This window comes from Danio rerio, chromosome 8 (assembly GCF_052040795.2).
Source record: "Danio rerio strain M-AB ecotype USA chromosome 8, GRCz13ab, whole genome shotgun sequence".
Classification (NCBI taxonomy): Eukaryota; Metazoa; Chordata; class Actinopteri; order Cypriniformes; family Danionidae; genus Danio; species Danio rerio.
Genome location: NC_141028.1, coordinates 45,978,829 through 46,050,917, shown reverse-complemented (window position 1 = coordinate 46,050,917; position 72,089 = coordinate 45,978,829). Strand labels below are relative to the sequence as shown.

General features: G+C 36.5%; 2 protein-coding genes and 1 long non-coding RNA gene across 7 annotated transcripts; 1 reads left to right on the top strand and 2 right to left on the bottom strand.

Moving 5' to 3' along the window:
* Window positions 1-16,573: 16,573 nt before the first annotated feature.
* On the top strand, window positions 16,574-18,059 carry aplnra (apelin receptor a). The gene is given in 1 exon segment (NM_001075105.1): window positions 16,574-18,059. A coding segment is annotated over 1 exon segment (1,089 nt). The 5' UTR covers window positions 16,574-16,731; the 3' UTR covers window positions 17,821-18,059.
* Window positions 18,060-18,978: 919 nt separating this feature from the next.
* LOC141375899 (uncharacterized) lies at window positions 18,979-48,940 on the bottom strand. 4 transcript variants are annotated; one of them, XR_015498351.1, is made up of 6 exons: window positions 46,679-46,853; window positions 36,121-36,226; window positions 33,003-33,088; window positions 30,327-30,445; window positions 25,547-25,805; window positions 19,205-21,932 (listed from the first exon to the last, which is right to left on the bottom strand). It is a non-coding gene; the product is annotated as an uncharacterized LOC141375899 (long non-coding RNA). The 4 variants fall into 4 exon arrangements; XR_015498350.1 differs by lacking the exon at window positions 30,327-30,445 and having other exon boundaries at window positions 19,100-21,932; window positions 46,679-46,899; XR_015498349.1 differs by lacking the exons at window positions 30,327-30,445; window positions 46,679-46,853 and adding an exon at window positions 37,409-37,738 and having other exon boundaries at window positions 19,100-21,932.
* A 6,801-nt stretch (window positions 48,941-55,741) lies between these two features.
* On the bottom strand, window positions 55,742-67,631 carry orai1a (ORAI calcium release-activated calcium modulator 1a). 2 transcript variants are annotated; one of them, XR_015498323.1, is made up of 3 exons: window positions 67,388-67,631; window positions 57,587-58,987; window positions 55,742-57,442 (listed from the first exon to the last, which is right to left on the bottom strand). XR_015498323.1 is itself a non-coding variant. In XM_087265279.1 (2 exons), the coding sequence occupies exons 1-2, from the start codon at window positions 67,499-67,501 to the stop codon at window positions 58,424-58,426; spliced, it is 678 nt and encodes a 225-aa protein (XP_087121405.1). In that variant the 5' UTR covers window positions 67,502-67,631; the 3' UTR covers window positions 55,742-58,423. The 2 variants fall into 2 exon arrangements, 1 of the variants encoding a protein (XP_087121405.1); XM_087265279.1 differs by having other exon boundaries at window positions 55,742-58,987.
* Between the last annotated feature and the right edge of the window lie 4,458 nt (window positions 67,632-72,089).

The following is a 72,089-nucleotide window of genomic DNA, read 5'->3' as shown; positions in this document are numbered from 1 at the left end:
TTGTAGAAAATCATGTTATTTTTTTCATTTATACAGCTACCCAGCTAACATGCAAAAGACTGTCATATTTCCTAGTTCCTTTGAAAGCTTGCCCTAAAGAGGCTCTGATTGGTCAGCTAACAAAATATGCTGTGAAAAAATACTGTTGTGATTCCACAGATTCGTCGGTTGAAGGAGTTTTTTGCTGAATCCAGAACTGAATTGTGAGAGATTCTGGAAGCACTTCTTTGTCAAATGGTATATATATATATATATATATACATATACATAGATTAAGGGTGGAGCCGAACCCGAATACGGTATTCGGAAAAGCACGAATAGCGTGTTTTTACGAATACTTGATTCGAACAAATACTTGAAAAATTATTTGTATTCAGGAGCAAGAAAATCACTATATCAAAAAGCAGCGTTTCCTCATGAGACCACTGTGCATGCCCGCATGAGTGAAGTGAGTGAGTGAGAGAGAGAGAGAGAGAGAGAGAGAGAGACGCGCTTAGTCAGTAGTGGGAGGGCGGGGCGGAGATAAAAGGTGTCTGACACAAGCTTCTCCACAGCAACAGACAGAAAGCTCGGCTGAGCGAAAAAAAAATACTTCACTGCATCACTATTTTTGTTAAATAGATTTTTGTACCTTAATTGGGTTCCAAAGGCAGTTTATAAACTTGTAAGTTAGTGGAATTGAAGCGGAGTTTGTTCGGGATATTCTATTACGCTGCATTATTGACGTCTGCAACCGGGTGCTCTGTTTACGCAACTTTAGCTCTGTTAGTGCGGTAATTTAGACAATAGACTGTTGACAGAGTAACGTTAACGTTTGTTTATAAAGGTTAAAATGATGCTTTTGCAGTTGTGTCGAATAGTATGCACTTATGGGAGTTATATGGTACGTCTAAATTACTGTCTTTTGCAGGCAGCAAGATATATGCTATAGGCTAGTTAACCTTAGCATAGCTTCCCGTCACTTTTTATTAACTTGAAACTCCTCAAATACATTTGGGCACCATGAAAAAAATGAGACTGCTGCTGGGCCATTTCTTGGTCCTCCACCAGTCAAAAGAAAAAAAAACCTTCATGTTCTGTGTGGAAGCATTTTACAGTCAGTGGTGCTGCAGATAAAACAAAGTGATACTGTTTAATGTTTACAAAAGTGAAATCAGCAGAGGCATTAAACATCTGTCAACATCTTCTATCCATAATCATTCATTCATTTCTTTTCGGCTAAATCCCTTTATCAATCTGGGGTTGCCACAGTGGAATGAACCACCAATTTATCCAGCATATGTTTTACGCAGTGGCTGCCCTTCCAGCTGCTACCCAGCACTGGGAAACATCCATACACTCTCTTTCACACACATATAATAGGGACAATTTAGCTTACCCAATTCACCTGTATTGCATGTGTTTGGACTGTGGGGGAAACCCACGCCAACATGGGGAGAACCCAGTCGGGGCTCCAACCAACAACCTTCTTGCTGTCAGGCGACAGTGCTACTCACTGAACCACCGCGCAACCTTCTATGTAATGTATTATCACATGCACTAAAAGCATCCTCTCCTGATACTGTCTGTGAACCCCCCACAAGCATCAATACCCTCAATCACCACAGCTATGTTCTGCTAAATCCCCCACAAGCACCAAACCATCAACACAGCCACATTCTGCCCCAGCAAGTCAGTTTCAAACATAAAAAAAAAAAAAAAAACTTTGTGTCTTTTTTGTGGCAGGCAGATGACAAAAGCAGGACTGTATCTTTTAGTATTATATAGAATACTTTTGTTCTGCCAGATCTCCCAGGCAGGGTTTTATTTAGATTTATTTATTTAATTGATTTTTTTGGAATTCTGTCCATTGGAAAGAAGTTCTTTCAGAAGAAGAACAGTTTTTTGAAGTATTATTTGTTTTTATTCTCTCTATTCAGTGTCCTTCAACAAGAACGGTGGTGGTGGGGTTCATAATATTCACAATGGTATTTTATTAGTTGTTTAACCATGGATGAGATAATGGCTTCTATGTTATTATCTTTTCAATGACATTTCTTGTCACATGTTCAAAAACAACAGCCAATATTGCATATCTATAATTTATATAATGGGTATAATTAAACAATACTTTCACTATAACGTAGATTAGAAGTGTAATAGAAAAAAATATATATTTTTGCGCCATTTTGAATTTTACTCGAATACAAATACAAATACTTTTCCCCCCTCAACAAATACAAATACAAATACCGGCTGCTCCGCACATCCCTAATATATATATATATATATATATATATATATATATATATATATATATATATATATATATATATATATATATATATATATATATATATATATGTTGGATGGCATTTTAGCTTTCTCTCTTACATAACAGAACTACAGCATCTCTAGCCCTGCCCCTTTGCTGCATGGGGAGTGTGCGCGTGGTGAATGCACAAAATCATCTCACTAGCCTGGATGTATTATTTTGTAGTCCTCAAACTTTGTTCATTGTAGGCTTAGCTAAGCTAACTCTGTAAATGAATTATGAATTGAACTTCGAGCGTCTAACATTCAGGGATGTTGTTTATGTTCACACTGCTGCATTACACATCAACTAAAGTTAAAAGTACAATATCTTAGAGGACCACCCCTTTAATAAAGCATGCTTTAATAAAGGCGACAATTTGACCTGAAGTTACAGGGTGCAAATTTCTCCTTTATGGAAAAACTGCATTAGTGTATGTGTGCTTTCCAGCCTCTCACATGGAGTGTTTCTCTGTATAATGGTGTTATTAGCAGTACCACCCTGCACTGTAAACATCAATATACAGTAGAAACCGGAGTCATCATTTAAATAGCTTCCTTCATAACAATAGTCTTATCTGATCCAGTGCTCCACATTTGCACAGGTGTGTCCATTTAAAAGGAAGTCTGCCTGCTCTGTATATGTATGTGTGTGTGTGTGTGTGTGTGTGTGTGTGTGTGTGTGTGTGTGTGTGTGTGTGTGTGTGTGTGTGTGTGTGTGTGTGTGTGTGTGTGTGTGTGTTCATGCACCAGCATGTGTGTCCATTGAAGATGAGCTATTTATGAGCCACAAAATTTATGGACGATTCTCAGGAAATAGAGCCATTTGTGTCTTTTGTGCGTTTCTGTGACCTACAACTGATATATTTAGCAGGTTACTGCACTCATGCTCATGATGTGAACTCTTTAGGTGTATAGAGTGAAAAAATAAAGCATAATTTAACTGTTTTATATTAGGTACATGGAATAACATTGTCATTTTTGATGACTGCAATTATATTGTTGGTTCAATTTGATAACATTTTGGTATTAATGATCAAAAAGTAGGCGAAGCAGTGGCGCAGTAGTTAGTGCTGTCACCTCACAGCAAGAAGGTCGCTGGGTTGCTGGTTTGATCCCCTGCTTAGTTGGCGTTTCTGTGTGGAGTTTGCATATTCTCCCAGGGTTTCCTCCGGGTGGTCCGTTTTCCCCCACTGTCCAAAGACATGCGGTACAGGTGAATTGGGTAGGCTAAATTGTCCGTAGTGTATGAGAATGTGTGTGTGGATGTTTCCCAGAGATGGGTTGCGGCTGGAAGGGCATCCGCTGCAAAAAAACTTGCTGGATAAGTTGGCGGTTCATTCTGCTGTGGCAACCCCGAATTAATAAAGGGACTAAGCCGACAAGAAAATGAATGAATGAATGAATGAACAAAATGTAAAAAATAAAATCAAGAATTGTAAAAAAAACTATAAGTTCAAATCTACATCACCCTCATTACCATCCACAGCACAGCCTAACATTTCTTGGTTATGTCTTAAGTTCTTGCAAATGAGAATTTAATTTCTGCAGTTTTGAGAGAATATGACATTTCTGAAATGCAAGGTCAGAACAGCGAGAAACAAAAGTCAGAATTCCATTGTTTAAAGTCAGACTAGCATGAAACTATACCAGAATTGCAAGAAATACTATACACATTCAACTGTGTTAAATAAAGTTGTAATTCTGAAAAAAACAATAATAATTGTGAGACATAAATGAAGAATTTTAATAAATTTTTCATTCATTCATTTTCTTTTGGGCTTAGTCCTTTTATTAATCCGGGGTCACCACAGCAGAATGAACCGCCAACCATTCCAGCACACATTCCACGCAGTAGAAAAATCCATGCACACATCACGGCAATTTTAGCTTACCCAATTCACCTATACCACATGTTTTAGACTTGTGGGGAAAGGCATAGCACCCGAAGGAAACCCACGCAAACACGGAAAGAACATTTAAACTCCACACAGAAATGCCAAGTGACCCAGCCAGGCCGAGAACCAGAACCCCAAAACATCCCACATAAAAATCTGACATAAGGCAATGTATGCAAATTTAGAAAAAAGAAACTACAAATATGTTAGATATGATTTTACAGAAATATCTATAATTTTCATATATAGCCATATATCATATTTCTATATGGGATGGTATTCGTACTTTCCTATGACTTTGTAAGCTGGTTAGCTGTTTTTTTATCATTTTTTTAATAAGCAGGTTTCCCATTTTTGGTTCTTGCAACACATTCCAATTCAGGGCTGGTAATCAGGTAAATTGGTTAAATAATGATGTGATTCAACAAGTGATTGCAATTATGGTTTGGTATATAAGCAGCATCCAAGAAGCTTCTAGTCTTTTAGGAGCAAAGATAGTCTGAGGATCGCCAGTTTGCCAACAAATACATGGGAAAATTATTGAAATGTTCAAAAAACATTCCTCAAATAAAGATAAGAAGACATTTGGAGATTTCACCTTGAACAGTGCGTAACATTATTAAAAGATTAGAGGAATCTGTACAACTGTGATCTCCGATTCCTCAGGCGCACTGCATCAAGAATCGTCATTCATATATAAGCGATATCACAACATAGGCTCAGGACTACTTTGGCAAACCTTTGTCAATTACCACTGTATGCAGTTACATCCACAAATGCCAGTTAAAACAGTACTGTGGCAAAAGAAAGCCCTATGTTAACTGTGTCCAGAAGTGCCGTCGACTACTCTGGGCTTCTCTGGGACATCAGAGATGGACAATCCCACTGTAGAAACGTGTACTGTGGGTTTTTCAAGTATTTTTGGGGAGAAATTAACTCCGTGGGCTCTGGACCAAAGAAGAAAAGGATCATCCAAATTGTTACCAGCAACAAATCTAAAAGCCAGGGTCTCTCATGGTATAGGGTTGTGTTAGTGCCCTTGGCAAAGGTAATCTGAACTTCTGTGATGGCACCATTAATGCAGAAAAGTGCATAGAGATTTTGGAGCACAATATGCTGCCTTTTCCAGGGACACCCATATATATTTCAACAAGACAATGCAAAACCACATTTCTGGCTGCAGATACAGGTACTAGACTAGCCTGCCTGCAGTCCCGACTTGTCTCCAATAGAGAATGTGTGGTGCATTTTGAAGTGCAAAATGTGACAACGGAGGCCCTGTACTGTTGCCCTATCTTAAGATTTGTTTGCAGGAAGAATAGGACAAAGTTACACCTGAAACACTCCATCACTTGGTGTCTTCAGTCTCTAAAAGTCTTTGAAGTTTTGTAAAAAAGAATGGCAACATTACAAAGTGGTGAATGCTTTACTGTTTCAACTTTTTTTTTTAAATGTGTGGCAAAAAACAAAATTGGATAAAGTGTTTATTTAGAAAAACAATAAAAAATCCTGAGGAACACCTTAAATAATGTTTGTTGTATTGTCTGCAATGAAAATACAAGCCAAAGTCAATTTAGAAATCATTACTTTCTTGTTCTGTTTGCATTTTCCATACTGTCCCAACTTTTTTTCTGATTTGGGGTTGTGTACTGATTATAACAAATGTTACAGAAATATAAATAATTACTAAAAAGCTAAACAAAATCAGCCTCTAAACAAGGTCCATGTGGCGCTTTCATTATGATAAGATTTAAGGCTAAGATTATGCAAAAGAACCCCCATTTTAAGGCCCCGTTTACACTAATGCGTTTTAGTTTGAAAACGCATAAGTTTTGCTACGGTTACGCCATCCGTCCACACTACGCCGGAGTTCTCGAGCGCCGAAAACGGATCGTTTCGAAAACGCTGGAGAGGCCGTTTTCATTCTAAAACGCTGCTGCTCCGTCTCAGTGTGGATGATGGAAAACGGAGAAATCTGAAAACGGAGGCGGGGCTGCAGACGTTCGCCTCTCTGATTGGGGCTTTTTCTGAATATTAAGTAGCCTAACACGCACAGTTCAGTCCTGCATCTTCTCCGTGTAAGTTCAGACTTCGCAAGTTTGATCAAGGCTGCATATCTTCTTCGCAGTTTGATATGGAAAAGCAGACTATACCGAGGACACGGGTAAATCTTCAAAGGGAACAGTGTACTTTATAACTTCATTCACATCACCCTGGCTTCGTTGTTTCACTTTCTCAACAATAAAATGTAAACATGATATACGGAACTGCCTATTTTCATTTTAATATTAGCAACTTAGACAGCAGAAATGTTGAGGCGTCGTGCTGCATAAGATGAGTGTCATCTTCACTGTGTGGATATTTATAACAAAACGGAGTTGATAACAACTGCCTCCTTTCAATTTCAGTGAAAATACGAAACACACCCTCTCTTTTGCTGAGTATCAGCTTTAAGAATTGATAATGGCCATTTAAAAAGTATAGCATACAATAAGTTTATACATTATAGGAAATAAAGGCAAGCGATCAGTCAATATACAGAATGTAGGCTACGTGGTTACATTAATCATTAACTTATCTTTGCGCTCAGCCAAAACACGTTACCTGAGAACAAGTAATAGATTCCAATGCCCAAAGTCAGGGAATATGTCGTTAGATAAAGACAACAAGATAAATGAAATATCCCGTTTAATAAATATAGTGAGATTAGATCCAGCGGGAGATGCTTGATGAGAAGTCCGACTAGCACAGCTCTCAACTGGGTAGATGGGCGCAGCGCTTGCCCGAGAGCGTCTGTGTGGTCACGTGATGTGCGTTTTCAGCGTTTTGGTGTGGACGGAGAGCAGTTCAGAAACGCTGGGTAAAACGCGAGTGTGGACGCGGATCGTTTTCATTCTAAAACGCCGTTTTAAAACTAAAACGTACTAGTGTAAACGGGGCCTAAAACTCCCCTGGCTGTGTCCAGGTGAGCACCCATGTTATCAGACTCATCAGAGAGGGCCGTCTCAGGGTAAAGAGTCAAAGAGTCAGGCGGCTGCCCGCAGGCGCCATATTTCAAGCATGTCTTCAATAATGAGCTGGGCTGGACCGACCCAGAGCCGCAGAATTCGCATCTTACTTAAAAAGAGGTGGAAAAAAACACATTCATTGACAACTTGTCGGCATCCTCCGCGATGTGATTAGCGAGTACACATGAGGGAGAGAGAAGAAGTGAATAGACACATGTTTTCAAGAATTTCAAAGAGTCACGGTACTTAAATCAGAAGAGAATGCTAACTGGCTAAGCTAAAAGGTAAACAAACCTTCATGATTGCCTCTTAAATCTCAATGAATTCGCTTCACAGGCTTAAATCAACAGAAAGATTGTGATCTATGTGTGTGTGTGTGTGTGTGTGTGTGTGTGTGTGTGTGTGTGTGTGTGTGTGTGTGTGTGTGTGTGTGTGTGTGTGTGTGTGTGTGTGTGTGTGTGAGTGTGTGTGTATATTTGTGTGTGTGTGTGAGTGTGTGCGCGAAAGGACTGCAGTGGGGTGTTGAGTGGCACATGGGTGTGATATCGTCTGAGGAGTTTTCTTGGTGTTTAGCACTCCCATATGAACACTTGGAATGGTGCTATTAAAACAGAGTGATCCAAACTACCAATACACAACATATGAGGCAATATCGCTTCAGTTCAAGAGGACAGCCTGTTGAAAGTCTCTGTCGTTCTTCTTCATGGCCTGAAGCACCACATATAAGCACAGAAAGACACACACACACACACACACACACACACACACAGCTTGTGTGATTTGTGGGTTTTGAAGTTCCACAAATCAAGCTGTGAGATCAGATCTGACGTGTTAGGAGCCTGACAGCTGTATACTTCAAACAGGCCCCAAATTACAGCTCACACCCCTCAAGTAGCTTCACCTCTGTTGGCTTTTAGGCCCATCAGGCCACTTGACCTGTGTGTGAATGAGTGTGAGTGTGTGTATGTGCATTCAGATGTTTGTTTGTGATAGTTTGCACCTTTTTTAAAGCTGATCTGCAACAATATTGATTGTCAAAAGCTGTATATAGCTAAACTTGAATTGAATTATGTTGCCCTAAGTTAAGTTGAGTCGAGTTGAATTGAGTTTAATTGAATTGAGGGCAACATGGTGGCACAGTGGGAAGTGATGTCGCCTCACAGCAAGAAGGTCACTGGTTTGAGCCCCAGCTGGTCCAGTTGGCATTTATGTGTGGAGTTTGCATGTTCTCCGTGTTTGCGTGGGTTTCTACTGGGTTCTCCTGTTTTCCCCCACAGTCCAAAGACATGCGGTACAGGTGAAATAAATTAACTAAATTGCCCGTTGTGTATGTGTGTGTGAATGTGAGTGTATGGGGGTTTCCCAGTACTGAGTTGCAGCTGGAAGGGCAACCGCTGTATAAAACATATGATGGGTAAGTTGGCAGTTCATTCCGCTGTGGTGACCCTTGATCAATAAAGAGACTAAGCCGAATGAAAACGAATGAATGAATGAATTTCTGAATGAAAGAATGAATTGAATTGAGTTCAGCTGAGTTGAGTTTAATTGAGTTAAGTTGAGTTGAGTTGAGTTTAGTTTAGTTTAGTTTACTTTAGTTTAGTTTAGTTGAATTGAATTGAATTTGAGTTGAGTTGAATTAAATTTGAGTTGAGTTTATTTGAATTGTGTTAAGTTGAATTGAATTGAGTTAAGTTTAATTGAATTGAATTTGAATTGAGTTGAGCTGAGTTGAGTTTAATTGAATGGAGTTTAATTGAATTTGAGTTAAGTTGAGTTAAGTTTAATTGAATTGAGTTTTATTGAATTGATTTATGTGTAATTAAACTGAGTTAAGTTAATTTAAGTTCAATTTAATTTAATTTAATTTAATTTAATTTAATTTAATTTAATTGAGTTTAATTGAATTTAATTAAGTTGAGTTTAATTGAGTTAAAGTGAATTGTATTGAATTTATTTGAGTTGAATTAAGTTGAGTTGATTTCAACTTAACTGAATTGAGTTGAGTTGAACTGAATTGAGTTTAATTGAGTTGAGTTGAGTTTAATTGAACTGAGTTGAGTTGAGTTGAGTTGAGTTGAGTTGAGGTGAGGTGAGGTGAGTTGAGTTGAATTGAATTAAGTTGAGTTGAGTTCAATTGAATTGAGTTTTATTGAATTGAGTTATGTTTAATTAAATTGAGTTAATTTGAGTTGAGTTGAGTTGAATAGAATTGAATTGATTTGAGTTTAATTGAATTAAATTGAGTTGAGTTGAGTTGAATTGAGTTGAGTTGAACTGAAATGAGTTTAATTGAGTTGAGGAGAATTAAATTGAGTTGAGTTTAATTGAGTAGAGTTTAATTGACCTGAGTTAAGTTGAGTATAATTGTATTGAATTTATTCAAGTTAATTTTAATTGAATTTAGCTTAACTGGATTGAGTTGAGTTTAGTTGAATTGAATTTATTTTAATTGTATTGAATTTAATTAAATTGTCCTCACATGTATAGCAACACCAGTCAATTTTGACCTTGTTGTGAATTTTGTTTTGGTCCCCATAAGAAAAGCAGCTCATAAATCATACAGAACTACATTTGAAGCTGTAAAAAATGCAGCTTGTTTCCTGTGAGGTCTGGGTTTAGTGGTTTTGTTGGATAGGGGGGTCAAATATACAGTTTGTACATTATAAATATCATTATGTGTATGGGAAGTCCCTATAAGGATAGCTGTACAAGTGTGTGTCTGTGTGTGTGAACTGGTTTTGGGGGATTATGAGGACGCAAATTTGTATGACATGGGTATGAAAAAGGTATTACAGTGTTGTGGTGGTTTATGAGGACATGCCTTGTGTCCTTGTAATTCAAAACTGTAAAAAGTCATAATTAGCCGGGACTTTTTACCTTCGAAATTTCCCACAGGTTTCCTGTAAGAGTAAGGTAAGGTTGTAGGTCTGTGTGTGTAACTTTGAGATTTGTGAAATGGAGGACAACTATAAAGTCACAATCACACTACAAGCAACTCGCAGCAGCAACAAGCGACCATTCATATCAACAAAGAGTAAGCGACTTCCTGCGACATCTGTCTGTGTAAGCAACAGCGACCATTGGCGACCAGGTGGGCATGACGACTGACGCGACCAAGTAGAGAATTCGTCAACACTATGCAAATGAAGAACGACTTTGTTAATGGACAGCCAATAGGAGCATTAGTAGCGCTAACATGATCTTCTCTTAGCTTGCTCGGCTATTCTCTATGCTGTAGACCTACACACCCCTGGTTTTGCAGCAGGTCGCCACCCAGAGTGACAGGCAGCTACAAAGTCGCTGCTAGTGTGAATGAGGCATAACCTGTTATTTAGTGCTGATTCCGTTAGCTGGACAAGGGCAAAAAACAACAACACAGCTGCTATGAGATCACTCACACACACACTCAGTTAGAGCCAAAGCTGCTTTTACTTGTGTGGTCTTACTCACACAAGAACTTCACAGCTGATTGAAAAATAAAAAGGAACATAAACTGACTTTTCATCAATGAACATTCAATCTTATATAAACATCATTATATTAGCATTTTTACACTTCTTAAGCCCTTGAAATTAAATTAAAATTAATCTAATATTTGAAACAGCATAATTTATGTTTAAAGCTAGAAATAAATTACTTCCGAAATGCATACAAACGTTTTTTGAAGACAGACAAGGGGGATGTAGTCTGAGAGAAGAACAAAATCTTAGGAGGTTGAAAATTAAGGACAACTTTAAAACGTTTGTGTTTGTCTGTATGAGGTGTGAAATTATGGAACAGTCTAGATTTTCAAACAATGTCAGGATATTAATTAATTTAAAAAGTTGTTTAAATATATATAATATTAAATGAATATAATGATTAATAAAGGTGATTAAAAAAGAATTAAATGAGAAAGGGATGATAAAATTTCAATTAATGCCTGTTTGCAGTACCATATAAGTACCATATATTTTTTGGGTCTGTTATAAAATGTAAATCTGTAAATGGAATCAAACATATGATATGTCAAAGATGCCAAAAGGATAAAATATGTCTAATGCAAAGCTCATATGTCTCATGTAAAAAGAAGAGATAAGTAAAAGAAGAAAGCAGTTTAAGTAATATGATGTGTGTAGTAATGGGGTGGCAAAAAATAAGCTTGTGCTTCTTCCTGCTCCATTTTCGACCATGCTGAAATGTATTTTTTGTTAAAGAGTTTTTATGTATGATATTTCTGTTTGAAAAAAATCTAATCAAATCAAGTAAATTATTTTATTACTGATAAAGTGTTAAAATTAACAGCTCTGAATTAGCCTCTGACCTCTTACACCCCCTCCCTCCCCAATCTGAACGACTACCCTGCTATCAGCGTGATAAAATGTCCATGAGTAAATCATGGCTTTCACTAACAAAAAAAAAAAGTTTGATTTGCTGCAACAAAGGGCTTTTTGATGAAGATCTCAATTTCATCTGCCTAATCTGCCAATTAGAGGTGTGTGTTTGCGAGGTGAGTGTTTGAAAGTTGTCTGGCTAATCTGACCATCTGTTTCTTATCAGTCATTCTTTTATTTTTTAAATGTGTGGATTTATTTATTTATCTTAGGGATCTATTAGAGCAGCAGGCAGCCACATCTCTCCGCAGTCAATCAGATAGCAGTGTGTGTGCGTGTCTCCGAGTGTGAGTGTGTCTCTATTTCGACATCCACTAGAGGGCGAAGTCTCGTTTGAGGGCCTGCCAGCTTGATTTAAGCAGGAAACTGTCTGTTGTTTTTTGCCAGGCTGTCTGCTGTGGGTGTGTGTGGAGTGTTTTAGTTTCTCCCGATATGAAGCACTGAGCTCCAACAAAAACAACATACAGAGGAAGGGGTGAGGGGCAGACTGGGGCAGGGCAAAGGATTACGGGGGCATGGAGAGCAACTCGGTTGCCTCTTTGCACAGCAGGAGCTGGTCAACGACCTTGTGTAAAACCTTAAACTGATACAGTAAATTATGGCTAAAAGTAATAATTCAACAAAATAAAGTGATAACTGCAAATTATGAATCACAAACATGAACTTTTTAATAGTTATTTCATGTTTAGACACAGAATGCATCACTTAACAGGTGTTTTGGTTAAAGATCCATAGAGGATCTGATTAACTGATATGTTATTAAGTATCATTTTTAAATGAATTATCATTATTTATACTTATTATGACATGCATTAGTTGATATTTGTTTCCTAATAACTAAATAATACATTTAATTTTCAATTGACTGAGCCAGAACATTTTTGTTGTTGCTAAAACTATGGTCAGTGATGATTCATAAAATGCAAGTCAATAGCTACACTGTAAAAAAAAAAAAAAAAAAAAAAATCTGTAATTTTACACTTTATTTCCGGCAGCTGGGGTGATGGAAAAAAACGTATAACTACAGCCGTTAATTTACAAAAATTTACTGTAAAATAACAGAGGTTGAATTACAGGAATCTACCAAAAATTTAAATTTAAAGAAATTTCTGTAACTTAATGTTTGTTATTTTATGGTAACTTTCTGTAATTTAATGTCTGTTATTTTATAATAGATTACTGTAATTTAATTTCCATTATTTTATAACAAATTACTGCAATTTAATGTCAGCTATTTTATAATAAATTACTGTAATTTAATCTCCATTATGTTATGGTAAATTTATGTAATTTAATGTCTGTTATTTTACGTTTGTAAAATTACAGATTTGTTTTACAGTGTACTAACACTTTGAGAGGTAAACAAAATCATTTACAGATTAAAATATATAATTACTGTATAACTCCTAATGATACATTGAGATCTCATAAAGCAAAGTCATCGGTCTGTTAGAATTTTGCCTTTATTTTATTATGTTTACTCCACATCCTAAACAAACTGAATGAGAATATATTTAGCCTGTTTTTATTATGATTATGATTATGATTATTATTATTTGACTCTCAAAGTGCTAGTAGATGTTATCTTGCATTTTTGAATCACCAACTGTGTTGAGAAAATTTACTAGGGATGCGCCGATGTGGAACCTTTTTTGAGGCCCCTAGCCATTTTATTAGCCAATATTTATGAATACACTTTTTTTTACTTTTTTTCTGCATGATTGCAAAACAAAAGGCAAATACATGTAGAGAACAACTTACTTTATTTCAAATCACTTTAAAAGTTTGAACTGATCTCTGAACTTTATTAATGAACTAAACTTTTCTGTGGCCAACTTATATTTATAAATCTACAGCAGTCAATCAGTCTATCAATCTATTAAAATTAATGCATAAATAAGAAAAACAAGTCACTGAACAAAAATTACAATCAAAATACCTGAAAAACCAGTGCAAATAATACATCATTTATTAACTTAAAGATATCTGCATAATTTTGTTATTGGAATGATCACAATAACATTTATAAAACACATTTATCAGTCGATATTGATCTGTCCACTGATATGTGCAAGTTACATATAAAAGTAAAATTATACAATCTTCAAATCAAATCAAATAATACATTACAATAACAAATTAACACATTTTGTTCCTTTTTTTATGAGTGACATAAAATTATACTACTTTGATTATCTTCTTTAATGTCCCTTGCCCTTAACGTAACAGGATTTTTAGGCGAACTAACCCTTTAAGTTTCTGTTGAGTATGTTGTTCTTGTTAAGTATTGAAAGCAAAATCCCCAAATGTAAAAGAAAGAAAGAAAGAAAGAAAGAAAGAAAGAAAGAAAGAAAGAAAGAAAGAAAGAAAGAAAGAAAGAAAGAAAGAAAGAAAGAAAGAAAGAAAGAAAGAATTAGCTCATTCATTTTTTTTCTTTGGCTTAGTCCCTTTATTCATCAGGGGTCACCACAGCGGAATGAACCACCAACTTATCCAGCTTATGTTTTACACAGCGGATGCCCTTTCAGCCACAACCCAGTACTGGGAAACACCCATCTATTCTCATATTCACACACTCATACACTACGGTTAATTTGGTTTATTCAATTAACCTGCGCATGTCTTTGGACTGTGGAGGAAACCGAATCACCCAGAGGAAACCCATGCAAACACAGGGAACATGCAAACTCCACACAGAAAAGCCAGCTGACCCCCCCAAGACTTAAACCAGTGACCTTCTTGCTGTGAGGCGACAGTGCTAACCACTGAGGCACATTGTATATCCTCAGTAACATCCAATTATTCAAACATATGCTTTGTCATAAGTGGCATTATTCACACTTCATATCTAATCTGAAGCATTTAAACAAATTCATTAGTTCTACTCTACATGTCTCTGCTGTCATTGCATTAGTCCTCTATGTCAGACTATTAGCATAGTGTTATATAACTCAGTTTATTCCTGCAACTGTGTAGTGTTTGATTAAAAGATAGTGAGAGCTCCATAAGTGAATGAGAAGATCTGCAGATGATCTCATCAGAGTTGTGGAGAGTGACACTGATAGGTTTTTACTAATGGATTTACACACTGATCCTGCTCAATTTGATTGCACGTTCATTTAAAGAGAGCAGTGTGTGAAATGAGATTTTTATGTGTAAACAGTGATGCATAAACTGCTGACTTTCACAGAAAGCTCTCGGGAATTTGACGGATAATGCAGATGTAGGGGGAAAGGTTAGGTGTAGCCCTATAGTTTTCCTGTTTGTTTTGAATGCGAATTGCTGTCCATTCACTTTTGGCTATTTCGCTTTAACTGTCCTTTTTAGGTGCAGCAAATTGGGTGTAACGCGTGAACAGCGCGCCCTTAAGAAACTCGTTAATGTCAAATGCGTCGTTTCCTTTTGTTTTTTGTTTATTTTGCGAGCTTGCGTCTTCTTTTATCATGCAAATAAATGCCAGAAAGTGAGAATTAAATTCACACTTTTACAAATTCTTTGGGTGACGTGTAATTTAATCACTAAGACACCCGAAAGGCTTTATGCAGTAGCAAATAATTACGATCAAATTATGTAGCAAACAATTATAGGGCTTAAATTAATTGGATTTTGTGATTCATCCTTTAAACTCAAATTAAAAGTGTCCATTAGCCTTAGTTTCTTGGTGAGAGGTTGCAGCTGGAAGGGCATCCTCTGCATAAAACATATGGTGGACAAGTTGGCGGTTCATTCTGCTGTGGTGACCCCAGATTAATAAAGGGACTAAGCTGAAAAGAAAATGAATGAACGATTAGCCTTATATAATAATAGTAATAAGTTTTAAATTAACTATCAGCATAGATAGAAAGATAGATAGATAGATAGATAGATAGATAGATAGATAGATAGATAGATAGATAGATAGATAGATAGATAGATAGATAGATAGATAGATAGATAGATAGATAGATAGATAGATTAAATTAATGAAGTAGAATCTATATACAATTTTATTAATAAATAATTAAAATGTTTTATTTAAAAAAAAATAAGATTATGATAATGTCTGCAGGTAAATCTCTTATTAAAGTAGCTGCATTGATGTGTTGTAGTGGAAATCGAGTGTTTGAAGTGACTGAATGTCACCTTCATGTAATGTTTGAGTGAGAGGAAATCACAGAGCAATGCCTTTTACATGATCATTTGGTCACAGCTCTGGTTTCACTGGGGACCTGTTTGAAACCTGTTTAGGCTTGTCGTGTTGAGTTTGAGATTGGTTCAGTTTAGTGCCATACAATGAGATCTGCCGTGCATTTGGCAGTCAAAAAAACAGACTAAATATAAAAAAACTGTTATTAAATATTTAAGACGTTAAAAAACATAGACGTCTTTCACTCTATGAGTGCTATCAATAGTTAACCCCCTCGCTGCAAGTAGCCTATATTAAATGTAAAGGAAGCAATTAAAAGCGTAACATTTTAGTGGGTGGACAGGGAAAAAATGCTACATAAAAACACATTCATTATTTATTTATTCAACAAGAATGTTTAGGTCCGCATGACGTGAATGAACAAATGTTTAGTGGAAAAGTTTACATCCATTCAACTTCTGCGACTGTGACTTTTCCCCCTCTGTTTTATTTTAAAAGTCTCGTAAATGAGACGTGACGCAAAAACATTTTTTGTCAGACGATTTAAGCTAAATCTAACTTGAAAGACGAGCGAGCCATTACTTTTTCATTAAGAAGAAAAACAAGAGTTAGGCTGACTTTGTTGACACACACTCGCTCCTGCCGACTGCGTGGCCCGGGGGGGCCGGTGAGCCGTAGTGGGTGGGAGAGAGAGACTGTGTGTGTGTGTGTGTGTGTGTGTGTGTGTGTGTGTGTGTGTGTGTGTGTGTGTGTGTGTGTGTGTGTGTGTGTGTCTATGGGGGCTGAGGTTTAGTGGAGATAAGGGGTCCGATATATGGGTCCAGAGGGAGGGGTGAGAAGTCTGGAGTTTAAAAAGACAGGACGCTTCACTCACACACACAGACGCGCTTCAGCTTCCAGTGAGATAAACTTTACCACAGACTCTTGTATCAGACAGAAGAATCCAAACATTTTCAGTGAACTCTATAAAAACTGCTGCCAGAGATTGGGATAAACTGCTCAAGAAGGACTCAAAGCCAACGCGCCCTTTCCAAATGGAGCCAACGTCGGAATACACCGAGACATACGATTACTACGATACTGGCTATAATGACTCTGGGTGTGACTACTCGGAGTGGGAGCCGTCTTACTCTCTCATTCCCGTGCTGTACATGCTCATTTTTATCCTCGGTTTGTCCGGGAACGGCGTGGTTATCTTCACCGTGTGGCGCGCGAAATCCAAAAGGCGCGCGGCAGATGTTTATATCGGCAACCTGGCGCTCGCGGACCTGACGTTCGTCATCACGCTGCCGCTGTGGGCTGTGTACACCGCGCTGGGCTACCACTGGCCATTTGGCGTGGCTCTCTGCAAGATCAGCAGCTACGTGGTGCTGGTCAACATGTACGCCAGCGTCTTCTGCCTGACCTGTCTGAGTTTTGACCGCTACCTCGCCATCGTCCACTCTCTGTCCAGCGGCCGGCTCAGATCCCGTGCCACCATGCTGGCATCGCTGGGTGCCATCTGGTTCCTCTCATGCCTGCTGGCGGTTCCCACGCTTCTCTTCCGCACTACAGTAGACGACACTGGGAGCAACCGCACCACCTGTGCCATGGACTTCAGCTTGGTCACTCTCAATCAGGATCACGAATCCCTCTGGATTGCAGGACTGAGCCTTTCCTCCTCCGCTCTCGGGTTTCTTCTGCCTTTCCTGGCCATGACCGTCTGCTACTGCTTCATCGGCTGCACAGTCACCCGCCACTTCAGCCACCTGCGCAAGGAAGACCAGAAAAAGCGGCGTCTCCTCAAAATCATCACCACACTAGTGGTGGTCTTCGCTTTCTGCTGGACGCCTTTTCATGTGCTGAAGAGTATGGATGCGCTGTCCTACCTGGACCTGGCGCCCAACTCCTGCGGGTTCCTCCACTTTTTGCTTCTGGCTCATCCATACGCCACATGCCTGGCGTACGTCAACAGCTGCCTCAATCCGTTCCTCTACGCCTTCTTCGACCTGCGGTTTCGTTCGCAGTGCCTGTGTCTGCTGAATCTGAAGAAGGCTATGCATGGGCACATGAGCTCCATGTCCTCCACCCTCAGCGCCCAGACTCAGAAGTCAGAGGTGCAGTCGCTGGCCACCAAAGTGTGATTAAGAAGAATCAAAAGCATGAGGACAAAACTCTGGGGGTGAAAAGTGACGGCTGGTCCGTCCTCGTGGACGTATATTTCTTTATGCTTGTAAATAACACTCATAGTTTGGTGTACTCTACTGTATTGATCGATGAGTGGATGCGAGTATGAATTTATGTTCGCTGACGTCTATTTTTTGGCTTTGACACTCAAAAACGCACACAAAAAACTATCCAAGCAAAAAAAAAAAAAAAAAAAGAGAGGTCAAAAAGTAAAGAACTAAACTTAGTGGTGCTGCCCTGAGGATGAACTTGCTTGTGCTGCTGTAAGAGTGTGTGATTGTATTGAAGCCTGTATACACTGGTGTAGAGATGCAAATTGTACAGTATTTTCATACTATTTTTCTTGTTAATTCAGCAATGCGTTCAGTATTTGTAGCACTTGTTAAGAGGAGATATACAAATTATAATTTTTGTTAAAAAAACTCCTTGATGTGAATGTGTGTGTTATTTGCTGAGTGAGTGAATGGATGATTGAGTGTGTGTGTGTGTGTGTTACAGTGTGAAGGTGATGCTGCTTGATTAGATACAGTAGTTTAAAGCGCAGACAGAGAGTCAGGGCATTTGAGGGGGGTGTTTGGGTGGGCAGACAGACAGATGGCTGGTGACAAATGTCTCGGGGGGAATAGAAAAAAAACAGAGGAAGGGAACACAATTTGGGGGGTGTAAATGATATATTCATGAAATGATGTTATATTTTTTGAAACTTCTGTAACTAACTACTGCTACTGAATTAAATATGCTCCTTGAATACAAGACCGTCTTAGCGTCATTAAACATGATTATGCATTGGTGCACATAATGCAGTTCACATTTAAATCCATATACATGTTTTAAAGTGCTTGAATATTTTTCCGAACCAGAAGTTAATATCCTAAAAATATTTTCAAAAAAACTGTACCTGTAGATCATATATTACTGAAATAAAAAGCCATGTTTATGACTGTTTGCTAACACACTTAAAGGGATAGTTCACCCCAAATTGAAATACTATTTGTTCATCATCAAGTGGCTTTAAACATTTATGAGTTTCTTTATTCTTTTGAAAACCAAAGAAGATTTAGAAAGCTGAAAACCTGTAACTGTAAACTTCAGTATTTATTTATTTTTTATTTTTTAATGGATGTCAATGGTTACAGGTTTCCAACATTCTTCGAAATATCTTCTTTTCTGTTCAACAGAAGAAAGTCCAACAGGTTTGGAACAAGTAAAAGGTAAATGATGACAGAATTTTCGGTTATGGGTAAACTATTCATTTAAGTGCATTTTATTACCAAATTAAAGGTTTTCCCTTTAAAATACATCTTAAATCTTTGCACTCAAATAATAAAACATTTAAAACAACATACATAGCATGCACGTTTTATTTCTAGCATAATTTAAACAAAAATCTAAGTCCTTTATAGCCTTATTTTAAAGACAACATTGAAATTAGATATATAAGAATGTACTTAAATCCTAATTTTGTGGATTAAAAGGCAATCCTGAATTCAAATCCCGAATGTTTTCATATAAACAGAAATCATAATACATTTTAATTTACATGTAAACTAATGTGTAACTAAATGAGTGTGTGGGGCAGATCACAATTCTGTACACTGTAAAAAAACTACTGTAAATATGAGACTAAATTTACAAGCACTCTGTAAATAAATGACATAAAAACTTGCTGTGTCACATTACAGTTGTAATTATTAGTATATAGTGTGCTTTTAAATGTTTCAGTCTTACATAGCGCCCAAAATTTCCAGTAAGTTACTAAAATTTTTTACAGTACAATGTGCTTGTAATAGTGCAGTCCTACCGGCATCCAAAATTGACAGTAAATTACTGTAAAATGTATATTGTTTTTTTTTTTTAAAGTGTACTTATGTACAGTTGAATTCAGAATTATTAGCCCCCTTGAATTATTAGCCACCCTGTTTATCCCCCCCCCCCCCCCCATTTTCTGTTTAACAAAGATAATATTTTTTCAACACATTTCTAAACATAATAGTTTTAATAACTCATTTTTAATAACTGATTTATTTTATCTTTGCCATGATGACTGTAAATAATATTTGACTACATATTTTTCAAGACACTTCTATACAGCTTGAAGTGACATTTAAAGGCTTTACTAGGTTAATTAGATTATCTAGGCAGGTTAAGATAATTAGGCAAGTTATGGTATAAGCTTTTTTTTTAATAGTCTATAGAACAAACCATCCTTAAAGGGGCTAATAATTTTAACCTTCAAATTATTATTATTTTTTTCAAATGTAAAACTGCTTTTATTCTAGCCAAAATAAAAAAAAGACTTTCTCCAGAAGACAAAATATTATCAGACATACTGTGAAACTTTCCTTGCTGTTAAACATCATTTGTAAAATATTTCAAAAAGAAGAAAAATTCAAAGGGGGGCTTCACACCCACAGATAATATAAGAATATAAGTACAAGTATTTGGCGCCCTGTTCGGTGAGAGAGTTCTGAGCTTCAAAAAAGACTCCCAAACTCGGTCTTTTCCTTTGTCTATAAAGAGGGCCTGAGCCCAGAGTCGAACCTTCCACTCTATAAAGTAAGTCAAGCACAAAATTATTCATAATAATGTACTCATTCCAGCCAAAATAAAAAAAAAAAAAACTACATAGGAAATGCTGTGAAAATTTCCTTGCTCTGTTAAACATCACTTGGGAAATATTTGAACAAAAGAACAAAAATTTCACAGAAGGGATACCAGTTTTGCCTTCAACTGTGTGTATATATTAAATAAAGTACAGGAAATCATTAAAATGAATAGAAAATGACATAGAAGAATGGAAAAAAAATACAATAAATAAATAAATAAATAGAGAAATGGAAAACATGCATATAGCCTATGTGTATATATTAAATAAAGTACAGGAAATGATTAAAATTAATGGAAAATGACATAGAAAAATGGAAAAAATACAATAAATAAATAGAGAAAAGGAAAACACGGATATAGCATTTACAGCAAAGATTGTACAGCACTCTACAGCCCTTTGGTAAAGATTTGTTGTTCCTATAAAAAGTGCTTTATAAACACACAATGATTTAATTCCATGTTAAAGTGAATTTCTTCTCTCAAACATTTTTAGCTATCTAAATTAATGCTTGCATGCATAAAGTCAACAGTAAAGACTCATAGAATTCCTCTGGAAACCAGCACTGTTAACAATTCTCTCTTAATGGTAGCAGTTCGCCAGTAACTTACTGTAAATCAGTTACAGCAAAAATACCATATTTACATTTACAGCCTAATTCTTGCTGTATATGTATTTAAAGTATATATATATACTGTCAAATATACTGTATTTTCACAATGCAACTATAATACAGTAACATGCAGCATAACTGTATAGTGAATTACAATTCATATTACAGTTAAATACTGTGTAATTTACAAAAACAGTGAGACTTATTAGAGAATCTGAAAGTTTGATGAGCATCCTGCAGATTTCAAATCTGATAGAGAGAAAAAAACAAAACTATTTCTGAATTGAAATGGTGTGAATGAAACTACAGTAACGGGTGTGGTGGTGGTGGTGGTGGTGGTAGTGTGGCTTTAAAGACCAGTCTTACAGGACTGAAACACACACACATACACACACAACATGGGGTCTAATGATGGTGACTAATTAACAGTGACATTGTGAGGCCCCTATGATTATAAAAGAATGAATCGTGATGCACACATATTTGTTCGAAGCTATGTGTAGCTGTTATGAGACAAGAGAAAGATTAGTATTGAAAAGAACCGTTAGACAAGGGGCAGAACGACGCTACATGCACACAGTGACATCAAGCAATAACAACATACTGTAGCTGACATGACCAGTGTGATCCGGTTACTTTATAGATCAAATCGAGCAGAGAAACATGCGAATGGACAGAATAACAGTAAATAAAGAAGTCGAGGGTTCACCGAAGCCATTCGTGATATAGTGAGATCCTAAGAAAAATATCGCCAGATTGTTTTTGGCAGACTGTCTGATATACGCACTGTCTGGAAGAGAGATACGATGAGGTAATCTCATTAACTGGATAAACCAGACCAATGAAGTCATCTAAAAAAAAAAAAAAAGAAAAGAAAATAACTAAAAGCACAACGCACACTTCGGCCACACAAAATACAGCTATTTCACATTCATTATTTTCGTTGACAGTTTACTGTAATTGGAATAGCAGAAAGCAAATACTTATTAGCTACAACTGCATTTAATCATATGACTGATACGTTTGTCCACACATGGATTTAGAAACAAGGGATGTAACAATATTTCATAGTTGTATATAAGTCTAAGCTATTTTTACTTGCTTTTAACAAAAGTGAAATTCAGAGAAGTTACACTATGAGTTGTAACTTTAGAGTATATTTTTAAAGAAAAGACTTTCTACTTTAAATCCACACACTTTTGCTGCTTGTTTAAACTTCTTATTTAATATGAGTTGAACCAACACAATTCTTAAGTTTTTTGGGGGGGGGGCAACTTAATAATTTTATGTTCAATCAACTTAAATTAGTTAAAACAATTAAGTTAACCTAATAAATTTGTGTTAGGGCAACATGAAGGAATTGTGTGGAACCCAGTGTTTTTTACAGTGTATACTCTGTGAAATATGCTGGGTTCCACACAGTCAATTTGTGTTGGGACAACATGAGACAATTAAAGGGCACCTATGGTGAAAATTCTACTTTTCAAGCTGTTTGGACAGACATATGAGTAGGTATAGTGTTTAGACTATCATATTGGGGTGATATAAACACACCCAGTCCTTTTTTTCCATTTCATAACATAAAAACGGTGGACCAATTGGAACCGTTTTCAGGCCAACCGCAACTTGACTTAGGAGTGTGGTCCCCCCGCCCACCGAATTGATAGACAGCTGCGTATTAACATGTCTCCGTAGTAATGTGTATAATTATATCAACAAGACAGGACGTGCGCAAAGCAACCAGGAATAAAAGGTTTGACTTAGTGGCTGATTCGTAGAAATTTGTACAATCTAATTCGTACAATTTAGTATGATTTGCTCATCACCTAATGACGGTTGGGGTTAGGGGTGGGGTTGGTTGCTACACCTCCTTTTTAAAATTGTAAATTTTTGTATGACTCAACTTGTACGAATTCGTACCAATTAGCCACTAAACTGACAAAACGTAAAATACGTTTCCTCGTGAGATCAGGCTGGTTTGCTCGGACCATCATATGTGATCAAGAGTGTGTTTTACAGGTTTAAAATGTTTTAAAACAGTGCATGCGTGTAATGAATTGCAGTGATTTACTTCAGATTTACTTCATCGGTACAGCCACATGTCAGAACAATTATAAAAGACGACGCTTCAATCCCGGTTTGTGGACGTTAAATCAGGTTTAATTTGTACATCAACATAACAGGTATGCATACAGCAGTGGATGTTAACCTGTATCCTGTCACATTTGCATGCAAAAACAGTGTAAAGCTAAACGTGCGTGCTGGCTGTGTGTGTGTGTGTATCTGTGTGTGTGGGTGAACTTTGTAATGACATTGTGTGTGACTCATCATTGCAACTCCACAACAAATGCATCGAATACTCATTGGTAAACGTCTTACAAACGTTACGTGAGATCTTCTTCCTTTATGTCTGTCTGTTGTCTGAAGCAGCTGAGGGAGGAGATTTAGGCACTAACAGCACATGGGAACGGTGGGCGTGGGGGACTAGTGTTAAAGGTGCAGTACAAAAAAAAAAAAATAACTGACGCTAAGAGGTATAAAATAGAAACTTAAAAAAGGTATAATAAAAAATCTGATGGGTGTTTTGAGCTGAAACTTTACAGACACATTCTGGAGACACAAAAGACTTATATTAAATCTGGAAAAAGGGGTAACCTATGTGCCCTTTAAGTGAACTGATTAGATTTCACAAATTTAAATGGATTGAACATAAAACAATTAAGTTGTCTCTCCCTTAAAAAGCTCAAGTATTGGGTTGTTTCAGCTCATTTTAAATAAATATTTTGAACAAACAGCAAATGTCATATTTTGAGTGTACAGTTATGGGGTATATGCACACAAACTTTTAATTTCAGCCAGCCAGCCTCAGCGCTTCCAATGAACTGTTTTTCCATTATAAAATTGCCATGTTTAAGGTCTGATTTTTTTCTTCATTGCCTGATATACTATATAGATATACAATATGAAGTGGGTCTCAGACAGGACAAAAAGCATTGCATTAAATAAAAAATGTTCCCGTCATGTCTTTAAAATATGACCTCAGTATTTTCTGTGCTCACCTTTCATCTCATTTTACACTTGAACAACTAAATAAATACTTAAGTCTGTTTAACTGTATGTATTTTAATCACATTACAACATCGATTCTGTAAAAGCAACCTTTTGAAGTTGAAAATAGTCACATTAAGCTTTCACCTGAAATGTATCATTGGCTGAAAAACACTAGGTATGCATATACCCCATTGCAATCCAATTACAATTTTAAACATAAAGTAGATGTGTACGTTTCTGTCAGCTGGAATTGCCGTATTTCAACACTGAAGATTGTTCAAAATTTAAAATTAACATAAAAAATGTCAAATAAAAGTTTAATGATTTTGAAAACGACAAAGATATTTGTTAGACATCATGGTGGATTGTTTTACCCATTTACTTTTTTTTTAGTTTTTAAAAAAAATTATTTAAAACAATTAAGTGGACCTGTTAAAATCTCTTTTGTAAAATTAATTAGAATTATGAACACTGAAATGCCATTTTAAGGAAAAACAGTTCAATGCATGACACAATCTGTTTTGCAAATTAAAACACTGCATAGCATACAAAACAATTAGTTAAATCGAAATGTTTATTTGTTAGAGGTTCTCACTCTCTATCAAATCTAATGGGAATCTCATGTTTCAGGGCGTTTGTGCCAAGCACAACAAACCAAGCTTTCCAAAAGATCTTTCAATAAAAAAGGACCATGCTCATTTCATCCTGCCAATCACAACACACTTTTCTTCACTCCTTCGACAAGTGTTCCGGCACCCCGTCATCACCCAAACTGCACCTTTATTTTTTTAAATTAGGTCCAGTGGGGAAAGAATGCTCACTTGTTGTTGATCCTGGAACAAGTTTTTAAACAAGCAATCAGATTTTAGGCACAAGTTTCCAATTTACGTTAATTTTAGGTTTAGAATTAGGGTTATTTGCTTTCACCTCATTATTTATTTATTTGCATTTAGTCATTTGTGATCCTGGACCACACAACCTCATGCTGTACGGGTATGTTTTTGCTATAGCCAATGTCATCGATTTTTGTATGATGTCAAAAACCATTAGATTGATAAATAAAGTAAAAAACATCTTCCATAGAGACACTTTGCAAATTTCCTTTTGTAAATATATAAAAACATATTTTTTGATTAATGATATGCATTGTTAAGAACTTAACTTAAACAACTTTTTACCCTCAGATTTTCAAATAGTTGTATCACAGCCAAAAATTGTCCTATTCTAACAAACCATACATCAATGCAAAGCTTATTTATTTTACTTTTATATGATGTATCTCAATATTTAAAAGCAATCCCTTGTGAATGGTTTAGTGGCCCATTTAGGAGATACCTTTATTTAAAGTGACTTACAAACAACGTAGGTATCTAGCAATTCATCACAAATGCCTCTCTTTTATAGCAATGTTTACCTATTATTTCCCTCTGAGTTTAGGAGTCCATCCATCCATTTTCCACCGCTTATCCAGAGTCGGGTCATGGGGGCAGCAGTCTCAGCAGGGAACCCCAGACTTCCCTCTCCCCAGACACTTCCTTCTGCTCCTTCAGGGGATTTCAAGTTGTTTCCAGGCAAGCCAAGAGACGTAGTCCTTCCAGCATGTCCTGGGTTATCCCCAGGGCCATTCCTTGTGGTACAAGCATGGAACACCTCCACAGGCATCAAGGAGGCAGCTAAAACATATATTTAAGTTAAGCAAGCTCATTTCGGTCACTTGTATCATTTTCTTTAAGAATAACAAATGAGTTTTTTTAGGATGAAAAAATATTTTTAAAAAAAGTCCAGATCTGGACCCTCCGAGAATTCAATTCTATTTTCAGATTTCAAGAGCTCCAATTGTGTTGTGTGATGTGTAGATTTACTACTTTGAAAATCATGTGTTAAACTTTTTTTAAAATTTTTTTTTATGGTCCAAAATGAAACCAAAGTATGGTTTTCCTCCGTGATGCTGTTGTCATGACATCCAGTCTGTTTATGATGTTTTGTTATAATCGTGCGATGCTCTTTACCGCATTGACTGTTTAAATGGGGGAGGATGTCAGATTCTGGAAAAGAAAAGTTGAACAAGGAAGTTTTAAGAGATGATTTGGTACTGTATGTGTTCATTTTGCTCCAATTCAACACAAAATTGCTGTTTGATTTAATGAAGAGGAAATGCTCCATGAAACAAAAGATAAGTCAGCTGATAAAATACACAGTGTCATTTCACACATCACACTGCTCTCTATTTTGCACAATGCATGATACTTTTGAACTACGTTATGGTGCTTTTTTCATTCATTCATTCATTCATTTTCTTGTCGGCTTAGTCCCTTTACTAATCCGGGGTTGCCACAGCGGAATGAATCGCCAACTTATCCAGCAAGTTTTTACGTAGCGGATGCCCTTCCAGCCACAACCCATCTCTGGGAAACATCCACACACACATTCACACACTATGGACAATTTAGCCTACCCAATTCACCTGTACCACATGTCTTTGGACTGTGGGGGAAACCAGAGCACCCGGAGGAAACCCACATGAACGCAGGGAGAACATTTAAACTCCACACAGAAACGCCAACTGAGCCAACTGACCCAGCGACCTTCTTGCTGTGAGGCGACAGCACTACCTACTGCGCCACTGCTTCGCCCTATGTTTCTTTTTTATTATTAAAAATCATTGATATATTAAGTGAAACTTGTAATTTTTCCAATTTTTTTGCTTGTTTTAATGTATTTAATAATGAAAAGAGGCTTTTTTAAATGGTTGATCCATGTATGCGCATGTTCCTTAAATTCAACCTACACCCTTGACACTGATGAAAACTTTAGGATTAGGACTTTTGATATAGGCCTTTGAGTACCCCTGTACTAGAACACAGACAAATATCACAAAAACTCGCAAAAACCGTGTTAAATAACAGAATCAAACATGCATTTTGATGGTTTTTACAGTGACTGGAGAATGTTTGAAATAGCCTGCCTGTGAAAGCAGCAGCAGGTGCTGAGCTGCTGCAGATCTGGAGTGTGTATTCAGTTATAAACCATTAACCTTGTCACATAGTAAGATTATGATATATGCATGTGCTTCAGCTGCTAACCTTCATAATGAAGAGCAGGCATGCATACCCTCTGTCATCACTCCTCAAGCTCACTAACATCCCCCAGTGCCCGACAGGTGTGTTTCCTCACTAGCAATAGCAGCCACTAGGGCGTAGTGTGTCATGCCTTCATACTCACACCGAACAACTGTCTAAATGCACTGCAATGGACTAATCTCAGGAGACTTGGGTGAACTTTATCTGACTATTCTCATTCCTAAAAAAAAAGGACTGCAATGCAATCCAAGGTCGTTATATTTAGGTGGGTCAATGTTTAATCTTTGTTCCGTCAAGTTCATTTTTTTTATTTTTCTTTCAGCTTAGTCCAATACCAGCAGGCACAGGACGTCAACATGACGTCAGATTTACTTTGTACCCTAACATTGTGGGAAGTTTGCATTTTGTTTGGCAATGACAAATCAGGTTGACATCAGATCCCAACATCAAGCCAACGTTAATGTACAATATCCAACCTAAAATCAACTAAATTTCAACATTTAATGTTTTTTTAGCTTGACATTGTATGGACGTTACCACTATGATGTCTATTAGACGTTGGATTTTGGTTGCCATACCTGACAAATAAATGGCGGTATTTGACGTCAATATGACATTGGTTTACCATTGGATTTTGGTCACTTTCAATATCAACATTGTTATTGGACGTCAAAAGAACATTGTCCTTAGATTCAGGCTAGAAATTGAATTTTGGTCAACTGACATCACAAAATAAATCTGACGACAAAACCTAAATGCCAACTGGACCAGCCGGGACTTGAAACAGTGACCATCATGCTGTGAGGTGACAGTGCTATTACTGAGCTACTGTGCCACCCCTGTTGCATCAAGTAATGAATGACATTTTCTTACCACATAATACAAAAGATAGATCACACATCTCAGAACCTAATTTATAAAAGTTATTTAACTAAACTGAACTGAATAACTGAACAGAACTCAATTAACCTTGCTGCTTAACAGCTGCTCCATTATGATGCATGGTCCATGGTTTTATTCAAACTTTCCTGATTGATTCAGAACACACATAGCTTTTGGGAAAGAAGCTATTTTTCAGTCTCTTGGGCCTTGTTTTAAGATGTTTCTCTAGTGTCTCTATGAGGGAAATTGTTTAAAATGTGAGTGACCAGGATGGGAGTAGTCTGTGATTTGAGATTTTAAGGTCTCTGGAGGAGGTATCTTATGTTTGCAATCTCTTCCAGAAAACAGCCAACAGCCAAAGTTTGTGCTGTTTATCACTCTCTTGATTGCCTTTTTGCCTGCTGATGAGCATCCGGCATACCATACAGTTACATAGTAGACCAGGATGCTTTCAATAGTTTAATGGTATGGCGAAGAATAATTATTTCTCATTTTATGATTACCCTGTCTGTCATAAACAATCTGAGAGAATCTCATGACCAATTCTCACAAGTTTCATTTCTCTCTGATTTGTTTCAGATCACTGAGTAGTGTGACCCAATGAAGACCAGGCAGGAGTGCTGGAATTTTTTTGTTCATGTGTAAATTGAAAGACAATTATGTGGGCGACGCAGAGGCACAGAAGGTAGTCTGTTTCCTCACAGCAAGAGGCTCGCTGGTTCGAGCCTCAACTGGGTCAGTTGCCGTTTCTGTGTGGAGTTTGCATGTTCTCCCTGCGTTCATGTCGGTTCCTCTGGGTGCTCCGGTTTCCCTCACAGTCAAAAGATATGTGGTACAGGTGAATTGAGTAAGCTAAATTGGCCGTAGTGTGTGAATGTGTGTGTATGGATGTTTCCCAGAGATGGGTTGCAGTTAGAAGGGCATCTGCTGCATAAAAACATGTGCTGGATAAGTTGGCGGTTTATCCCGCTGTGGCAACCCCGGATTAATAAAGGGACTAAGCCGAAAAGAAAATGAACGAATGAATAAATGGTCTTATGTAATTATTTATTAATTAATTAATTTATGTAAATAGCATTAATGTTAAATATTCAAAATACAGATTTTGTACTGGTAATGTAAGACTAAAATAAATTACAATAAAAGTAATGTAATGTAATAATACTGTAAAATTAATGTGCGGTAATTGAAATAAATTACAGTAACAGTACTTTAATGTTATTGTACTGTAAAATTAATTTGCGGTAAAGGTGTTATTGCCATAAACAGAAATTACTGAGCAATACTACTGTAAAACACATCTATGGTAAGTTACTGTAAAAGAAAGCTACTGTAAAATTATGGTAGCTTGCTGGCAACCATGCTGCCAGTAAGTTACTGCAAAAATTCAATAAAAAGTCTAACTGTAGAACTTGTAAAGTAGCTTCTTGCTCTGACATTTTTTTTTCTAGGAGCCTCATGATGGGTAAGCGCTGCTGGGCCTTCTTTACAGTAGCTGGGGTGTGTGAGCTGAGGTTGTTGGAAATGTGAGTTCTCTAAAATTTGTAACTGTAATTATACAGTTTCCATCGAAAGTGGCAGAGGGTCTGCTTTGCACTTCCTAAAATTAGATCTTTGGTCTTTTTGATGATCAGGGTGCACCATGAGACCAACTTGTGGACCTCTGCTCGAAAAGCTGACTCATCACACCAGAGCGTGGTGACATCTGCAAATTTAATTTGGTGATAGTAGGGTGGGGTGGGAGGGAGTACAGTCGTAGGTATAAAGTAAGTACAAAAGGGGGCTCAGCACAAAGCCCTGAGGGGAGCAGGTATTAAGACTAAGGATGGAGGAAAATGGGTCTTAAGTCTGATAGTTTGGGGCTTGTGGGTGAGGTGGTCTCTTTTCAAATAGCAAATGTTAGAGGAGAGGCCGATGTCCAGCATATAATCAACAAAGAGCATCATCACACATAGCTCCCGCTGTGCTTCAGGTGGTTGTTTACCAGTGGTTTTTAGATTTACCTATTATGACTTGAAAATTGCTGGGTTGATGTAACCCAAATGTGGTCAAATATAGACAGATCCAACTGTGGGTTAATTTTTCCAATTTAATTTAAGTGAAGTTTATTTCTCAACTAATTTTAAGAGGATCTTATGCTGATGATTGAACGCTGCCGGTTCCACATTAGCCAATGCACGATTCACTAATCGGATGATTCTTAACTCATTATAAATCACCAGATTTCCTTACCTCATTCATCTTTGACTTGAAGAATCCACCCGTCCACCCCAACTCCTCCTTTTCTTTTCCTCGATTGGGCGGCACGGCGGCCCTCTGGTTTGCACTGTTCCCTCACAGTAAAAACATCACTGGTCCAAGTCTCTAACAGGCCAGTCGACATTTCTGTGTAGAGTTTACATGTTCTTCCTGTGCTTGCATGGGTTTCCCCTGGATTCTTCGGTTTCCTCCCGCAGTCCAAAAACTTGCGACATAAGTAAATTGACCAAACCATATTAGCGATATAAACGAGCTCTTAATAAGCAGTACATCTCTCTGTAGCAATCTTTAATTTGTCATTAGCCATAGCAGGGGAGTTCTCAAAACCTTCCTGAACTCAAACTCTTCTCTCGTCCTGCAAATGGGAGGGAGCCCCAGGCTTGAGGATCTTATGAGCTCATGGCTCTTTCCTGGGACAGCATGCCAAACAAGCTCTATGTTCAATAATCAGTGTGACCTCTTGAAATTAGATGTTTTACCCCAAAGTTGGATTTGTCCACATTTGTCCCAACATTGGGTACGACAACCCAGCATTTTTTAGCAAAGTATGTATAATGTGTGAGTGGCAGTCCAGGTATAGTACAGTCATGATGTGGGAGTTAGTATGTAGACTCAGTCAAACAAATCTAACCCAACCCTCGCCTTCTGAGTAGCATTATAGAGCTGGACGGCCCTCGGGACAAAGACCTCTTCAATTTATCCGTTGAGCATGTCAGAGACAGTCTCCTGGCACTGAACATGCTTTTCTGTTCTGGGAATGTACTGTGAAGGGTGTGATGGTCATTGCTCATTATTAATAGTAGCCTGTTCATGGTCCTCAAAGGGTATGCTTTGCCGGTTGATTGCTGAACCCCCTTTTGCCTTAAGAAATGCCTTAATTCTTCATGGCCTATAGGTTCAACAAGGAGCTGGAAACATTCCTTAGATATTTTTGGTCTATACTGATCCATACTGACAGCATCACACAGTTGCTGCACATTTGTCTGCCTGACACTTGTGATGCAAATCTCTCATGCCCCTACATCCTAAAAGTGCTCTATTGGAATCCTTTTTAGTAGGCCATATGTTCAAGAAACCAGAAAACTGTGTTATTCTGCTAGAAGTTTTCATTACTAGGTGTCTTAAAGAGGTGGACATGATTGCAACAATGCTTAGGTTGTCTGTGGAGGTGTTTAAATGAGGCACAGTTAGTATAAAGTGATCAAAAAACTTTCCTGCACTATTACACTAGCACCAGTAGCCTGATCTATCAATACAAGGCAGAGTAGATCCATACTATTCTATACTTATATTTCCACCTGGGGATCATCATTTCCAGATCCTTAGAGACTATGCAGTGCCATTGATGCAATCCAAAACCTGTGAGGAGATGATTGCAAGGTATCCATAATTCTGGGCCAGGTCTTATCCCGAGCTGATGCTGTGGTCATCATGGAGGAATGGAGTGCATGAGACTGATCCTGCATTGATCCGGTGGGCCAGCATGACCTCCCACTGGTGCCCTAGTCACACCTGCAGCTTCTCCAAGATGGACGTCCAGCTTCTCTAGCCTCTGGCCCCCAGACTGCAGCTCCACACAGGAAGTTCGGCCAGAAGAACAATGGTCATGCCCAACAGAGCCAAGTCTCTCGAGGTTTCTTTTTCCCTTCACTTTGTCAATTGGTAAAGTTTTTTATCCTCGCCACTGTGACCACTGGCTTGCTTGGATCGGGACTTGTGGAGCTGTGCTTTGGTGGATTTGCTCTATACAGTGTTTGAACTTTCAGCAGTGAAATTTAAACCACACTGGACTAAACTAAACTGAACTTCATCTCTGAAATCTGGACTTTACTAGAACTACAGTACGTTAAACTGCTCTGACACAATTTACATTGGAAAAGCACTATATAAATAAACATGAATTGAATTGAACATTCTGTTATTTATACTAAATTCTGACTCCAAATTATGAAGGTTGCGGAAGGAATAGAGACTTATCAGACCAGGCAACCTGTTCGTTTTCAAATTTTGTTCAGCCCATGTGAATTGTGTCCTCTGTTGTAGTATCCTACTGTAATAATTTGGCCAAAGTCTCACTAGTGTGCTCTTCTTTTGCTGCTGTAGCTCATCTGCTTCAAGGTTAAATGTGTGGTGTGTTCAGAGATGCTCTTCCAGAGAGATTGGTTTTAGTGTGGATATTTGAGTTAATATCAGCTGAATTGGTCTGGCCATTCACCTCCGATATCTGAAATCAACAGTGCATTTTATCTCAAGAAAATCCAGCACAGGCAGCTCAAAGAAACCGAAAAGCCTTCATCTAAAAACTGTTGCAACTGAGCTTGATTCTAATGAAATTACGGTCAGATTGCAAGGGGTGGTGCAGACCTTTTCTAATCTGATCAAGAGGACACATAAACACTTGCTCCGAGTGAAAGCCTTAAATGTAAAACTGCTGTGCATGTGCAGTGATGTAGAAATGATGTCATGACATGTGACGCTTTATGTTAGATAACACATATCTTTTTTTAAAGCAGACATGTGTGGGGTTCACAGGTGCATAACTGAATTCAGAAAATAATACTGAAGTTATACAAACAAACTAAACTCTGACTTGGACAGTGGTTATCACTATTGCCTCACAGCAAGAGCATCTCTGGTTCTAGTCCTTACCAAGCCAGCTGATGTTTCTGTGCGGAGTTTACACATTCTCCCTTTGCTCACGTGGGTTTCCCCCGGGTTCCCTGGTTTCCTCCCACCTTTCAAAAAACATGCAACCTCAGTTAATAGACTAATCCAAATCAGCACCGTAGACATGCTCCTAGTAAATAGTTGTCTCTTAAGAGCAATCACTATCTGTTCATTAGCTACTATGGCAGGGGAGTTCTCGAGATCTTCTTGAGCTCAAACTCCACTCTTGCCTTGCAAATGGGAGGGAGCCCCAGACTCAAGGATCTTATGCCCAGATAGCCCAAATATGGGCCACTTTAGGCAGTTATGTAGCACTGGTGGTATTCCTTCAGTCCAGGCAAAATGAATGTGAGCCTGAAGTGGCCCACTTGTACGATGACAAATGGGGGACAAAGATTCAAATTCATATATAGGCAAATTAAGGCAAAGATTTGGCACTTATGGCAAAATGTAATCTGAATGTGAGCCTAATGTAGCCTAACGTGGAAAATGACAAAATTGGCCCAAATGATAGAGGACAAATGTGGGTCACAGTTGGCAAAAATGTGGCATAGTCATTTAAGGGTAATCTGGGTCTAAAGTGGCTCACACGTGTAGGTGCAAATGTGGCCCAGTTATCTTAAGATATATGTGGGCCACTTTTGGTGAATATTTGGCACAGTAAGCTCTGGCTATTGTGGCCGTGAGCCTAATGTGGCCCAGAGAAAATATGGCAAATGTAGCTCTGTTATTTTAAAACATATGTGTGCCACTTTTGGCAAATTTTTGGCACAGCAAACTCTGGCTAATGCAGCTGTTAGCCCATAGTGGCCCAGAAAAGATATGGCAAATGTGGCCCAGTTATCTTAAAATATATGTGGGCCACTTTTCGTGAATATTTGGCACAGTTAGCTATGGCTAGTGTGGATTTGAGTCTATAGTGGCCCAGAGAAGATATGACAAATGTGGCCCAGTTATCCTAAAACAAATGTGGGCCACTTTTGGCAAATATTTGGCACAGTTAGCTCTGGCTAATGTGGCTGTGAGCCTAAAGCGGGCCAGAGAAGATATGGCAAATGAGGCCTAGTTATCTTAAAATATATGTGGACCACATAGACTAAAGTCACCATCATGGAGAAAAGTGTTTGCTTAAGTTGGTCCCATAGCCTTGAACCTCTTAACATAAATTTTCTTTTGGGCTGCTGTAAGAACTTTGCTTGAAAAGTATATTCATTACAGCAAATGAGCCAAGTAAAAAAATATCAAAAACAATAAAATTAAATGAGGCACAATCTGTGATGAATTAATATAATTTACTGATGTTAACCAATGTTTAATCCATTATTAGAAGTAACATAATAACATGCGTGCATGTGCCACATAATTATGAAGGTTTATAAGCAAACAAAAATTCTATGGATCAACTTCCGCTCACAGAGAGATCAATAATCAGTGTATGAACTTCAGCAATGGTGACAATTAACAAAGTGACCAAAACATCACAAACAGGATACTAAATGAGGTAAAATCAACAACATCAACATAAACAGCAGAATCAACAGCAAATAATGAATCTGGAGCATCAATGGGCTATAGAATGTATTCATACTGCAATGCATGCTGGGATTTTTGTACTTTGCCACACCCAGTAAGTGTAAGGTGTAGGCCAGATCTGGGCCAGAATAAATGCTAACTGTGGCCCAGTAAGTTAAAAACAAAGTAAGTTCTGGTTCATTTGGTTGAATTTTGGCTGATATGTGATATTGCTTTGGCTTATTTGTGGCCCAGATCTGACAAACAAGAGCAGACTGCCCTAGAGCCATCATTCCATTCAGTATATGGTCCAGATAAAAGTGTCTGGTGTGGGCCGGATATGAGCCTTAACAAAAGCAAACTGTGGCTCAGAATAGGGTCAGTTCTGGTTCATTTGGTTAAATTCTGGCTGATATGTGATTTTGCTATGGCTTAATTGTGGCCCAGATCTGGCATACAGGAGCGGACCGCAGAAATGCCATCATTCCATGCGGTATGTGGGCAGGATGTAAGTGTCTGGTGTAGACCGGATTTGAGCAACATGAATTTTGCTAGCTGGGTGAGCTCAGGGCTCCCTTCCAGGACAGCATGTCAAACAAGCTAAGTGAACTCTTGAACTAGTATGGAAGTATGTGATTTCGGACTCAGCCTTAGTGTTTTATTCATAATTATTCATAATAATCTTTTTTAAAGAGTCATGTATAGTTATAAAATTCATTGTTAACATAAATATTAATATATAATATAATATAGTTTTTTTCAAAATTCAATTCTCTCTCTCTCTCTCTCTTAGTTTTCTAACATACTTTCTTCCTCTTGATTAAACAAACTACTTATGTAAGTTTTTATTTCATGTTTACATCCTTGCTTTTTGATAATGCTGCTGTAAAATGTTATTGCCCAGCCTAATCCTGCTGTCAAACCAAGTCTTCTCTTGTGTTTAAGGATAAACAGACGCCAGCAGCTTTCATCATGTACCTGCACACACTCAGAAACGTAACGACAGACACAAAGAGTGTGTAAGTTGCTAATACAATGTGTCAGGCCTCACTGAACACCAGACTTAACAATGGAGCCTCTCATTTATCTAAACACAGAGGCCATCTTTGAGCAGAGGTTTGCTGAATGACACAAACTCATGAGAGAAAAACACACACAATGACAGAACAGTTTTGGGGTCAGACGGAGCACAGATGTCTTTGAGAACGTGTATCACATTAGCTTCTGGATTCTCCTCGCGTGTGAATGTTATGCAACTGTCAATAAGACATATGAGGGTGATGTCTACACTGGGAATTCCTGCTTTTTCTTTTGTGGTTTTCCCAGATCAATCACATTATGATGTTTGGCATCAGATCAAGTCTAAACTAAGCCAGATGGGTCTTTTTCCCCCCCATCTTTTTGATATCGTAGATTCATTATTTGTGTTCAGTCAGAATCATCTGTTTGGCCTCCCCGTTGTGACACATTCTTGTCTGAGGGTGAAGTTTGACCTTCTTTCCGCTCTGAAACACGCTTGTTTGCTGTCATAGCTTTTTTCCGTTCATAAAAGCATAATCTTGGAACTGCTGTGAAACTTTTTACCTACTTTTCTCTCATCTCCTCTCGTTCCCTCTTTGTTCACCCCTGTGGTTTGGACTCTTTTGATGTTTAATGTGGTTTCTCCTCCTCCTCGGTTTAAGCAGTAATGAATGCTGGGAGAAAAAAAGAAAGCATTAGCCTATGGATGAACACAGAGGAGACATTCACTAGAAGTGTGGGTCAAAGAAAAGAGGCATAAAATTGTGAGATACATCTCTAAATTGTATGTATTTGTTCATCCTTTTTTTCCCTGACCAAAAAAAAGGCAAAATATATAATAATATACAGTTAAGGTCAGAATTTTTAGCCTCCCTTTGATTTTTTTCTTTTTTTTTTTCCAAATGATGTTTAACAGAGCAAGTAAATTTTTACAGTATGTCTGATAATATTTTTTCTTCTGGAGAAAGTCTTATTTGATTTATTTCAGGTCAAAATTAGGTCAGGTCTTAAGGTCAAAATTATTAGCCCCTTTCAGCAATTTTTTTTCTATAATCTACAGAACAAACCATCATTATACAATAACTTGCCTAATTACCCTAACCTGCCTAGTTAACCTGATTAACCTAGTTAGGCCTTTAAAAGTGACTTTAAGCTGTATAGAAGTGTCTTGAAAAATATCTAGTCAAATATTATGTACTGTCATAATCTCAAAGATAAAATAAATCAGTTATTAGACATGAGTTATTAAAACTATTATGATTAGAAATGTGATTAAAAAAATCTCTCTGTTAAACAGAAATTTCGGGAAAAAATAAACAGGGGGGCTAATAATTATGACTTTAAGTATATGCTACTTTTACCTTGATTTCTCGTTGACACTGTCTTAAATTCAATTCAGTGCAACAATAAATTATATATTTAAATAAATAGTCAGGTATTAAGAACAAGAATCATTTAATTAGATTGGACGAACATACTTTTTAAATACTTAAAGAATCCCTAGAGATATGGATAAGCAAAATGTTATTTCAGCGAAGTGTAAATATACAGTTGAAGTCAAAATGATTAGCAATCCAATATGACATTTTTAATATTTTTGTGCTGATTAATGGAGAGATTTTTCAAAACATTTTTAACTCATTGGTTTGACTAATTTCTAATAATTAGTTACTTTTGTCTTTGTCAAGCTGACAATACATAATTTTTCATCAGATTTTTGCTAGATAATTTTTTACTTTTTGATTTAGTGGCTAATTTGTATTAATTTGTACATTTTTAGAATGATTTGCTTATCCCCTGTTGTGGCAATTTTCTCTAAGGAGGTTCTCTCAGTGGTCAAGAAGACAAATTCTTACCCAGAGTGTCTTTTAAAGTTTTATTCTTTGCAAAGAAGGCCACACAATCAGCAACACAGGTTGCTGCAGAGAGTGAGACGCGGAAACAGAGTGCATTCTCTTTTTATCTACAGTAGTTTGTAATACCCACAAGGTCATCAGTGATATACAGGAAGTATCACAGTTACATCAGCGCTCAACTTCAAATTTGACCATCTCCTGTACATTTCAGTCTATTTACATTTACCTCCCATCCTAAACATATTTGTTAAATTACCATTTACTTACCTGGTACTTACCTAGATCTTGTCTGGTAATAAACAGATGTTGAAGTGGTCACACTTGGTCTAACTTAAACAGCACATTCATGTAAGAATAAAAAAAAAACAGACCTTAATAATTTGTGTAAAACGTATATAAAGTAGTATATAAAATGAATATAAGATGAATAAAATTAATTTCCAACACATCCCCCAATAATGGTAGGGTTAGGGGTAGGTTTTGGAAACACACCTCTTTTAAAAATTGTACATTTTCATATGGATTCACTCGTATGAATTCAAATGAATTAGCCGCTTTTCTGACAACACATAAAATATTTATATTTCCCCATGGGATCAAGCTGATTATGAGAGGCAGAATCATCATCTTTACAATCAGATTGTTCAATTTATTATTAGAATTTAAATGAAATAATGTAAACATCAGGCAGGTAGATTCATTCATTCATTTTCTTTTTGGCTTAGTCGCTTTATTACTCTGGGGTTGCCACAGCGGAATGAACCGCCTAGACATGTAGACAAATATAAAAATTTGGGTGTAGACAACGAGTCTAGGTAAATGAGTCTGTCTGTGTGTCTAAAAACAAAGTTTATAAAACAGATTAAAATCTGTTCAAAGAAAGTAGGAAAGCTTCTTGAGAAATTATATGACAGTTTGTATTACAAGAATCCCTGGCTGGCTGGCAAGGAACATAATTTCTTACCCTAGTCATGTGTTGAATCGTGAATTTATACTATTAAAGTCTAACCGTTGATTAAAGAGAAACTAAAATAGTCATTTGTACAATCATTCTGAATAAAATTCATGTAAAATTATAATTCAGTCATTCATTCATTCTCTTTTCGGCTTAGTCACTTTATTAATCAGGGGTCGCCACAGCGGAATGAACCGCCAACTTATCCAGCACATGTTTTACGCAGCGGATGCCCTTTCGCTACAGCTTAAAAGTGACATTTAAAGGCTTAACTAATTAGGTTTACTAGGCAGGTTAGGGTAATTAGGCAAGTTATTGTATAATTATGGTTTGTTCTGTAGACTATCAAAAAATATATAGCTGAAAGGGGCTAATAATTTTGACCTTAAAATGGTTTTAAAAAAATTTAAAACTGCTTTTATTCTAGCCAAAATTTTAAAAAAATAAGACTTTCTCCAGAAATAAAAAAAACAACATTGTCAGACATACTGTGAAAATTTCCTTGCTCTGTTAAACATCATTTGGGAAATATTAAAAACAGAACTTCAATTCAATTGGCTTCAATTGTGCATAATCAAAAATCTTTTTTTTTATTTATTTATTTATTTTTTTTGAGTGCACATAAAAAGTAACATTCAAGTCCAATCCACATAAACATTTTATCTTTACACTGGTGGCTGTTATCTTTCATTCATAAAATCATATTTGGAACCAGATGCTGTCTATTGTAGTATCTAAGCTTGTATGGCAAGTCAGACCTGCCCCATGATATTTCCCTGGGTGAGATAGATTTTTAGACAGCGTTAATTAAAGTGCTATTCAGACAAATCCTGCAACCAAAGACTGATTTGGACGATATCCATATTAATGGAGAGGAGCAGCAATACACACAGCTGATGTTGATGATCCTGCTGCACAAAGTAAAGTGTGTTGTTGAATGAGTGGTCACACCCAGAGACGACCAAACCTGTCCTGTCAATTCAGATCGCACAAAGACTGAAGTGGCCCCCCCATTCAAAACCCACAAAAGACAACTAAACTTGTTTTCATTGACGTTCATTCAAGTTCAGTGGAGATTTCCCAAGCAGAGTCTCATTGTGTGTGTTTGTATGTCTGTATGTGTGGATTATAAAAGGTAATGTATAGAACCATTAAGCAGAATAATAATACTTCAGCCAGTTCCTTTTGTGTTTCGCAGAAAGAAAGAAAAACAAATGTATATTGGACTGAAGTGACGTAAACTGAGACCGGATGATTGTAATATTACAATCAGTATATTTCAGCAGCTTTACTGAACATTAACAAAAGTCAGACAAGATACAAGAATCATAAAAGAAGACAAAGTAAATTAGGGAACATAGAAACTTAATAAAAATAAAAGTGGCAAGGTTTTCGTGAAGGTTTCAGTACAGCAATTTAGAAAATGTTTTCAGCACTGAGAAATTTAAAGAAATTTTAAAAAAAGCAAGGTTTGCAGTCTGTTTGTTTGTTTAAAATAAGTAATATATATATATATATATATATATATATATATATATATATATATATATATATATATATATATATTTTTTTTTTTTTTTTTTTTTTTTTTTTTTTTTACAGTATACCATTAAAACAGAATCTGTACTTTTTTTTTACTGTAGATATACTATTAAAACCAACCCAATATCATGGCATTTCATAACTTTTTGAATTAGTGGCTAATTTGAATGAATTTGTATGATCTAATTCGTACAATTTAGTATGATTTGCTCATCATCCAATGATGGTTGGGGTTAGGGGTGGGGTTAGATGCCATGCCTTATTTTTAAAATCTTACATTTTCATAAGACTGAACTTGTACGAATTCATACGAATTAGCCACTAAACTGACAAGTAAAAAAGTAAAAATGTAAAGTAAAATACTTACGTTTCCTCGTGAGATCTGGCTAATTAAAACACAGAATATTTTCACTTTTTTACTGTTGATATTCCCTTAAAAACACAGAAAATAACCGTTTTAATATAAAAACCCCTAAATTCTTATAAAATGTTTCTTTTTTTACAGTAGTTGAACAGACAAAAAAACAGATTTTTTTATGTGAAGTTAATAAATTTGATGTTTTTAATTAATGGAAAAGTTTGTGTAAAGATCTGCCAGTACATTTTGCCATTTTTTTATGGATTTTTTTAAGAGTGCAGAGAAGTTGTCATATTTGGAAAATATGCAGTGATCAAATATAAAAGCCATGAGCAAATTTTATTTAACTTTAAGAATTTTTTTTGACTATATCTTATGTATTTAATAAAGTAAAACCTGTTGATGAAATAATGATAAGAAATACAAAGGAGGGTAACACTTTATTTTGATGGTCCATTTGAGTATTAGTAGACTGCTTAATATCTGCTGATACTGCTCCTTCAACAGACATTTAACTGACTATAAGAAACTTTGAAAGTACATGTCAACTTACACTAACCCTAACCCCAACCTAACAGTCTACTTATAATCTAACAAAACAAAAACCAAACCGTCAATAACTGTCTGGTTTAGCTCAGCCACCAATTTTGACCTTCGAAGACTACTTCTAAAAGTTCGGACTGCTGAGCAAATCACTTGTACAACCAGGGCCGGAGTGGGACTCCTTTTCAGCCCTGGAGTTTCAAGCCTTAGACCGGCCCACCTCAGTTCACGACTGACTATATTAAAATAAGGTCATTTCCAAATCAGTTTCTAATGACACTATCACGTCTTTTTTTGAGAAAACAGCTGCTTTAGAAATTCAAATGTTCAACAACCCTAACAGTATTATATGTCTTAACAATAAATAAATGACAAGGATTGAACCCGGGTCAGCAACATCGTAACCTAACGTGCTAACCACTGGACCACAATCTATACACAGAATAGTGACTCATCTGGCTCATTAACCTGCAGGCTGCATCACGAAGCTGTGAGAAAATAGATAAAAAGAGTAGAGCTGCGGTAAAATAATGAATAAAAAGGCTGTGGTCAAATAAATAAATAAATAAATTTTAAAAATGTGACTGCGGAGAGCAACAGATTTTGGAGCTGGGGAAACCGGCCCTCACGGCCAAAAAACAGACCGGGCAACCGGGAATTCTCCCGGTCCTCCCGATTAGCCAATCCGGGCCTGTGTACAACCCTCGACCCTACAGAGCACTGTGCACCAGAACAGCCCGACACAGAAACAGTTTCTTCCATCAGGCAATCCATCTTATGAACATTCATTCATTCATTTTCTTGTCAGCTTAGTCCCTTTATTAATCCGGGGTCGCCACAGCAAAATAAACCACCAATTTATCCAGCAAGTTTTTACGCAGCGGATGCCCTTCCAGCCGCAACCCATCTCTGAGAAACATCCACACACACTTTTACACACACACACACACACACACAATTTGGCCTACCCAATTTACCTGTACCGTATGTCTTTGGACAGTGGGGGAAACCGGAACACCCGAAGGAAACCCACGTGAAAGCAGCGAGAACATGCAAACTCTACACAGAAACGCCAACTGAGCCAAGGTTCGAACCAGTGACCTTATTGCTGTGAGGCAACAGCACTACCTACTGCACCACTGCCTCGCCCCATCTCATGAACACTTTATGCACAAAAAGTTACAATATTGTATCTGCAGGTTTTAAAACCCAGGAGGTACATTTTGATTTCCCATGGTACAAATCATGTCCTTAAAGGTAAAAACTGCAATGGTACAAATGTGTGTCTTTAGGTAAAATTCTGTCCCATAAAAAAGTACTGCCCCAGTGACAAGGGTTTGTACCTTCTTTGGTACAACATAGCATCATTTTTTTTCTGAGATTGTTTCAGGTAAAGGTCTTACTGATTCTGATATTGCTATAATTCTCTAATCAGTAAACTGCTGATGAATTCATTATGAACTAGTGGGTAACAATACTGACAATTCTAAATATATTTATCAAAGTTTTTGAAATTCAAAGATCATTGTATAAAATATTTGTAAAGCTTAAAGCTGACCTAACGTCAAAATGTGATTTGATTTTTGATTTTTTTTTTGGTCCCTAAAAAAAATCTGGAAAAAAGTATATGCTATGATTGTTACAATCCTAAAAAAAAATCCTAAGGAATTTTTATTTATCTCCTATGGGTAAAAAAGGGTAAAAGATCTGAACTTAAAATAATAATCAATGAAAGCAAGTAATTTAAATATATATAATATATATTTATACAAGTAATTTTATTATATATATATATATATATATATATATATATATATATATATATATATATATATATATATATATATATATATATATATATATATATGATTAAAAAGTAGAACACCGAAACAAACAAATGACCCGTTACTGTACAGCATTATATGTCTATACGGGCCTGTGTATTTCCATTGATTATATTTGTTTACTCACTGACCAACTGTTGGCATTGTGCATCGAGTGGTCTCGCCACTAAAGGAGGAACCCAGTGCAGTGAGCGTAACCATCCATAATATAAAACCACATAAATTCTCCGGTAATAACTCGATATGACATGTAACATCCTCGTTTTGATAGACGTCTTCAAACATTCAGCCCAAATGCTCCAGAGAGACCTAAGACATTTTAATTTTTCCCTGTGATTTTTAACAGGTAATTCACCTTTATTTAAGGATGTTGCATATTATTCGGTGACCTTAATTAAAAGGAAAGTGTTAAGTGTTTCAGCACATAAGAGCAAATAATATATAACCTATATTTTGTTACGCTCAGCAGCTATCCTCTAATAAAGCTCTAGATTTAAAATTTCATTTTTAAATTTTACCACGTCATATAGAAGCATAAACACTTGTTTGAGGACACAGAAGTTTTCCCCAATCTGTTTGTAAAGTGGCGCTGCGCAGGACTGGATGACAGAAAAGGATGTAGTTTCTGCTTTTCACAAAACATTGCTCTGTTTGCACGATTTGATTAATATCATTGTATCTAAATACTGTATAAATAATGTTTCAAAACTCCTCCGGTGTTTATTGTTTTTAGAAAATATCTAAAATCTTTTTTTTTCGGATAGGCCTTTCTAAAACGAAAATTCATTATGGCTTTAAAACGGTTTAATTTATGTGTTTTATATACCTACATTTTTATAGCTAGCTTTTGTTTTTTTATATGGGTTTATTTATTTAATGTGATTTTTTTTATTATATTCGATATTTGTTATTCTTTAAAGGGCACATTTTAAAATTATTATTATGTATTAAAAAAGTGTTAATTTGGGGGCGTGTACACAGCTCGCTGTTTTAGGGGTGTGTTGCTTCACATGAAAATCAGTTTCAAATTCCCGCCCAACGTAACAAAGGGGCGGAGCCAAGAGCTCCCCTGCTCGGTGTTTGGCAACAGACAGGCAGAGAGAAGCAGCATGAGTGAGAGGACCAGCATTCAGCCGTACATGTATGCCTCAGACACAGACCAAGCAGAGAGTAAACAATCATTTGTGTCTTTGTATAGTTTTACAGCCAACAGTAAGCTAGATTAAAGTTCCGAGCTTGTACACAGAGACTAATAACCACGCACACTGAATTAACTTTGACTGAGGCACCGGATGACCCGCTTAGAGCCGAGACACGGCATGCCAGACACAGACATTCGCATGTTATTAAAAATCAAACTATTCAGATGGAGCTCTGTGGCGCAGCAGAAACATGAAGTGTCCCGAATCCTGGCTTGGCACCGCGGACAGCCACCCACTTGAAGCGTTGTTGTGTGTACCCTGATAGAAACCTATGCTTAGATTTCTAGCGTTGCCGATCGGCACTTCTTGTGTGCGACCTGCAGGGAAGTTTTTTTTTTTTTTTTCCAATGGAGCGACACTCACGGGAGGCAATGCGCTCGCACTTTCAGCTGCACCTGGTTAAGATCACACTCACAGGAAGCTTCTGTGCATACCTGTCAACATTGGGATGTGAAAATAAGGGATATGCCCACCATAATAAGGGATTCCTCACGTTTAAGAGCAAGGGGTGACCCCTGGTGGTTTGGCGGTATGGGTTGCGTATAGGGAGGCTTGGCTGTTCAGAGAAAGACTGAAAATATGGGAGAAATACGGGAAAATACCTTTACGGTATAATACCGTGATAGAACTGTAAAATACAGGAGAATCCCGGGAAAAAGGGGAGGATTGACAGGTATGCTTCAGTGACCTCGAGAAATGCAAGCGGCTGAAGTTTAAAGGGCCATGAAACCCCCTCGTTTCAGCAGGGTGTTTTCACACCTCTACTTTGGAAAAAGTCAGAAAAGTGGGCGTGTCCAGCTCTGTTTAGGGGGGAGTGTTGGAGGAAGAAAAGCGGCTTGGTATGGGAGTGTCTATTTGGGCGCGCTGAATTTCAGAGTCAAAACACACACCCACAGCGGACAATGTGACTGTGTTTACATGGACATCTGTAGTCGAATTATTTGCCAAATTATTAAATGGTGGACTTTAACTGCAGTTTGGCTCTTTCATTCAGGGAATTCATTAATGTCCCTCCCGACAAACGAGATTTTTGATTCGAGGCGCTGCTCTAAGCGTGTATTTTTCATGCAATGTTTGATACCGCACGGCGAATGAGAGAAAAAAAACTCAGCATTTCCCGGAAACTTAGATGCACACGGCAGGTAGCGTCAGAAAGCCGCGTGTGTTATTCCGGTCACAAAATCCAACACGAGGTTATAGTTTGGTTGTAACTGTTAGTGCTAACTATTGCACTCGGTGCAATAGTTTGTTTGATACGAATAAAATACGAACTGAATAAACAAAGAGCACTGGTCGCCCACTTACCAAATCTGTAGAGACAGGACAATCACCAGCAACTAGAGCCGCGTCTTTATTTAGAGGAGACTACAATCTGGATCTCAGCGTTTGCAGATGAGAACAGCTCTCAGGTAAACAATAATCCTCCTTAGACACGTAAGTTATTGTTGTCGAGCGTCGCGTACACTGTTAATCCACACGTGACTCTGAGCTCTCACAGAGAGAAAATGAAAACGAAACTTAACTGCAGCAAACTATAAAAGCAACACTTTACGCTTGTTTTGCCAACACAACGTGGCTTCTTTGCCGTCTACACTGTGACAGTAATGAATATTAATGAGGTTGCACAATAGAGCGCGCTGATTGGTTTGAACCAAGCTTTACTCATGCATTAATGCAACACACTGTAAGACGTAATAAGACTCACTCTGGCACAGACGTCCAGTCTGCACGCTGGAATATACGCTATTATGTCATGACCGTGACGCAGCTTCAAAAATTCGTTTCAAACAGGAAGAACGAATTTGCTTGAAATAACGCAAAAACAACCAATTTACACTTTTTAGTGAAATATAGGTGTCCTAATAGTGTTTTTAGCAGTGTGGGACACATATACGACTGTCAACAGCTCAAAAAATGTGTGACCCTTTAAGATAGACGCAATGAAAAGTACACTAGTTTGCAAACCTACCTACAAACAAAATAAGTTACAAATAATAATTCTGATCATGTGGTGAATGCTGATCTTGTGTTGAGTTCAATGAGCCTTACATCTAAAAATAGAGCAAGGGTGTTTCTTTAGTGACATCGCTTTGACTCACACGCTGAAAATGGCCAACATGAAACAACAAACTGAAGATTAGACGATGCGTGCCTGTCAATCAATATTGGTGGGCGGGGGAACCGCACTCCTACATCAAGTTGTGACCATAGACTGTAAAATATATGGACATAGTATCCGTGACGTCACCCATATGTTTCTAAAGAGCGCAAAAGAAGCCACAAGTAGGCGCGACTAACTGTTGCCATTTTGTTCGCGCGTCATCACACCCACGGCAGGATACCAGACAAGGGCAAAGAGGCAGAGAGTGAGCACAGCTAAAGACACCTGCTGGCATTTTGCTTGGACCTGGCTCAGACACACTTTACTTTGGGAGAACGCTTAAAACTTTATCACCTGTGACTCGTTTGTATTCTGACCACTTTGTTGTATGCAATATCAATAAAGTGTTTAGACTTTTAAAAACACTGGTGTAACACATTTAGTCACTAAACATTGGTCTAATGACGTTTTTCAACAGGAGGAAAACGCGAATTACTTCCAAACACTTCAGATATAGTCTGTGTTAGTTAATGTAAGACTATTGATGAAATCCAGCATAACACTGTATGACAACGCTTCATATGACTGTTCTAGAGCCTACAGCTAATCAATTCGTCAGATTCTGAAGTGCATTACAGCTCTAAATATAAATATAAATAATAAATGATCTTAAATAAAACAAATACATGTATAGAGATGGTATATAAGTATATAACTTTACTCACATGGGAAACGGAGGCCACGTGAATGATTTGAGAGCACAGTTAAGTGCACTCAGCATGCCATGCCATCTAATAAGTGTAGGAAACAAGTCCAAAAGGCAGTTGACTGTGTAAAGCCACATAAAACAACACAGAAATACGATGAATATGCCGAGTTCAGTGGCTAATCTGCAGGATTCAGCTGAGGTGACGTGACAGCGACCAACGAGACCTAGCTGTCACTCAAGTGGCCACTCCCTTAATTATCCAAACTTAATATAACTTAATATAAAGGAAACGGATGAGTTATAAAAAAAAAAACACCCCCCTCACAGTTGTCATGAAGGGTAATATTAGCTGTATTAACCAAAATATTTTTTTGTACCAGGCTGTAAACACCTTTTTTTCTTCTGTAAAGTTGGCCATTCTAACAGTGGGCTCAATTGAAATTTGCTCTATTTTGGAGCCAGGAGCGGCCAGGACTAGCGGAATTTCGGATGAATTGCAGTTTTAGTTACTTCCGTATTGGCTTCCTGAGGGAGAGCGGGAGGTTGCCGCTTGGTTGCGACTGTTTGTCTTCTTATCACCCCAATATGACGGTCTATACACTATACCTACACACGTCTGTCTAAACAGCTTGAAAAGTAGATTTTTCACCATAAGTGCCCTTTAAATGATTTCAATATAGCTTATGCTATTTTATCAAGATATGACAACTATTGTTTTGAGCCTACAAAAGTGGACACGTCATTTGTAAAGTTGTAAAGGCTTTCTGTTGTATCCATATTTTGTATTATCTCCAAAAGAAATAAAAAAAGAAAAAAGCTATTGCCCGGTCTCACACAGGCATCTAAACGCGCACGTATCACGCACAAACCCATTTTAAACTTGACAAAAACTCTCGACAACCTTTTTTTCTGGCTGCTGTGTCTTTAAAATGGTGTAAAGATTATTATGCGTTATTGAAACATCAAGCAGGACGCAGCAACTAAGGAAATGCCCTTATTTTATGCAACAGCCGTACATTTAAAAGGGAAACATAAGAGCGATCATAAGCAAAAAGACCCTTAGCCTCTAAGGTCTTTTATGGAATAGCCTATCTTAAACTGACCAGCTATATGTTTTCTTTCCCTTGTTTATTTATTTGCTTGCCGCATGTACTTGTGTGCGATCGGAAAACTAGTGTGATGATGGCATGCCATCTTTACCAAACTCGGGCAAAGTCTGCCTCTCCTTTCACTCCGCCTCAAAGCCCCAGCTGGCCCTCTTTGGCCCAAGGTATTTGGCGGGACGAAAAAGGCAGGCCGCTGGCCCTGAGGAAGTCCTGTTTTGGCCCGATAAGGCCCTGGAAGTGACAGTGAAAACGCTACTGGCCTTTGCTCGCTCGCTTTAGGCACGATAGTGAAAACGTGGCTAATTATTTACTTTTTCATGTTTGTTTTTACATATCTTTGGATATGTGCATGATTTTTTGAGGATCTTTTGGTCTACTTCACTTTGTCAGGCAGGTCTTATTTGAGTGATTTCTTGATTGCGAACAGGTGTTACAGTAATCAGACCTGGGTGTGGCTAGAATAATTGAACTTAGGTGTGATCAACTTTCGTATATAGTTTTTGAAAAACTGGATGTAGTTTTGGAAATCAGTAAGGGGCAAACACTTTTTCACACCATATATATGTGTGTGTGTGTGTGTATCAAAAAATCTGTGGGTGTTAGTGGTGTCTTTTTTCTCTCAAAAAAACAGCTTCCATTAATGATGTTTTCTAGTCTGAGTGTGTGGTAAGACCAGAAGTCACTACGTCTCTGATTGTCCTGAGAACCGAGAGGTCTTCCTCTCACATTGTGTGATTTAATGGATTAAACATGCAATTTCCCCAGGATGCAACAACTGCCTGCAGGATTTGACCATTTAGGGTTTTTGTGCAAGAACTGCACACACGGCACAACTGCAACACTTTTTCATAATGCTACCATACAATTACAATGCAGTCTTATAAAATAAACGATTAAACAGAAAGGTGCACGAACCACAGTTTGTCTTTGGCTTCATCCGATGGTGATTTTGGCGGGAGGATGTGCTGTGTTTATATGAGTGTGTCTGTATGATGGCCCAGCTGGACTGGCAGTGAGTGCAGAATCGTTTAGTTCTCTAACGGGCAGCCAGGGATGGACAAACCGCACAATGCCATCCTCTCACGGGCACCTAAACGGCCTCTTTGTAGCTCAGGAGGAAGGATGAGTCGCTTCTGCATCCAGATCCGGCTCTGCAGACTCTCATACAGGTGCTGAAACAGACGAAATCTGTGCTGTTGCATTTCTCTTCGTTTTGTACTCTTGCTAGTTAATCAGCAAATTGGGTCAATGCTTTTATTAAACCTACAAAAGGAGGTTTTCACACTGGTGCACAGAACAGACTTTTGTTGGTTTTACATTAAGACTGGGCAACTGAAATGTTCTGTGTTTTAAAGAGATTGTTCAACCCAAAATTAAAATTTGCCGTTAATCAATCCAAGATGTAGATAATTTTTTCTCTCTCTCTCTCTCTCTCTCTTTCTCTGACAGAATATTGAAGATTTTAGCTGACAGAGAGGTTGTTTGTGAAATATAAAACTCAATTTGACTGCTACCGACAATTTGAGAGTACAAAAATCATAAACAAGCTAATCAAAATACCTGTAGCTCCTGAAGATACACTGAGGTTTGATGAAGTAGAGATATTGGTAAATAAATACATTTTTATTCTTTTTCAAAATTTTCTCAATTGCTGTTTGATAGATTATTTTTAACACATTTTAAACATAATACTTTTTATGACGAGTTTTCTAATAACTATTTTTTTTTTTTTTTAGGATTTGGTAGGATGACAGTACATTATATTTTACTACTTATTTTACAAGGTATTAGTATTAAGTTTAAAGTTCAATTTAAAGACTCGCTGGAGAACATTCACACGAACTACAATCCTGCCTCAAAATGAACTACAGATCCAGTTATGCAACACACACACACCTGCTCCAAGTCGCAATTGATTACACTCTCACAGTTGATGGTGCTTAATGACTGACTACACACACATATATATCACTTTGAGACTCTTATTGCTGAGTTTTGTAAACTGATTGTAAACATTATCCACGGTTTCTCTTGCCTTTCATGTTTAGACCTTGCTTTGTTTTTTTTGTTGTATGCTGTCTGCCTTAAGACCTATATCAACTACAACTCTGGATTGGCTACACAATCCTGTTTGTTCCTGTGTTGACCATTGCATGCCTAACGATTCTGTTTAATTAAACCTGCACAAGGATCCTTCCTCTGTTGTCAAGTGTCCACTGTCACATTACAGTTATCTAGGCAAGTTAAGTTAATTAGCACTCACATACTTTTTAAAGTTTTATTTTTTTACTTATTTGTTACTAGACCCACACAGAATCTGAATGCAAAACACAAATAAAAAAGAAAGTAGTGATTTCCAAATTGACCTTGACTTGTATTTCATTGCAGACAATACAACAAACATTATTAAATGTGTTCCTCATAATATTTATTGTTTTTCAAAATAAACACATACTCCAATTTTAGGGATTGCAACACACTTGAAAAAAAGTTGAAACAGTAAAGCATTTACCACTTTGTAATGTTGCCATTGCTTTTGACAACACTTAAAATACATCTAGGAACTGAAGACACCAAGTGATGAAGTGTTTAAATTCTTTATACAAACAAGTCATAAGGTCGGCAAAATATGAGGTCTTCATTGTCATATTTTGTGCTTTAAAATGCACCACATATTCTCTATTGGAGACAGGTCGGGACAGCAGGCAGGCCACTCAAGTGCCTGTATCCTCTTTCTCCGCATGGGACTTGTAATAAGTTCAGAATGTGGTTTTGCCTTGTCTTGATAAAATACGCATGGGCGTCTCTGGAATAGAAGGCAGCATATTGTGCTCCAAAATATTTAGGTACTTTTCAGCATTAATGGTGTCACAGAAGTTATCTTTGTCAAGGGCACTGGACACAACCTCATACCATGACACACCCTGGCTTTTGGACTTGTTACTGGTAACTATCTGGATAATCCTTTTCTTCTTTGGTCCGGAGCACACAGCATCCATTTCTCCCAATAAATAATACTGATAATAATAAATAAATAATACTGATTCCTCTGACCACAGTACACGTTTACACTGTGTAATGGTCCATCCCAGATGCCTCAGAGTCCAGAGAAGTTGACGTCGCTTTTGGCCACTGTTAATATAGGGCTTCATTTTGGCACAATATGGATTTCATTGTAATTTGTGGATGTATCTTTTTAATATGGTACTTGACAAAGGTTTGCCAAAGTAGTCCTGAGCCTATGTGGTGATATTGCTTATAGATGGACGATGATTCTTGATGCAGGGGGATGCTGGGATGCCACCTTTCTTGGATGCTGCTGTTGACATCACCTGTTTCAAATCACATCATTATTTAACCAGTTTACCTGATTACGAGCCCTAAATTGCTCCAGCCCCAACTTGTTGCAAGAACAAAAGTTGAAATACTTGTTTATTTAAAATAAATAAATCAAATCATGAGGAATGCATTAAATGTTTTCATAGTCATTCATAGTGCATTTTCCATACTGTCCCAACGTTTTTCAAACTCCACACAGAAACGCCAACTGTCCTAGCTGAGGCTCGAACCAGCGACCTTCTTTCTGTAAGGGGACAGCACTACCTACTGCACCACTGCGTTGCCATGGCACATAATATAATTCTTATTCATGACATGTCACGTGTCATGATTATAAAGATGTTATGACAGCCTCATGAACACCCTCTTCGAGTAAAGTATTACCGAATGCTCTTTACTTCTCGCCTATTATTCTTTGTCTGTCACCTAGTAGACATCTCTTTCCCTTCTCACACACAATCTCTCTCACACACACACACACACACACACACACACACACACACACACACACACACACACTTCTGCCTCATCTGGCCATTGCTGTGAATTCCCTGCCTGTAACAACAAACCGCCGTTGCCCACTTCCTCCTGACAGGTGCTGCCAATGAAAAGACCTCCAGTGTGAGAGATACATGGCACCCCATCAAAGCGATAGAGTGACGGGAAGTGAACAGAAAGAGAGAGAAAAAGAGAGAGAAAGAGAGAGAGAGAGAGAGAGAGAGAGAGAGAGAGAAAGAGAGAGAGAGAGAGAGAGAGAGAGAGAGATAACCCTCTCTGAATGACTTGAGAAGTGAAGCATTTTTGTTAACAGAAACATCACTAATCAAACTGCATTATTCCAGGACTAGGGGTTAATGGTAGTGATATTAAATAATTAATCATGATTAATCGTATCCAAAATAAAAGTTCAAATTTACAAAAAACTTTGTATTTGTGCAAACTATGTATTGTTTTTACATTTTATATGTAATAAAAATATTGTTTAAACTGCTTAATTATATTTATAATACCATTTACTGTATATATAAAGTAAATATTTAAATATATACAGTGGTTTTAAAAAGTGTTTGCCCCCTTACTGATTTTTATTATTATTTTAATTTATTTTTTTGCATGTTTCAGATCATCAAACTAATTTAGATTTTAGTCAAAGATAATGATTGCTGTTCGCAATCAAGAAATCTCTTAAATAGGACCTGAGTGACAAAGTGAAGTAGACCAAAAGATCCTCAAAAGCTAGACATCATGTCAAGATCCAAAAAATAAAAAAACAAAAAAGATCTACTAAAAAAACTGAGATCTACCAGTTTGGAAATCGTTATAAAGCCATTTCTGAAGTCTTAGGACTGCAGAGAATCACAGTGGGAGTCTTTATCTACAAATGGCAAAAACATGGAACAGTGGAGAACCTTCCCAGGAGTGACTGGCTGACCAAAATTACCCCAGTAGTGCAGTGACAACTCATCCAAAACCACAACAGCATCCAAAGAACTGCAGGCCTCATTCGCCTCAGTTAAGGTGAGGGTTCATGACTCCGTTATAAGATAGAGACTGGGCAAAAGTGTGGAGTTTGAAGACGAAAACCACTGCTGAGCAAAAAGAGCATAAAGGATCATCTCAGTGTTGACAGAAAACATTATGATGGTCCCCAAGACTTTTGGGAAAATACTATGTGGACTATGTGGGTGTGTGTAACATTATGTGTGGAGTACTCATTTCATAAAAAAACATCATATCAACAGTAAAATTTGGTGGTGATAGTGTGATGGCTGTTTTGCTGCTTGTACATGGAAGACTTGCTGTAATAAAAGGAACCGTGAATTCTGCTGTGTACCAAAATAACCTATTTGTGACCTCAAGCTGACGTGAACTTGGGTTCTGCAGTAGGACAATGATTCAAAGCACACCAGCAAGTCCACTTCTGAATGGCTGAAGAAAAATTAGGATTTTGGAGTGGCCTAGTCAAAGTCCTGACCTGAATCCTATTGATACGTTGTGGCATAATCTTAAAAAGGTGGTTCGTGCTCAAAAACCCTCAGGTGTGACTGAATTGCAACAACTCTGCAAAGATGAGTGAAACAAAATTCCTATTAATCATTTGACAGCACTATGGATACATTAAGTTCATTAAAGCGATAGTTCATAATCACCCTCCATCTTTTTTCTTCCTCGTCCACTGATATTCATGGTTATTTTTCTTACACTATAAAGCCAAATACTGACATTAGTAGACATTTAAGTGGAATCCCACTGCATGAAACAACTAAAGTTTTTACACAAGGTGAAACCCAATAGTCCTAGTGGAATTAAAATCCCACTAAGCAAAGTTGTGCACTAACAGTTTAGTTACAGTAACAGTTTAGTTTCACCTTGTGTAAAATTTAGTTGGTTTAAGGCAATGAGTTTATATACTAATTAAAAAAAAAAAGAAAAAAAAGAAAAAAGGCAACGATTTGGGTTAAGAATATGTGACTGAAGTAAGTCAGTTTTGCAGAACTGTTAATGCTTGTTTCATCACAATTGTTTTTGTAAAGTCAACTATTTGGGTTTTAAGGTATCTCTTCATTTGTGTTACATTGTTTTTTTTTTTTTGGGGGGGGGGGGGGGGTGTACTTCATGTTTATTTAAAAGTAGCACAATAATTGGAAATGGCTGTTATTTTTTCCTGCAAATTTCATGGTTATGAATGCGGAGATTATAACTGTTGAGTTTCATGAGCTGGGCTTATATTTTCAAGCTTTTCTATTTTGTTATAATTGAAATACTGTATACAATGCACTGAGAGCTTCGAAAGGTCGTTCTCTTTGTGGGCCTGGTCAACACTGCCACCTGTTGGTAAAAACATGTGTTACAAACAGACTATAGGATTGAGTCTGTATGGACAAAGCTGCATCATATTTTCATCATCATCATCATCATCATCATCATCATCATCATACTCCAGTATGTGTCTTCAGATTCTTCACAAATGAGACTCTGGATGACAAAACCAGTTTTAGACAGTCTTACAAAGGTATATTATATGGGTCAAAAAAGTTTTCTTTTATTAATTTAAATACCTTGCTTAGCCTGGTGGACTGTAAAGTAATTAGTAGGCCCACACGGAATTTGCGCACACAGAAATTTGCCGATTTCCCCAGATTTTTAGCCCATCATTGAGTTTTATTAATTTACTTGTGTAAATTTATATTTATTCAATTTTTAAATTAATTTCAGTAATGACTAATATGAAAGTGTTCATTTCATTTATTTACAGTATAGTTTGTAAGTAATATTTTCTGTCTTTTAGTAGATATATTATATCTACTATATTTATTTTAAATTTAATTGGATTTGCAAGCTATTATTTTTTTTATTTCACATATTAGGTTGAGTTATAATACTCCCAAATCATTCTGCATAAATCTGCAGATTTTTTATAATTTTTTTGACAAAATTCTGGCAAAATAAGTCTGCAGATTCTTTCTGACCATAGTCACTAGTAGTTGTCTACAAAATAATTTTATAATTTTACAACTTGTTTTTCTAACACTGCTCTTTTAATGCATTAGCATCCCTACTTTAATATTAATAAATCTTCTTTGATTATTATTTGGATTTCTGTCTGACTAAATGAACTGATTATTTAACATCTTAAATGAGCTTTATCTAACTATTAGTTACAGCCCTAAATTAGTCTATGTTAAATAGGCTAGTGTAATTACAGCATTGTTTTGTTTGTCTACATTTGATAAGGATTGTATTCATTTACTAAAGGTTGATGTAAATCTCCATGCAGACAAAGAAACCATGTATCGCTTTACATGTCAATTGTCTTCCTCAAGGGGGCATCAGACGCTTAGAAAAATCAACCCCCAAAGAAGCTGCATCTATCTATCTATCTATCTATCTATCTATCTATCTATCTATCTATCTATCTATCTATCTATCTATCTATCTATCTATCTATCTATCTATCTATCTATCTATCTATCTATCTATCTATCTGTCTGTCTGTCTGTCTGTCTGTCTGTCTGTCTGTCTGTCTGTCTGTCTGTCTGTCTGTCTGTCTGTCTGTCTGTCTGTCTGTCTGTCTGTGATGCTGAAATGTTGAGCACACACTAGAATGTTAAGTTATGAATATGCAAGTTAATTCACAAAAGTGCTTATTTTAGAAACCTGCTAAACAAGCAATAATTCATGCCAGCAAAATGCTAAACATTAGAAATATAAAAGTACCTAATATTAGAATTAGCAATGCTAGAAACTGTCAGTTGCAAACATCGTAAAGTGCTATAGCAAACAATCCATCACGTAAGCCATGTTTTTAAAACATTTCATCATCCTAATTCATACTAACAACCTCATAAAAGTGCTAAAAACGAGCTAGCAACATCAGCTTACATCAATGGAAGCATGGCAGCAAAATAAGTTAGAAACATGCAAATTGGTGCTAACATTTATATAAATACGTTGTACATAGCCTATGTATTTTTTTGTCCGAAAAAAGAGGTTATTAGTTTGAGACATTTTCTTTTTAACCTTGGAATGTTAAAACAAAAGAAAACTATAAGTCTATGTTCTCAGCCTACACATAAACAGTCACTGCTTTGCATGAATGCTCATTTTTCATAACACAGAAAAGTGAAACTTGATTGTTGAGTGCCATTTAATAAAACATATCAATACAATTTATCTCCTAATAAATTCCTAAAAATATGAAAATAAGGCGTAATTAAACTCCGATGAGAATAACTAAAAGAACAGCAGGCCAGACATTTGCAGGGTAAAAATAACTATATAAAAATATCATAAAACATGATGCACTTATTTTTTCATCTTTACAAATGCAACACCTGAAGTTCTTTCTCATGAAAGAGCACAAAAACATATAAAAAAAATAATTGAGACAATAATTTCAGACATCCAAATATCTTCGTAAATATGGATGGACAAAGTTATTGTTTACAGTTATGCGAAAACATTTAAAAGGCTATACAAGACCGTAAATAAGACCAAAAATATATATATATTTAAACAAATAATCACTCCACATTGCGAATTCACACAATCAAAAGATGCAAAACAGAGAAAAAGAAAATATTCCGTTCAAGCTGTTTATAGCCTCAGCAAAGAGATGGTCTCAGTGAAAAGCAATATTTCACTGCATATACTTTCAAAAGGCCCAAGGCTTACCTAAATGGTAGACATATACAATTAGGATAAATCACTAAATATTTCCTGCAAAAATACAGTCAGGTGCTTAACAGTAAGTTTTAAAAAACCCAGATGTACAATTTGTAAAAATCTGAATTAAAAAAAAAATCTACTATGAGCACTTTAAATCAGGCGTTTTACAATTAGAAAATATTGTCAAAACACACCCTGATCAGATCTGTTTTTCTCTGTATCTCTGCATGTTGCTTTGTTAAGAAACAGTTGTCACTCCCAGTTGTAAGTACCGGTTCATGCTTATAGACTGAGCATGTAACTCACATGCGAATGAGATCACCTGTTTCACTTTTGTGTAGTCTACATGGAGATGATAATGGTACATTACAAAACACCTGCTCTTAGAAAACTGTTATACAAACTTGCATTTTCAGGCATCTGAAATATTGTCATGTACATAAAAGGCCAAACACAAAATAACTATACATTTTTATTAAAAAAAAAATACTCCCCTCAATCTATGATCATAATACTGAACACAAGTTTACTATGCATTTGGATGTAAATATTTAGCCTAACAGCAAAAAAAAAACGAAACTAAAAAAAACAGCTCTGGGAAACTTGTTGGTGCTACCGCTGATGCCAATTATATATCACCATAATTTTGGTGACGCTTCAAGTTCATGTTTTATGATAAACATACAGTATATAAAGTTAAACATTTGATCAGATGATTGAGATGTTTATGGTTAATTTTAAACGATTCAGGTTTTCATCCAATTTTAACTGAGGAATAATTAAACGATTATGAAAATATTTATAAGTTGCAGACCTAGAACTAATATTTTTGTATAAGCTTTAGAAAGTTTTTAGTGCTAATCCATGTTACTAATATAAACCTTGTTTCCACAAAGTGGTACAGTACAGTATAGTAAAGCACAGTACATTTGCGTTTCCACTGCCAACCCTACCCTTAATTGATAAGCATGGTGTACTCCAGAAAGTAGCGTTCAACATCTTTCTCGCTCAAAAAATCATATAGAAGTCATATGGGCCATTCACATATTGTATCTTTTGCAGACTCAAGTTCTTTATATTAAATGTAGACACATTGTAAGCATGTCATACTGTTGTGCTAGGCAGGGGCATAGCAACCGGAGGGGACGGGGGATATGCCCCCCTCACTAATGTAAAAAAAGCTGTAATTATTTGATGAGTGTAAATCATTACCTTCAATAATATTATTGACTAGATTAACGAACCAAAAAATTTAAAAACTACGAGCGCAAAGAGCAAACTTTATTACTGAACCTTGTGAAGTGTCACACAAAATTGGTACGTATGGTTTGCTATTTTTGGTACTTTTGAAAGTAGCCTGACAATCGGAAATAAATGTGTACCATACTGAGCTGTAACACATGGTGGAAACAAGCCACAACATTAACATATGGAACCATAAGTGTTACCATTAGGGACTTCTGCACCTTTTTTACAATTCCTACAACTATTAGCGCATTTTGGTGTGTTTAAACTACAGATACTATTTTAGTTCTAGGAATGCCATCTGGGGGAACCACATTTCTTCAAAACAGGGTTTAATCCAGCACAATAGAAACTACAGTGATATGAGTGTCCACTGATTGGACAAGTATGTATGAAACACCACCAGCAGTTTTTTTTACAGTGTTACTCGTTTAAAAAGGTAGTTTTGACAAGATAGAATTGTTGCCTTTGTCTGTGACAACTTTCGATTGCATAACCACGTTGGCTGACTTACAAAATCTTTTAGTTACAGTGTAAATCAACCAAAAAAAAATGGTACAGGGGGAAATTAGTTCTCAAGGAACAAGTCTTGGTGGCTATTACCTAGAATTGAGTTCATATAACCACCCAACATAAAAGCTCTTCTTCCAAATTATTTGCATTTGTAATAAAACCATTTCTACAAACCATCTTTCTCATTTGTCAGCGAACAGTTGTTGGAGTTTCAATTATATGGTCACACAATTGATATCAAGGTTTGTCTATTAACACACACAGACACAGATAATAAAAAATAAACAAAAAGAGAAAAGCAAAAAGCATCGCGGTATTGTGATGCCATCATATTGCAGAATCCCTGATCCCACCATCTAACGTCTATTCATCTGTGCCAACAGTCCCTCCTAAGCAAAATGGATTGAAGAGGCATCTCCCCTCTGATCTAGTTGGTTTTGCATCTGTGTGATTTTGGCCAGAACCTCCAACTCCTCGTGCTGCCGCTCTGTTTTGTGGCTGACCAGCGAGCGGTAAAAATGCACAGCGAAAACGATAAACACCAAGGCAAAGGGCACCATGATGGTGGTAGAGGCGATGGCTGCAGCTTTCCCTTCGCTTATTCCTGGAGCTTGAGTCACGTTCTCTTTCTGCGTCACAGGTGTTTGGCTGAGAGGGAGGAACTTCACCCAGCAGAGAAGAACTACCTCTGCAAGGAAGAGAAGTGTGCCTATGACTGTAGAGAAGGCCCAGGCTAGCTCGATGTGGCGGTGCATGCGCTCGTGTGGTGACTCTTTGATGGAGTTGAGGTTGTGGACATTGCTCACAGCCTCCAGGTTTGGCAGGATGCATGTGCTGATCATCAAGGCAAAAAGGTGGACGGCCACTAGCACTGTTGTGCAGGCGCTAAAAGCTATCAGTAAGCCAGGAGGGTAATTATGATCTTCCTCCAGCTGGCACTCCACCATCGCCACCTGAAAACACATCAGTGTGCTTCATTATTGCATGGCATGCTGTATGTTTGATAGTCTTCAGCCAGGGTGCCTAAACCACTGTCCTGCAGAGTTTAGCTCTAACTTATCTCAACACACCTAAGCTTCTAGTACAGGAGAGGGCCAGTGTCCTACAAAGTTTAGCTCCAACCCTAATCAAACACACCTGCCTGTAGCTTTCTAGTGATCTTGAAGACAGTGTTGCTTCTGAATTTGCATACTTCCATTCTTTATAGTATGCTAGCGAGCAAAGTAGTGTGTCCGAATTCACAGAACTCAAGAAAACAGTATGCAAGAAGTACCCGGATGGTTCACTAATTTCTGTGAGATTCTGAAGTGTGAATCTGACAGTAGCTACGCTATCCCATAATGCCATACAAGATAATTCATGAATGGGAGTGAAGCGATGCAACTGACTCTGGTAGGTCACCTGATCATGACAAAATGGCAGATGCAGTATATCCAAGTTCCATTCACACTGCTGTAGGGTAGCGTGATACTGGAATTTGATACCAATCAATACCAAATTTTTGAAAACATTCATTTCTTGCTAACATTTGAGCGCTACTGAGCACATTCTTAAACAGTGCTGATTTGTCATTGTGTTCATCAGAAATGACTGTAATTGGCTGTGAAGTTCTTCAGTTCACGGAACTACCCGCTGTTGACTGGGTGTAACCACAGATACAGGGACACTGGAGCGTTTTAAAGCCGCGATTCATCAGCGGATCACTCGTATGTCAGCTAATAGACAAACCAGCTGATCAACATGACTTTGAAACGCTCCAGTGTCCTGTATGTGTGGTTACACTCAGTAAACAGCAGTGAGTTGGGTGAACTAATGACCTTCATGGCCAATCACAGTCATTTGTGTTGAGCATGTGAACACAACAGCAAATCAGCGCTGTTTAAGAACGTGCTCAGTAGCAAGTTAGTGGGAAATTGACGTTTTAAAAACTTCAGTATTTATTGGTACCCAATTCCAGATTCGTGACAGCCCTATCCTGCTCACATTCATACTATAGAATATAGGCCACTTTTCTAACGGTCCAGTAGTAAATTCAAATTCAAATGCAGTACCTACTAAGTAGTAAGTTATTTTAAACGCAGCCAGTGATTAGCACGTTCAGGTGTGTAGGATTACTGCAGGAGCAAAACACAGCCAGACACAGCCCTCCTGGACAGAGTTTGCCCATCCCTGTTCTAGTATGACCAGTAAAGCCACGGTCACTCTAGAGTTTGTATGTGCGAAATTCAGTTGTATGGCGCTGTGAAAAGGGTAATTAAACAAGATGATTAGACATTTAAAAAGTTAGCGATTGCTCCATATTTCACATTTCTGTACAGAGAGGTCACATTTTGATCTTCTGTTGGTCTCATATGAAGATGTGATGCAATTTCACAGATCAGATCTTGAACTTTCAAATGCAGCGACATGCAAAACTTGTCGCACAAGCTTGCGTTTCCATTCAACCGCGTTCGCATACATATGAAAGGAAGTTTAAGGGGCAAAAAGTGCAGTGTGACCACAGCTTAAGAGCTTGATTAGCTGGTTCAGGTGTGTCTAATTGTGGTTAAAGCTAAACTTTCCAGGACACTGGCTCTTCAGGCTGGAATCCTGGTCTACAGGAACCTAAGAAGCAAGTGCCAAACTGGTATGACTGAGCCTGTGTTTAGGGTGCTGATCAATGCTTATAAATAAATAAAAGACAAAAATAAATCTGTCCACATTATAAATTTACTTTTTGACATCTTGTTGCATGTTTTGAAGCATTACCATTTTTATGACTTAAATATTTAATGCTATTAATCTATTTAATGATATGATCACTTAATTTGTGTAACCAGGTAGCAAACACACATTAAAGAGCATAAAAAAAGTAATTCAATGGAGAAACCACTGACAGCATTGTTTCTGGAATCCAAAAAGAAAGCAGGAAATTAAAATATTTGATTGCAGTTTACTTTAGAGTGCTAATTAAATGGCAGTGTTATTTTATTATCCCTGAGAAACAGTTATTTTTATTTATTTGATTTGCAATTTTCATTTTAGTTCAAATGTGAGTTTGTTGTGTGATTTTAGGTTATATCTGTTTCCCAATTTTGTTTAACGAAGATATTTTTTCAACACATTTCTAAGCGTAATAGTTTTAATAACTCATTTCTAAAAAACAAATTTATTTTACATAATTATTTACTATATATATATTTTTAAGATATAGTACTCAGCTTAAAAGGGCAATTTACAGGCTTAACTAAGTTAATTAGGCAAGTTAGGATAATTAGGCAGATTTTTGTACAATGATGCTTTGTTCTGTAGACTAACGAAAAAAAAAATTGCCTACGGGGGCAAATAAATTTGACAAAACATTTTTTAACTACTTCTATTCTAGCTAAAATAAAAACAAATAAGACTTTCTGCAGAACAAAAAAATATTACTGAAAATACTGTGAAAACAAATCCTTGCTCTGTAAATTATCATTTGAAAAAAATAAATATATATATGTATATATATACATTTAAATGTATATATATATATATATATATATATATATATATATATATATATATATATATATATGTGTGTGTGTGTGTGTGTGTGTGTGTGTGTGTGTGTGTGTGTGTGTGTGTGTGTGTGTGTGTGTGTGTGTGTGGACAGACAAGTTGTTTCTATCTTTTGTCTGGATTCAAATGTGATGAATAAAAATGATCTAATAAAAGAAAAACTAATGAAATAAAACTCAATTTTATGAATTTAATCAGACTATATGAAATGAAACAGAGGCACAACTTTCAGCAAATGTACTGATCTTGTTATAATGGACAATATGTTCACTTGTCAGTTTTGATTAGAATATATAACTGTTTATCTGTCTAATGCTTTTGATAACATCGCATTGTTCACAAGTCTTCCTGAATGAGGCCTCCAACAGCCATACAGCAAGTTACATGTAGCCCCAGATATGAAAATGAGTTTGAAAATCAGTGATAGGTTGTAGAACTGAATAATAAAACACTGGCATGTTTAATTATATTGCATGTTCACACCTATCCTAAGAGAGATATTTATGAAATGCATGCCACTCACACTGAGCTCATTTACTGAGAAAGCTTAACCTCAAGTGTCAAATATAAAACCATGAAATGTATATATAGAATTTCTGGTTCTCATATGGGTTGTAATTCTGTTCAGAAGTTAAACAGTCACATCAATACAATGAATAAACTTTCAAATTGAAAGTAAATGTATCTGTCCAAACAGGAACACATTGCATATCATCTTCATTTCAATATTTTACCAAGGAAGTTTGCTTTTCAATAATTGACACATTTTTGATGTGTTGCACTAAAGCAGAATCGGTTTTTGTGCATTAAGAAGAAAAACACACACACACAACAATCTGACAAAAATAAGAACGTTGTCAGTTAATGTAATAATATTTCAAGTTTTTAATAACATTTTATTTATATTCTACTCATTTGCAATACGCAGCCATTTATGAAGTTCATAATGCTAAAGTTTATCAGTTAATTTTGCATTCATCGCTGAAGATAAATTAATGTACAAGATACTTTAAACACCACTTAACCCATGTTTCTGTTTTACATTTAAATTGAACATGGACTTTTATCAGTTTACTTAACACAGCAAAGTCAAAGGAAGCCCACTTCCTGTTGCCATGATGTCATGCAAGAGATCTTCCAGTTAACGGAAACTTGAGACAGAAATGATTGGGGCTCTTGCAAACATTCACCATGACTACAGCAGTTGTCATAATGTTATAATTAACACAGCTATTGCAAATATTTTCAGTCATAATAAATACTGCAAAACCTCCTTCCAAAATTTTAAGATGCTTTTAAAAAAAACGTAATTATTGGTGATCAACGCCAATTTCTCTATGTTGTACTACAAGACCAATTACACTAATTTAATTATTTTGGCATAATTGTATTATAACAGACAAAACAGTATTTTAGGCGAAAAAAACTTTTTTTTTATCTTTAAGGTACTGTATTTTTTTTTACTGAAGGCTTTTAAAACACACTAGACCAAGATTCAACATATTTCACCATTGCTGCATCTAAAAATCACCTACTTCAATACTATAATAGGCTAAACACAGTATGAGACCCGAGTAATGTAGATGCAGGAAACAGAAAGTGAAATTCAAAACCTTTTAAGACCTTTTAGACTCTTTCCATACATTTTAGGACATTATAACCAGTTTTCAACCGGAAACACTGGCAAGATTTTAATTTAAAGTTTATTTACTAAATAATAATGTGCTAAATTAATTCAAAACTAAAACATTACTCATATACTGAATAAAAATGTATTATATTAGATTTTAGATTATTTTAGATAGCCTTTAGATTATTTTGAGGGATGCAAATAATAACAATGGTCCCAACTTATTTCCTGTTTCACATTTTTAAAATCTAGTTTCAGAGAATCCAAAACAAGCCACATATTCATAAATAATGTTTTGATATATGATTGAATCGCCTCTTGTTACAGTTATTAAATAGTTTGATAATAATAAGTAAATGTACTTAATAATAAGTAAATGGAAATGGTCTATAGAACTGCAGAAATAATGATGTTGCCTTTGTTACAAAAACCAGCATGCGAAAAGTACCCGGATGACCTTCAACTTCCGGTGAGATTCTGAAGTGCACATCGGATGGACGCAACGCTATCCCATAAAACTTTGCGAGAGAATTCATGAAGACTGAAGCAAAGCATCAGTAGGTCACATGATCATGACAAAATGGCGGATGTAGTACATCCGAGTTCCATTCACATTACTCGCATTCATACTATTACTTTTTAAAAAAGTACTATATAAGTACTATAAACGTACTTTTCTAACGGTTGAGTAGTACATTCAAATTCAAATTTAGAACCTACAGAGTAGTGGGCGATTTTGGACGCAACCCATAATAATAAATGTTGTAAACACTGTTCTATTAAGTGTCTGTCCACACAAACAGAAAACGATGTTAAGATGTTTTCTTTGCATTTGATTGGCCTCAACATTTCAGATTATATGTTTTTAGCACAATAAGGAAGTATAGCATCTGTTTAAATGTATAATGTTTTAGTTTAACCTGAATTTTGTGATATTTTTATGTATGTTTCTAATTAGGCAACAAACATGTAAACTGTTAAGTATAAGTGATTATGCATTGTGTCATATCACTCATATACTGTAAGTTTTTCCGTGAAAGAAGTAAAGCAACAAAGTTGACATTAATTGTTTTCATACACGCTAAGCCCACAAAGTGCAACAATAAATACACTCTGTCAGTCCAATTTGTCAGGTAAATTTATAATTTAGCCTCTATTTCATCCACAACTCATCGCTCAAAAGCAGTTATGGACAGCCTAAACCCTCCTACCCTGAACATCTCCTCCACTACTCAATTTGTACCAATGTTTTATTTAGGGTTGGTATACAATTAGGCATACAATATAGTAGTATATAGTATACAATGAAGCACATGTGGTCAGAACATGAACGAGTCGCATTTGATAAAGTGTTAAGCATTTCACCCAAATAAAAACCCATCTAAGGAAAATGCAACCAGCCATTTCTAGCTCTGCCCACACTCTGCCTCTTTGCCTATTTTCGGTTACCCAGGAGTGATGCACTGACAAGACGGTGACAGTTGGCCCCACGCACTTGTATCTTCATTTTCGCTCTTTAAAAACCCTGAATTACATCACATACACTACATCCTTACTTTTTTTACAATCTATAGTAAAAACAGAGCTTTAAAAATAAAATGCAGGATTCTATGGTCTTGTGAAACTGTTATTGGACATTTTTTGCACTTACCCAAGCACATCCCTTCCAAGATATTATTTAAACAAAATAAACGTAGCTACTTGGTACAACTGTTTAATGAATGGCACTTTACAGCAGTGGTCACACTGCACTTTTCGCCCTATAGACTTTTATTCATATGCATGCGAATGCTGCAGACCGGAAGTTTCGCATGTTACTGCATTCCAAAGCTTTGTGACCTGCAATTTTACATAACACTCATGCATAAGAGACCCATAGAAGATAAAAACATGACGATCTCTGTAGATACATTTTTAAATATGGAGCAGCCGTTCCTTTTATCAAAGTGGCATCATCTTGTTTTATCCTTCTTTTTTCCAGCACCTTGCGGTACAGTTTTGCATGCTCTAACTCTAATCTGACCGCGGTAAAGCTAAAAAAATAAGGGGGTCTCTTAATTGATCAGCAGGGAATGCAATGGGGTGATTTTAATGAATCGGCTGAGCAAGTGGTTTAATGGCCACAAACATTCTGCAAAGGTTTAAAAGGACACAATTTAAGGAAGAATGTTGGAAACCTATAACCGTTGACATCCATATAAGGAAAAACAATTATGGATATTAATTAGGGCTGCAGAATATATAGTTTCAGCATCGATATTGTAATGTGCATTCACAATAGTCACATCACAGGATATGCAATGTCAGAAAAAAGTTGACCAGGAGCTACGGAATTTATACGATTTATGCAAAAAAAAAAATTCTAACTTAGAATTTTTGTGTTGTTTCTAGTCTAAATATCTACTGGCAGGTCATTTTACTTGTTTTAAGGAAAAGCTCCTATTTTGACTTATTTCATCTGAAGTTGAAAACAAAACAATAGTTTTACTCGATCTAAGAAGTTTTTGATACTTAGACTTTAAACAAGATACAGCCTTTTTTATTTGTATTGTGATTAATCAATTTCTGGCGACGCAGTGGCACAGTAGGTTGTGCTGTCGACTCACAGCAAGAAGGTCGGTGGTTCGAGCCTCGGCTGGGTCAGTTGGCGTTTCTGTGAGGAGTTTGCATGTTCTCTATCCGTTCACGTGGGTTTCCCCCACAGTTCAAAGACATGCGGTACAGGTGAATTGGGTAGGCTAAATTGTCTGTAGTGTGTGAGTGTGAATGGATGTTTCCCAGAGATGGGTTGTAGCTGGAAGGGCATCCGCTGCGTAAAACATGTGCTGGGTAAGTTGGCGGTTCATTCCGCTGTGGCGACCCCAGATTACTAAAGGGACTAAGCCGAAATGAAAATGAATGAATAATTAAATTTTTGTGCCTGAATCCTGTTAGACTTCCCAGAAAAGCATCAAATTCTTGTGAAACTGAATTCATTTCACAATATTTATTGCAGAAAAATAAAATATTGCCATATCAGATTGTTCCAATATCATGTAGCCCTAATATCAATTTGAACTATTTTCAATATATCTTCCTTTGTATTCGACGGAACAAAAGAAAGTTTATTTAAGTTTATAATGTTATGATACATTCTCATTTGTGTTGGATATTGTATATAAAGAGACAATTCATACATTTGAATTTGTCATTAACAACTAGTTGTTCCGTTCTAGTTGAGCTAGTTAACTCAGTCTTTAAATGGTGATAAAGCTCCTAATATGGTATATGCAGAAGTATGCAGAAAGAATTTTAATTTTCAGTAACAGGGGCCAAACGCTTATGGTGAACTGTATTCAGTTACAAAATTGATGCGTTTAAGGTCTGTTTTATTTAAAAAAAATCTACAAATTTCCCTGTCTGATGGATATACGATATAAAGCTGATCTCAGACTCTACAAGAGGTACTACATTAAATTACATTTTTTACGCACCATGTCTTTTAAATATGAATATTTATTTTACTCCAGTATTGTCAATGGCAATGAGTTTCAGGGCAATTAAGCCTGCTGATCCTGACGGCATGTGTGTGTAAAGGTTTTTTTCTCTCATTTTATGCTTGAACAACTAAATGAATGCCGAATTCTATTTAACGGATTATATTTTAATTCATGTTGTAAATGAATCGTATAAAAAAGAAAAAAAAATGAAAAAAAATGAAAAATTTAAAAAAAAGTCACATTAATCAGTTCAACGGAAGTTTATCGGTATGGAAACACCAGCTACCTGTGCATATACCCTCTATAGTAAAGTGAAAGTGTGTAGCTTTATTACTAAAATACACGCAACATACTTGTCGCCCTCTACTGGCATAACGATGTAAAATAAAGAGATGGCCACGGAAGGAACAACGGGTCTAACTGAATTTTATTTAGATAAACTATTCGACTCTCAAACAAAATCCCGACCACAGAGAGCACCAGCTAAAGTTCCTGATACCTTTGTGGAAGAAAGGCTTTAACACAAGGTAACTCTTAAGCCCTGTGATTACGCTATATCCATGACAGGTGTCGTTTGCACATCAAAGTGACAGACAAGTCATGCGTCGGTTTACAAGGCTATAGCACCAAAACCTCGCCAGCCTTCCTAAAAAAAAAGTAAGTTTTTTTCTTTCCATGGAACATGTCACAATACTTTTTCAACTCACCATAGCGAAGCCGGAGAGCAAAGCAGAGGTTCTGCTGGTCGCCTTAAGTTTAGCTCGACTCAAGTAAAGTTTTCTCCATGACAGAGCTTGAAGCGAGTGCTCGTTCAAACTCATAGTCCTCGGGACGGTATTAGTCTAAAAGTTATGAAACTTTGTTTAATTCTGAAGCTGTTTCTTAATTATCGTTTGTTTGTTTGCCGGAGCCCTTCAAACCGATGTGACATACTCGGGTTGCAAAATGACTAACCTCATATACCTTGCGATACAGTTTGAACCACCAGAAACTACAAGACAAGCTACCCACAATCCACCGCTCACGCTCACTGCGCTGCTGACGGGTTGTAGGATTTGTAGTCCAAAACATTTCTTTTTTTTCACGCGGGATTTGAACTGTCATGTCCTGGAATTGTTTTTGCTCCTCTGGAGGTGATGTTTATATTGTACGTTCGCACTGCTCCCATTATTGTTTGCAAGTTTAATTCTCAACAGTTTTTTTCTGCCCAACCAGATCCTTAATTAATCTCAATTACTTATTATATGTTGTTATTTTTAGATTTATTGTCATTTTGTTTTTCTAACAGGTGCGTCAAAACACGCGCTTGGAACCTGTATGATAAATCACTTAATAAGGTAAGATCTCAACTTTGACGGTTTATTTAATCAATTTTTTTGTTTATAGCATACCTGGTTATAGCCTAAAGTACATATAATTAAGGTTTTTGTTTACTGTAATTGTTTTTAAACTTAACAATAGGCTTTGCATTGTAACCATTTCTGTGGTATTTGTTGTAAGACCATCATAACCTCGTCAAACCATGGCATGGATGGACCCAATTGTTAAATCAATGTCACTGTAGTTATACAAATTGACCATTTAAAATAGCATTTGATATAAAATTAGTGAAAGTAACTGTTATAATAATTTAAAAAGGAGCTTCTTAGCATGAGTTGTTAGCATGAATCAGTTGTATCACCACAATACTTAAGCCACAGAATACTTGTAACTTTTGTGACATTGTAGTAAAAGTCTGTTTTCAAAACAATACATGATGTCACACCTGGCTTGAAAGTCAAAGGTGACACTGCAAGATAAATAACCTGGGCTAGCTGGTACACTTTGGGTTAAATGTAAGGTTATTATTTTAAGCTGTAGCTTTGATCCATTCATAAATTTTATAATTTAAATGTTTAAAGAATAGAATAAAAAAATAGAAAAATATTTAATGAACAGATAAAATCAAGCACAAAATAGTAAAGCATTGATTTGGCCAGTGGAGTTTGTTATTTCAGGGTTCTCATTCTTCTTGAGAGTATGAATTTCAGTCATATGAATTTTAAGGCCTTGACAGTGCTTGAATTTAAAGTTTATAGTTTTATTTAAACAATTGTACTATGTGCTGCTTTCAAAAACTGAACAAAAATAAGATTTTTATGTAAAAACCTTAAATTTTAAACAAGAACTATGACAAACAATTCATTTTATCAATAATTCAGTAACAGCATTTGAATCAGTATTGAGTTTAAGTATATTGTATTAAAGTTAAAGGTCTACATTTGTGAAAATGACGCATTCAAAATGCCATCATTATTATTATTATTCTAACATTTTAATGTAAATACTAAGTGTAAGCTAAATAAATGGCTTTCATCATGCTATATATGCTGGTGGTCTGAATTAAGGTTCTCGGTTTAAAAATATTAGTGATTTTAAAAGTCCTTGAAAGTTCTTAAATTTGGTGGCCATGAAAGAGTGGGAACCCTGTCATTTTAATTAAAAATGAGTAAAATATTGGCATGAAATCTCAATTTCAAATGATTAATACATTCAGCTTTTAAAATAGTGTAGATGACAGAATTAGTATCGTAATATAAAGTAAAAGAATTCTAAGATTTGATTGAAGAAAGAGAGCATTTTATGTCATTTACATTTCGGTCAGGGTTATTAATGTAAACAAAAATGTGTTTAGTATTTGCTAAATAAAATAAAATGAATATGAACTAAAACAAAAGAAGGTAAATTAGTCACTAAAGTGTGCATCACTAAAAAGTATGAAAATTTAACCACCCTATTATTTTTGTAACCTTATTTCAGAATTTATACTACCTTACAGTTTTAAATGCATTTTTATTATGCTTTTTATATATTTGAATTTTTATTTAGTATTTGACAATATTGTTTTCAGTTTCATGCAGTACTTTAATTTCAGCAGCCAATCAAATGAAATGCGCGTGGTTAACTCAAAATTTAACGCAAAAGTTAATTCCACTCATTTGAAAAGAGTTTTGAACTCAGTGTTGAAGGTAATGAGTTAATTAAATACCTCATTATTTCAACTTAAATGGAGTAAGTTCACAGTACTCAAATGGTTTGTAGCAATCGGTTTCCTCAAACAGTCTGAGCTGCCTTAGCTTATTGGGTTTTACAGTACTCAGTTGGTTTGAGTTCTCTTCATTTATTGGATTTTACTCTGCTCAAAGTGCTTCATTTACTCAAATGGATTAAGTTCACAGTACTCATTAGGATTAGTTTTTGTTGCAATCGATTTCTTCGAATGGTTTGAGCTACCTTAACTCATTAGCCGCGTTTCCACTATTGCGCCTAAAGCGAGCGAGCCTGGGCGAGCCAAGGCCAGTCGCATTTCCACTGTCACTTCCGGGGCCTAATCAGGCCAAATAGGGGCTTTCTTGAGGGCCAACTGGAGCTTCGGGGCGGAGTGAAAGGAGAGGCGGAGTGCGGACACAGTTTTCCGATCGCACATGAGTACATGCGCCAAACAAATGAATAAATAAGAGAAAGAAAACATCTAGCCTTACAGACTCTTTTTGCTTATAATCGCCCTTATGTTTTCCTTTTAAATGTAAGGCTGTTGAATAAAATAATAAAGTTTTAATTTATAAGTGACTTTTCTTTGCTGCATCCTCCTTGATGTTTCAATAACTCATAATAATCTTTACACCATTAAAGACAGAGCAGGCAATAAAGGTTTTCGAGAGTTTTTGTCAAGTTTAAAAGGTGTGCTTGTGCACGTTTAGATGCCTGTATGTGTGTGTGAGACCGAGCAAAAGCGCTCCCTTCACAGCTCTGTTGATGCCGCACAACTTTTTTTTTTCTTATTTATCTTGGAGATAATACACAATACGAATACAACAGAAAGACATGAAACTTTAAAAATTTCATGTCCACTTTTGTAGGCTCAAAACAATAGTGTCATATCTTCATAAAATAGCCTAAGCTATATTGAAATAATTTAAAGAATTACAAATATCGAATATAATAAAATCGCATTAGATAAATAAACCAATATAAAACTAACAAAAGCCAAACCAATTAAAATATAAAATACATAAATCAAACAGTTTTAAAGCCATATTAAACTTTCATTGTACAAAGACCTATCTGAAAAAAAGATTTTAGATATTTTTAAGGTTTGAAATATTATTTATTAAGCATTTGGATAGGATGATAATAATCAAATCATGCAAACAGAGCATTTTTTCGGTGAGTGAAAGCAGAAAAGCGACCTTTTTTCTGTAGGCTAGGCTTTTTTTCTTAAATACATGACGAGTTTTAGTGGGCGGGTTGTGGGGTTGCGTTTTGATTCGGGGGACATTCTGGGGGCAGGGTTTGCGTGACGCGCAGCGTGCTACTAGCCCGACAGTGGAAACACGACATGATTTTGGTCTCACTGCTCAACCTCCTGGGCGATTGGCCCAGCCCGCCCAATTAAAGACCTGGCTCGCACTGGCCTGACAGTGGAAATGCGGCTATGTGAGTTTTACAGTGTAGCAGTTAGCACATACATTCATTATCACCTTTGCTTACAATGACACAACCTAATCCTGTTTATATGAAATAAACCTGCTCCCAAGCAGCTTTGAACTTGCAGACCAAAACAAAACTAAACAAAACTATACAGGATCATGTAAAAAAAATTCAAACAATCAAGTTTCACTATCGTTTCATTTTAGCAAACCTTTGGAATATAAACCATTATAGATTGCTATAAAAACACAACCTTTCAAATTGCAGGTTAATAGTTTATATCTCTCTAGGAGTTGTTCTGAATAAAAGTATATATTTTAATATTTCATTTAAAGGAGTTCTTTCAGAAATTAAATATTGCCATCATTTGCTCAACCTTTGTTTTTTCCAAACCATTGTGATCTGTTGAACACAATGCAAAAGATATTAAAGAATGTTGGAAACCTGTAATCATTGACATTCATAGTAGTTGTTTTTTTTTACTAAGGATTAGGGCTGCACTATATTGAAAAAATCTGACATTACAATATTTGATTTTACTGCAGTGTATTGCGATATGAATACAGTTGGCAGAATAGCTCTATTTGGAATAAAATCATTAACTTTGATTGGAATTTTATGTAGACGAGTGAATCAAAGAAATTGCAAGAATAAATAAATTAGAAAGAGCAAAGATAAAAGTGAAATAAGTAGTCAAATATTGAGGTACTGTAATACGATGCAATACTATTATGATATTTTGCCCCTGATAATGATAGAACACGATTTATCACAAGAAAACCATCCATAATATCATGATATTTGTACATGAAGAGGGAAAAATGCAGCGAAAATATATAAAATGGATTTCTTTTATTAACAGCACATATATTTCTTAGAATTGCAACATTGATATATGTTTGATCTGCCATTATGAGAAGCGCCACCCCATGCATATCG

Coding starts and splice junctions, on each gene's coding strand:
- orai1a (XM_087265279.1), bottom strand. CDS start 67,501: ATGAGTTTGAACGAGCACTCGCTTCAAGCTCTGTCATGGAGAAAACTT. Junction 58,988..67,387: donor TGCTCTCCGGCTTCGCTATG/GTGAGTTGAAAA, acceptor ATGTGTTTTCAG/GTGGCGATGGTGGAGTGCCA.